At 34.1% G+C, this 72,089-nt stretch overlaps 5 protein-coding genes, 1 long non-coding RNA gene and 2 pseudogenes across 9 annotated transcripts in view; 2 read left to right on the top strand and 6 right to left on the bottom strand.

The window, feature by feature from the left end:
* The window catches only part of LOC115961365, a 441-nt gene extending 256 nt beyond the window's left edge, over positions 1-185 (top strand). Inside the window, exon 1 of the mRNA XM_031080357.1 lies at positions 1-185. This exon is cut by the window's left edge and continues 256 nt beyond it. Within this exon, the coding sequence (XP_030936217.1) occupies positions 1-185 (185 nt within the window).
* A 403-nt stretch (positions 186-588) lies between these two features.
* On the bottom strand, positions 589-2,142 carry LOC115961012 (annotated as a pseudogene).
* Positions 2,143-20,701: 18,559 nt separating this feature from the next.
* Positions 20,702-24,888, bottom strand: LOC115959602. Of its 4 annotated transcripts, XR_004084935.1 has the most exons (5): positions 24,469-24,888; positions 24,204-24,373; positions 23,388-23,429; positions 23,066-23,247; positions 22,600-22,967 (listed from the first exon to the last, which is right to left on the bottom strand). XR_004084935.1 is itself a non-coding variant. In XM_031078044.1 (4 exons), exons 1-4 carry the CDS (start codon positions 24,587-24,589, stop codon positions 22,956-22,958), a joined length of 345 nt encoding a protein of 114 aa, XP_030933904.1. In that variant the 5' UTR covers positions 24,590-24,888; the 3' UTR covers positions 22,600-22,955. The 4 variants fall into 4 exon arrangements, 1 of the variants encoding a protein (XP_030933904.1); XR_004084936.1 differs by lacking the exon at positions 23,066-23,247 and adding an exon at positions 20,702-20,886 and having other exon boundaries at positions 22,790-22,967; positions 23,388-24,373; positions 24,469-24,856; XR_004084934.1 differs by having other exon boundaries at positions 23,388-24,373; positions 24,469-24,857.
* Positions 24,889-43,832: 18,944 nt separating this feature from the next.
* Positions 43,833-46,437, bottom strand: LOC115961364. The gene is made up of 5 exons (XM_031080356.1): positions 46,041-46,437; positions 45,616-45,956; positions 44,600-45,375; positions 44,028-44,080; positions 43,833-43,984 (listed from the first exon to the last, which is right to left on the bottom strand). The coding sequence occupies exons 1-5, from the start codon at positions 46,435-46,437 to the stop codon at positions 43,833-43,835; spliced, it is 1,719 nt and encodes a 572-aa protein (XP_030936216.1).
* A 3,106-nt stretch (positions 46,438-49,543) lies between these two features.
* LOC115959019 lies at positions 49,544-50,134 on the top strand. The gene is made up of 2 exons (XR_004084738.1): positions 49,544-49,752; positions 50,087-50,134. It is a non-coding gene; the product is annotated as an uncharacterized LOC115959019 (long non-coding RNA).
* LOC115959016 lies at positions 50,091-52,041 on the bottom strand (annotated as a pseudogene).
* Positions 52,042-54,223: 2,182 nt separating this feature from the next.
* Positions 54,224-55,971, bottom strand: LOC115959017 (cytochrome P450 89A2-like). Its single transcript, XM_031077311.1, has one exon. The coding sequence runs from the start codon at positions 55,883-55,885 to the stop codon at positions 54,332-54,334; it is 1,554 nt and encodes a 517-aa protein (XP_030933171.1). The 5' UTR covers positions 55,886-55,971; the 3' UTR covers positions 54,224-54,331.
* Positions 55,972-63,746: 7,775 nt separating this feature from the next.
* LOC115959018 (cytochrome P450 89A9-like) lies at positions 63,747-64,971 on the bottom strand. Its single transcript, XM_031077312.1, is given in 2 exon segments — positions 63,747-64,424; positions 64,427-64,971. Coding segments are annotated over 2 exon segments (1,167 nt in total). The 5' UTR covers positions 64,921-64,971; the 3' UTR covers positions 63,747-63,751.
* Between the last annotated feature and the right edge of the window lie 7,118 nt (positions 64,972-72,089).

Below are 72,089 nucleotides of genomic sequence, written 5' to 3'. Positions count from 1 at the left end.
CTTTTGAGGGTGACTCACTGGAGATATGCAATGCTATCCACGGCCTTACTGTAGCTGCTCCTTCGGTTCAAAATGTAGTCACAGGAATTCTAAAGTGTGCTCAAGATTTTCGCACCTTTGGTTTTTCCCCACACCAAAAGACTAGGGAATACCCTGGCCCACGTACTGGCCCACCATGCAGTTAACGTGGATGATTTTGTAGTATGGCTTGAGGAATGCCTAGGATGTATTGAACGCGCATGCATGCATGATGTACTATCCAATTCCAATTATGATTAAAATATTGTGAGCTTTTCCATAAAAAAAATAAAAATAAAATAAAAAATAAAAAAGATGACCCAACTTAGACAACCGCTCATCAAATGAGGAGCTTCAAAAGACAGACAACTTTTTTCCCCTCAGTAATAACACTGAAATAGTAAATAAATACATTACCATTTCTGCATTTCAGCCATTTCTTTTGATGCACTAGTTACCAAACTAGTACAAATATAAAAGGGAAATACTTAGGTGCCATAGAAACATTTTTAGTGTAAATTTATTAAATACAGCTGTAGACTTTATTTACAAATAACACTATCAGTCATAGTCTCGGTCCTCGGATACCTAACCATTCAAAGCCTTGGAGATATCTGGGCCTTCAGTGGATTCTTCATCACCACAGTGAACTCCTGTTGCTCTGACAAATCAACCTCATCACCCTCCACAGCTTTCCAATCAAAATTCCAAACCAAATTGGCCACAAAATACTCCAAATGCAGTATTGCCAAACTAGAAGCAGGACAAATCCTCCTCCCCGCACCAAATGGCATCATCTTAATCTCTCTGCTTCCTGTTATATCAAACGCTTCTCCTTCACCATTCAAGAATCTCTCTGGCTTAAACGCCATGGGATCCTCCCAAACCTTTGGGTCCCGCCCCATTTCTACCACATTGAAATGCAAAGTACCATTCTTTGGTACTAAATAGCCATCCAAAACCACATCCTCAGTCACTGCATGTGGTATCACAAGATGGGCAGGTGGGTGTCTCCTTAAACCCTCCAAAACCACTGCTTTCAAATAAGGCATCTTGTTCGAATCTTCCACCTTTACCTCTTTCTCTCCATCACCAACAACCCCTTTCATCTCCACTAAAAGCCTCTCTTGGATTTGTGGGTATTTTACCATATTCGCCATAATCCACTCCAATGCTGTTGACGTAGTATCCGTACCCGCGACGAGAAATTCTGAACACAAACTAACCATTTCCTCCTCGGAGAGCTTCCTCTTCTCCTCTGGTAGCTCCAAATCCAACAATGTATCCGCATACGACACAACAAACTCATCTTCATTTTCTTTGACTTCTTTCATTTTACTATGTCTTTCTTGCCTCACTTTCCTCCTTGCTTTAATAAAAGGAATTAACACATCATCTTGGTTTCTCCGAAGTTGAAACAACTCTTCCCAACGCTTACGAAATAAAATCCTTCCAATACTGGGGAAAGAATTGAGTATAGCAAACCGACCAGAGCTCAAAATCAAGCGTTGGCAACCCTCTTCGATTTTCTTAATCTGGGTTTCACCGAGTTTGTCTCCAAAGCACATAAGAACCAACAAACAAAACATGGAGTATTGGAAATGGTCTTTAACAACAGATTTAGTGTTGGAAAGAAGGCGATTGAGGAGAATACCCAAGACCCACTTGCGTGCGTGAGAGTAAGATTTCATGTGTGAAGGGTGGAGAATCTTTGAAGTGAGATTGCGACGAAAGAGTCGCCATGGGACCATAAGAGGAAGTGTTGATGCTGTGTCTATTACTAGATAAGATCAAGTCTGTAGGTAGAGTAGCTGGTCGGTCAGCGAAAACAACGCTGTTTTGCATAAGAGCTTTGTGTGCAAGAGAATGGTTGGCAATGATGATATCAGGGACGAAGCCTATGTAAATGGTGATGATGGGTCCATACATGGCATGGAGTTTGCGGAGGGTCAGGGTGAGTTCCAATTCTAAGGGTTTGCGGCGCAATAGGAAGTATCTGAGTATTTGGATGTGTGAGGGTCCTGGAGGTAGCTTATTTTGATTTTCAGAGACTTTGTTGAAAAGGAGGGATTTGAGGAGTGCTGAGATACAGAGAGCGATGACGATGATGAACCACACTTCCATGTTCGATTGAATAGGCGCTAAAAAAGGCCAACCTTAGTCCCATATATATAGGTGGAAGAGTACAAAAATGAGCAAAAAATGGGCAATTCTTACTTGCTCGGAGAGCATCGCTTTTGCTTAAGAAAATCTCTAGTGTTGAGTGCAATGCTCCCTCCTTTCGTATACGTGAGAGGAGGGATTTTGTAGTAAAGTCAAATACATAAAAGTTTTCCAAACAAAAACATAATTGCTTTGAGGCCAATTCTCCTTCCTCTCACATGAGGTTTAAGTTTTTCTTAAGAAAACTCTATGTTTGATTTTTCTACAAAATCATAGAGCCCACCTCTGGGCACTTAAAAAACCTTTATGTTTTTGACTTTGCTACAAAATACGTGGGGAAATACTTAGGTGCTTTGAGAGCAATATTTCATCCTCTCACATGACAGGGTAGGCTCCACATATAATTGCTGGGGCATTTAAGAATTTCCCAAGAAAAAATATCAATTTTGTTATAAAAAGTTTACAATCTGCTTCAGTTGAGATTGAACAAAACTTTCACAAGATCAAATGGTGAGTTTGGTTCAGTTTTTTGTAAAAGTGCATAATAAAAACGTAGAGTTTTCAAAAAGTACATAATGAAAAAGTGCATTTTCAAAAAACTGAGTGTTTGGTAAAAGTTGTTAAAAAGTGCTTTTTGAAAAAGCTGAGTGTTTGGCTAGCACTTATAAAAGTGGCAGTTTGAGAGATAAATTACCAAAAATGACAATGTATATATAAGAGAGTTTATTTCATACTTAAATCAATTACTTCATATACTTAAATCAATTTTTCTCTTTCTAAAAATTTTTTTTTTTTCTCATCAATATTAGTTAATAATAACCTACCACTTAAAATTTATTGTAAAAATATTGTGAAATTATTGTGATAATTGATACTGATTTTAATTTGAACGGACTATTACAATTATTTTTTTCTCTTTCTTAAAAAATTACTTTTTTCTCACAAATATAAGCTAATAATAACCTATCACTAAAGATTTATTGCGAAAGTATTATGAAAATATTATGATAAAAATTGATATTGATTTTAATTTGAATGTACTATTAAAATTATTTTTTTCTCTTTCTAAAAAATTATTTTTTTCTCACTAATATTAGCTAATAATAACCTATCTGTTAAAATTTATTGTGAAAGTATTGTGAAAATATTATGATAACATTTCCTTCTTTTTTTTCCCCTCTTTTTTTATCCTCCACACATGGCATTTCTTTCTTTTTTTTCCTTTTTTTCCCCCTCTTTTTCTCTCCTCCACACACGTACCCTTACCCTTTCTTTATTTTCCTTCTTTCCTCCTTTTTTCTCCCTGCCATTCCTCCAAACTCCAGAACGTTCCAGAGCTCTCCTTCTTCTTCTTTTTTTTTTTTTTCTTTTTTTTCTTAGCACTTCGTCTATAACACCCATGATCTTTTTTTTTTTTTTTTTTTTTTTTTGCCATTCCTCCAAACTCCAGAACGTTCTAGAGCTCTCCTTCTTCCTCTTTTTTTTTTTTTCTTTTTTTGCATTTTGAGGAATCCTAATTTGCAAGGGATTGATTTTCTTTTTTCCTTAGCTAATTTGGGAATTCGTTATAGATTTTTGTATGTTTGGATTTGGAAATTTGTTATTGAGAGGGCAAAGGGCAGAGCAGAGAGATGAGAGGAATGAGGAATGGTGTGAAAGGGTAATTTGGTAATTGCCCTGTGAGTCCAACGGATAGATTCAAACGCGCATGGGGCTTTTTCCCAAATGGAGCTCTGAGCTCCTTTTAGTGATATGCGCGTTTCTTCACAAATATAAAATGCAACTTTTTCCAAAAAGTTGCATTTTGTGCTGAACCAAACGCACATAAAGGGCTGGCTTTTTTCAAAACGTGCTTTTTGGGCTCAAAATGTTGAAACAAACGGGCACTAAGAGGTAAGTCGAAGATCTAAGTTAAAAATTTTTAACTAGTTTGAATAGAAACTTTTTAAAATTTTTTTTTATTGAATGTGAAGTTTAAAAATATAACCATTGGATTGTATGTTTTTAATATATCTTTCATACTTGCAAAATTTCAAGAAGATCAAAGATCAATAGCTATGTCATCAATTTAATGTTTAAATTTGAAGTTTTTGTGGTGTAAAATTATATATAAAAAATAAGTTTATTCATCGAATATCAAATAACATTTGATTTAAGCAAAATTTAACATGCATGTTAAAAATATGAAATCTAACTATTAAATTTTCGAAAGTTACATCAAATCAAAAAATATATAAAGAGTGTGGTTTGTGAAGAAATATTTTCCTTTACAATATAACTTTCCTTTTACCATCCTGTGCTAACTTCTAGAATATAGTATATACCATAACTATAGAAGACTGATTATTTATTTATTTATTTATTTTAAATAGAACTAATATGATTACGTTACTTTAAACTTTACGTCTTCTAAATAACAACTACAGAAGAAAACAGGCACATCTTCTGACCATACTTGAAAAAGGACTAAAGAAGAGAAACGTACGTAGCATGCTTAGCCAAACATGAACCACACGCCATTTCCTTCTCGAAGAAGAACATAATAAAAGAACGTTTACGCGACAAACTCACCATACTCTGGACATTTCCGATTTCTTTAATCTGGGTTTCACCAAAACGCATAATAAGAACCAATAAGCAAAACATGGAGTTTTGGAAATGTTCCTTAACGACGATTGGCACTTCACTAGACTTGGAGTGAGAATCACGAAGATGATTGAAGAGGATATTATAGACCCACTTGCTTGAAGGGTGAAGAATCTCAGAACTGAGATTGCGGCGAAACAGGCACCACATGGGACCATACGAAGTGGAGTTTATGTTGCTCGAGTTACTTGAGAATTGCATGGTGTTAAATTTTTGTATATAGCAGATCTCGGAAAATTATTGGATACTTTGGGAGTACCATAAATGCGTACTCTTCCATTTTACATGAATTGTGAGTCTCATCATAAAATTAATTAGTGAGACTCATAGTTATGTGAGAGGTGAAAGTATACATTTATGGTACTCCGGGAGTAACCAATAATTACCCTAGCATCTTCTAATTTCAGGATCCAAACTTTCCTACTGAATCTGAACGTTTTTAGATCCCTTAAAACACAATTGGATTAACCTAGTTAATTAGCCAAGTTATTACTTAGTCCAAATTCCAGATCTAGGTTATTACAATCAAACAATCATATCATGCAAAGTAGCGGAAAGATAAATAACACAATAATATGATGACCCAGGAAACCAAACTGGTAAAAACCTGGGAAGGATTTAACCTAGATATCTTCAAGGTAAACCTGAATCCACTATGAAAGAATCGAAATTTTACAATAGGACTTAGACCACTAACATCCTATTACTACCCACCAATAGAAACTTACTGACACGACCACGTGCAAGTTTCGAGACCATGGACTCCTTCTTTCTTGGATTCTCCAGCAAGTACAAGCACACCCGCTTGTGTTTCTTTAAACTTCTATGGCAGCAACTGAATGATCATCAAGTTCTTGAACGAATCTCCTCTTGATAACCCTAAGCTTGTATAAAGGAAAGCTCCTCACAAATCTCACAAGAGATTTACACAAATAGCAACATGAGCAACCTTAGAGAGCTCAAAGAGGCACAAGATGCACTCTAATATCTCTAAACGACACTCAAAAACGTTTTAGGGTTTCCCTTATATATAGAAGAGTTTTACTTGAACCCTAATACGTTTGAGTAGAGTTTGGGCTAAACTGGAATTCTGCAGAAAAATAAATCTATACATGGTTCAATCGATCGAGTCTAGTTTTCGATCAATCGAGCCTTGCAGATTTAGTCCAATAAATTCTGCAATCACTTGATTCCAATTTTACAAATAAACATACTTTGAGCAAGCCTAAACCTAGACTCTATGTTTTGATCATGGTTTGCCAACATAATACAAATTGAAGTTCTAATACATTAGTTCCTAAAATCTTAGAACCTAACAGAATCCATACCATTAATTTTTATTTTATTATTATTTTTTTTCAATGCCCAACTCGTAGCTTTGGCTTTTCTTGAAGTATCCACTGATATACTACATGTTTTACAAAGCATAGGAAACTTGTTTCGATATACATAATGCTTTGACTTATGTATATCAGAATCTCCACGTGAAATACATAGGAAACTTCTAGTCATCAAGATCTTCTTCCCAATAGCTCCCTGTGAACATTAGTTCCCAATAGCTCCACGTGAACATGGACATTGGATCATATTCTACCTGATGTGGACTTCTTTTCATAGTCAAATTATGACTAGAGGACTTCTAATAGGAATTAAGGAGACAACCTTAAACTGTCTGACATCACCGCCAAAGTCCAATCTGACTAAGGATTTGAACTCTTATATTTCAAAGAGTCCTACTTAAATTTGAACACTAGTAGATAACAGTAAGCAAAACTTCCGGTAGAAACGGCATTTTATACCCCTTATGACTCGGATCCTCGTTCTTTAATGATACTCAAACTCTAAGGCCCAAGGCCAGTTTGGAGCCCAATTAAATATTAAATTGACTTGAGGAGTATTCAAATGGAAAATATAACATTTTAAATGAGCAAAAATCTATTTTTGGAAATAAAATAATCAAAGTGGTCCTTAGCCTACGTACGTGGGTCAAAGCATGCGTACACAGACACAATCCTATGTACGTAGCTAGGGTTTCAGAAACATAAGAAAGACAAGTTTTCTACAATAATGACTGAGGTTTGGAATTAATCTCACATCGTCTAGAGCCGTTCCAAACCCCATTTTTTCAACTATAAAAAGCCTTCTATGGTATATTTTCAAACACATAAATCCCACAGGAAAAACCTAAGATTCACTAGAAAATAGTGAATCAAAATGGAGTTTTTTCACAAAACACCCTCAAGTTATTTTTATTTGATTGTGACCTTTTTAGGTCCCAATCCTTTGAGTTTAAAGTTTTTAATCACTATTTTATTGAATTGTGATAGATTTGACTGAGGGGAACGGTCAAAAATCAAGTCTATGAGCTTTTTCTTTAAGGTATTCTTTCTTTTGTTCCTCCCTTTTTTTCTTTTTTTTTCTTTTTTTTTTTCATTTTTAGTCTTTCTTTTAGTTTTAATCCTGTTTCTTTGCGTAGTTTAGGTTTTTATATGTTTGCTTAGGTTAGTTTTATAATTCTGTTATGTTCTAAGTATGCTAGATAGTTAGAATTAGGATTTTTGTTTGTGCTATGCTTTCTGTTTCGAGTTTCTTGGTTAGGGTTAATTCTTGAACAAGTCCCACACACGCATGTCATGAGCATGCGTATGCAGGCACTTGCCTAGAAACCCTAATCCATATTCCTCATGTTATTTTCTTAGTTTGTTTCACATATTTTTACCCATTTTTAAAGTCTATTCACATGTTTATATATGCTCGTACCTCTGCCTTATATGCTTGTTTGCTATCACATGTTAGATTAGGGTGTTTTTTTTTTTTTTTTTTTTTTTTTTTTTTTTTTTTTTTTTTTCCACTTTGATACCATGCCATTCATTCTCATGCTCATTCATTAATGCCACAGGTGCTGTGTTGCTGGGAGGTAAGTACAAGGTAAGTCATGCATTTGTGTTTTGGTTTTGTTTTGATGATATGATGAAACATGCTTAGATGTATGATTATGGTTTCTAATGTGTTAATGCCTAGTTTATGATATGTGTTGTGTTTGATGATATGCTTGCTGTCATGTTTTAGATGTATGATAAGGTTTTCACATGTTAGATGAATGCAAGGCTTTCTTTTGTATGTTTGGCTCTCTTTTGTTTGGTGGATAGATAAGTATGTTTGTTTGGGATGAAAGATGTCATGTTGTATGCTAAATGCATGTTAGTGTGTGTGAGTCTAGGATATAAGTGTTGAGTTAGTTTTTAATAGGGTTAAGGTATAAGACAATGATGGGAGGCCAACTTTAGGGTTGGGTGATCTTGGGTGCCTAACACCTACCCAAGAGCGTACCTAAAATCTAAACCCATATTCTGGTAGTAAGATCAAAAGGTCATTCCTCGAACGGACGCTATATATATGGTTCCTAGACCATTACAAAAACTAGGTGGCGACTCCATCCGTTATGTCCACACTTCTTCCTTATCAAAACTCAAAGACTTCTTCTCCAATTTAGCTTCTTCCATCATACACCTATATAAAGACACACTACTAGAAACACCAATTTAAGCTGCGTTTTTGAGCTGCGTTTTTTAAAAATGCAGCTCCAGGGGGGTAATTTAAGCCGCGTTTTGTTCGGCTGAGGCTACGTTTTAACTGAAAGCTCTTAAGCTGCATTTTAAAAAATGCGGCTCTCTAGGGAATTTTTTTTTTCAATATTTCCCAGAGCTGCGTTTAATAAATGCAGCTCCATCTGATATCGAGCTGCGTTTTATTAAATGCAGCTCAAACATGTTTGGAGCTGCGTTTAATAAATGCAGCTAGATCTGATATGGAGCTGCATTTTATTAAACGCAGCTCAAACATGTTTGGAGCTGCGTTTAATAAACGCAGCTCCATATATGCTATAAATTAAAACAAACCCTATAATTTTCAACACTATTGAAAATTCTTGATCCCTAAAAGTCTTAACTCACTATCTCAGCTCAACCTCCCAATCCCTAATCTCGCCGCCGTGCTCTCAACCTCTCGCCAACGTGCTCTCAACCCACTACCCACAAACCTCACGCCTCTTAGCCTTCCTCATCAAAACCCGAAAAAGTTGCTGACCGAAGAGACCCAAGCTCTTCACTGGCGAGGCTCGCTTTGTCACCGGCAGGCTGTCACTCCACTTGATCAAGTTTCTAGATCTTCTCACAGGTGACCACTATCTCTCTCTCCCTCTCCATTTTCCATGTCCATTTTCACGTTTGTTCTTTTTCATTTTTTTTTTTTGCTATTAAAATTTTTTTCCTGTGGAGCACTGAGATTGTTGAGTCTCATTCTCTCCCTTCCACGCCTTGTGATTTCTGAAGGAGTTTGTTTCAGGTTTTTCTCCTTCACCAAGAAAGAACCAACTAAGCCCTAAATTACTAATTATTACCATCCATCCAACAATGGCTTCCAGTGAGTTCCTTTTCATATTCCATTGCTCTGTTTAGTTCACCACTTAACAATTTTTAGGTTTTTTTAAAAATTATCATAGGTTTCTGTGTGTCATGCTTTCTACTAGGACAATTTTATTTTTCAAAAAAAAAAAAAAAAAAAAAAAAAAAAAAAAAAAAAAAACTTATATTCCAATGTGTCTATGTGTTTATGGATAGTGTTTGATTTGGAAAACCTCAATTTAGTGATGAAAGAAATTGAAAATTTTAATTCTAATGAGAATTTGCACTTTTATTTATTTATTTTTTTGTTATATAATTGGAGGAGATTTTAAAATCTTGAAACTGAAAACTCATTATGATTTCTATATCACTTTTTTTTTTGGTTAAAATTTCTAGATATTTTCTTTCGTAGACTTATTTTCGAAGACATTTTTTTAGAAGCTTATGTGGAGATGTGATGCTGTGGGTTCGGATATATGGATGTGCTTGTGCTATAGTTTGTGTGCTTGTGCTACAGATTTTAAAAAATGCAAATATTTTCTCCTTCTTATATGTGGGTTTGGAGACAAGTATTTAATAAATTTTGTGCCTTGTTCTAGGGCTAAGTGGGGCTGATCTATTCAAACAGGTTATTCTAAAATTGTTTTCTTTTGTAATCAGAATAGACCAGTATTTGGTACTGAATCTATAATGTGATGCATACAAACAAGGCCATTTGAATTTCACTTTTTATTTATTGGAGTTTCTAACATTGCATCAAATGCTTTGGGTATTTGGCAAATTATAGTAAAACTATATTATAGTTTTGGATTTATAAAGCATGAATAGTTAATTCAGCTTTAGGAATTTGCATTTGATGACATTAGTGATTTTTTTTTTTTTTTTTTTTGTTTGAGACATAGAGAGATTTTCCCTCAAAGTTTATTCATCCCGATTGAAACCCATGTGAAATTTTGTCCATTGAGGATGGGTATGATGCCCGATTGTGTGTGCATGTCAAACTTTGGCGTTGGTGGTGGCTTTGGGTTTAGTAGAGTTGATAGATTTGTAATAGAGTTGATAGTTATAAGAGTCTTCAAAATACAATGTTATTGTATTTTTTTTTATGGCTTCTCGCTTGCTTTTCACTCATCTGTTTATGTACATCTTTGTCACCAACTTCTTAGCTTTGAGTTGATAGTTCTGGCTTCTCACTTGCTTTTTATGGCTTAATTTAATTATCAAACAATGAACTTTGTCACCAACCTCTTAGCTTCAACACTGAACTTTAAAACCATATCTAAGCAATTGTAATTGTGTTTGAGAAAGTTGGTAATCTACTCACTACAACAAACTTCAGTTTTTTCAACATAGTTATATCCACGGTCACTAAAAAATGTAAATAAAAGTTTAATTTTCTACGGTTGAGTACAACTGTAGAGTAAAAATAAGGAAATTCATAAACTTATTTCTGCAATTGTTATAACTGTTGAAATAAGTATTTGGTTTTAGTTTTTTTCTTCTATGCATTGATGAATCCAATTTCACATTCTCCTTGAAAACCTAACCTTCAATTTTGTATTTCTTTGTTTTTCCATAGATAGCATAAACGTTTTGTTTTTGATTTTGGATTTTTTGTATATTAATTAAATTGCAAATTACAATCTCATAAAGCTTTAATAAATCTGTTTAATATTCTCATTTTGAACCATTCATTGTTTTATGATTTTTTTTTTTTTTTTTTTTTTTGTTGGCGCAGAAAGACGGAGGTGAATTTGAAGGTCTTGAAGGTTCCAGAGATGGAACAGAAGGTAAATAAAATAAATACACTCATTCTTATTTGCTGAATTATATAATTTTAGATCGTTTTTTGTGAATTTAGAAATTTCATATTAGTCTCAATGATTATTACAACAAGCATTGCGTTAGTGCAATCTGCTTCTTATTCTTCATGCAAATTACGATGCGAATTAAACTGCAATTTTAAAATTATTGTTTATTAATATAATTACTCTTACTGTATAATTTAGGTTTGTTTTTCAATTTGTCTATTTTGGCTTCAAATATCTCCTTTAATTGCAGGCTACTCATAGGAGGACTACTGATAGGCATTAGGCAACTCTGATTTAGAGTAAAAAATAACCTGGTTTGTGCAAGTCTAGACATAGAGTATGTGTGCCAAGTGCTTGTGGAAATTACCCAAAGAGTAAAAAATAAATTAAAAGGAAAACAAAGAATAAGAGATTTGTGGACGATAATTAGCCTTATAGCCGCGTTTGAAACGCAGCCCAAGCCGAGCCTATAGCCGTGTTTTCTACAAAACGCAGTTATAGGTCCCGAACCTATGTGTGTGGAAAAACGCGGCTATAGGGCAAAATAAACGTAGCTATAGAACGATCTAGAGCCGCGTTTTTAGAAACGCAGCTCTAGGTCCCCGCAGGGGGCTATAGCCTCGCCACATAAGCCGTGTTTGGAAACGTGACTATAAAAACGCAGCTATAGCTTATAGCTGCGTTTTTATAGGCTATAGCTGCATTTTTCAAATGCGGCTATATCCCTCTTTTTTTGTAGTGACATCCCCTTCCTTCCTTTTTCTCGTTGATGATCAAGTACGTGCCTTCTTTTTCATTCATTCATTCTTTTCTTTTCTTTTTTCTTTAGCCGCTTCCTTTTAGATTTCTAGGCTCTAGTCATAATATCCTCTTTGCTTTGCTGTAGCTTAATGACATTGTTTTGCCATTAAATCTTTCATTCTTTTATCTGATTGATCTTCAATCATGACATTGACTTCTTTTATTCATTAGAAGCACAAAGAATAGGTGGCATCATGAGTTGGAGCAAGATTTCATAAATACTATGCAGGAGTTGTTCATTGATGTCAGACCGTGAGTTATGCTATTCCACCTCAAAACCAATTGGTGATGAGGAAGACACACTCAAATATTTTATGGCTTTCGACATCACACCACGTGAGCCTGTTTTTAGAGTGGTTGTAGGGAGTCAAATTGTGGTCCTCCCAACAATCTCTCCCTCACAATGACACTCCCATGACTTGAACCTATGACCTTGGCTCTGATACCATTTGTCGGACCGTGAGGTATGTCATTTCACCTCAAAACCAATTGATGATGAGGAAGACACACTCAAATTTTTTATGGCTTTCAACATCACATCATGCGGGTCTGTTTTTAGAGTGGCTATTGGGAGTCAAATTGTGGTCCCCCAACAATTGATTTTTTTTTTTTTTTCACTACTACCTTTTCTTCTTCAATTTGTACATGCTATTTGAGGATTGAAGCCCTTTTTTTTTTGTTATTTGAGATTTGCTTCTGAAAAATCTCTTTCTCTTTTCTTGCGATATTTATATGCCCATCATTCATGCATGCATGTCTTTTATTATTTTTTTTCTTTTATGAGACCACGGATCCACTCACATGAATATTTCTAAGTGAATCATGTGTTGTCTTATTCACTTTTATGTGTAGCAAGACTTGATATTCTTGATAATTATTCTTATGACTATCTTACGCAGCATTTGGTCTTTCAAAGCTCACTGTCTATGAAGACTTTTGCAATAAGTTTCACAAGTTAGGCTTCAAAAGATTTCAACTTCACAATTCCATCAAGCTTCTTGATATTTCAATTACACAAATCTGTCGAGCTTCACAAGGAGGCTATTGTGCAACTCCGTGGAGGTAAATTCTTGTTTGCTTCCTCACTTGTGTATTTGTTTTGCATGTCTATTTTTTATTTTATTTTATTTTATTTTGTATTGTTTCGCCTCCATATATGATGACTTATTGGCACTACGAAGAATTTACAAGAGTTTATTTTGTTCCCCCAAGCCAAGCAGCTATGAAGTTTGTCCCATGCAAAATCTTGAAGATGAAAACAATCTTGAAGACGAACATTGCCTTGAAGATGAAGATGAAGATGATCTATACAAGACCTTGAAGACAAAGACAATCTTGAAGATGAAAACAATCTTGAAGACGAAAATTGTCTTGAAGATGCAGATGATCTATACAAGACCTTGAAGATGGAGGCAATCTTGAAGATGAAGACATCCTTGAAGACGAATACTTCCTTGAAGATGAAGACAATCTTGAAGATGAAGATGATCTATACAAGACCTTGAAGATGAAGACAATCCTAAAGATGAAGACAATTTTGAAGATGAAGATTTCCTTGAAGATGAAGATTGCCTTGGAGATGAAGATGATATATACAAGACCTTGAAGACAAAGACTATCTTGAAGATGAAGACAATTTTGAAGACGAAGACTGCCTTGAAGATAAAGAAAATTTTGAAGACGAAGAAAATCTTGAAGACAAAGACTTCCTTGAAGATGAAGACAATCTTGAAGACGAAGATTGCCTTGAAGATGAAGATTGTCAATACAAGACCTTGGAGATGAAGATTGCCTTGAAGACACCTTGAAGACGAAGACTTCCTTGAAGACAAAGACTATCTTGAAGAAGAAGACAATCTTGAAGACAAAGACTTCTTTGAAGACGAAGACTTCCTTGAAGATGAAGACAATCTTGAAGACAAATATTATCTTGAAGACGAAGATAGCCCATGCAAGGATGTGCATTGGCATCTTTGCAATGGAGCAACTATCGATGCAACGATCTAAAGCTACAATGAAGCAACATTGGCATCAACTGAAGAAAATGAATCATCACTTTTTTTTTTCTTTTTTTTTTTTTGCTTGCTTGCTTTAATATGTAACTTACACTCTCCCTAATTTTTGTCTTTCAAATTTTTGCTTATTGCTATGATACTCTTTAGAGATATAAAATGATGACTACCAAACTTTAGAGATGCGGGGTAACACCACTCAAAGTTTAAAGATGTGAGAAGATGACACCAAAATTTTGAGGATTTGAGGTGATCCAACTCAAAAGAGAGGCAATTCAGTCCAAACTTTAGAGATGCAAGGAGATGCCACCAAGCCTTTGAAGATGCAAGGAGATACCACCAAGTCTTTGAAGATGAGAAGCAACACTATGCAGACTTTAGATATGTAAGGCAACACAACTTAGAAGGAAGGCAATGAAATTCAAAAGAGAGGTGATGCAATGCCAACTTTGATAATGCAAGGTAAATGACTTTGAAGGGGTGTAATCTAGACTTAAAAGATTCAAGGAGATACCACCAAGTCTTTGAAGATGCAAGGAGATACATACCACTAAGACTTTAAATGCGAAAGGTAGAACTACTTAGAGTTTAAAGATTAGAGAGAAAGCACATTTTAGAGATGCCAAGTGACATTCTCACAATGATGTTTACTTTCATGGTGACTTTGCTTTCCTTTTGGTTGCCATGTCTTACAGTGATGTTTGCCTTCATACAATAGCATTGTCTTCTTGTAGCGACTTTCTCATAGTGACATTCGCCCAAAATTGTGATTGTACTTAGTGTGACATACCAAGTTGCTTGTGTAGCACTTGAGAGAGATTGAGTCATCACGTGGTTCAAGAATTTTTTTGTTTTTTTGTTTTTTTGGACATGTGACTGAACTTAGTATAGAATGCCAAGCTGCCTATGTAATCTTTGAGAGGGATCAAGTCATTATGTAATTCAAGAAAGTTTTGTGTGTGTGTGTGTGTGTGTGTGTGTATGTGTGTGTGTGTGCGTGTGAACACTTTCAAGAGTGATGGGAGAACATCATGTACCCTCTAAGTGTTAAGGTAGGCAGTTTAGACTCTTATCAAGGAGTGCTTCAATCTTCAAGCATAGTAACGTTTCAAGAATTTGCCGTTGATAAGGCCAATTCTCAAAACGTCTTCAGTTGTGTCAGTGTTTATTTCCTTCAATTCATCAATTGTAGCTTGTATGCCTTCTTCAAATCTAGGTGGAGCATCCTCAACATTGTCTTCAATACGGGGCTCCTCTTTTGTGTTTATAACGATTGTTACATGATTTGTTGAAGTAACAACATCATCTTCGACTTCTTGATTTGTGATCACCATTGTACGCCTTTTTGCAGTTAGGGCTTCTCTAGTATTTACTTCCCAAATGGATTTGCATTTCATATGAGATGGGGTTGAGCTTTGAATCTCATTTGAATCTTAATAAAAAATGAGTGTGTTGTCAAGATTTCTAGAATGGAAATTTGACATTTTGCTTTGCTTTTGTCTTATCTTCACATCCTTTTAAAGTTGAGGAGTTGAATGACTGAGCCTTGTGAGAATTGAACCTCAAGTGCTAACTTGAGAAAGAGTTGAATGATTAAGTCTTGTAAGAACTGAACCTCAAGTGTCAATGACAAAGTTATTATTTTCATGTGTCCCCAACCTATCAAAGACTGAGATTTGAGAAGTAGGTTGACCAATGCGATCAAAGATAGATGGTTTCCTCAATAGCATGGAGGATTTTTCTTCTTCTTCAACATCCACAGTGACTACCGAAACACTTGCTTTTTAGATAGGCATATAGACAAGAGTTAGTGGAGTGTATCCAATTCCAACTTTAGAGCCATAACCTTTGGCTTTCAACATCTTTTGAGTTTTGTTTGTACCATACTCTCCTTTTCTAGAGGCTTCAGGAATGAGCTTGCCTAAACCATTCAACTTCTCATAGTTATAGCCAACTTTAATGATGAGTTTACATGCATTGGAATTAAAACCTTTCTTGGTATGCTTTGTAGGCAAAGTCTCATGCTCAACAATTGGTCCCTAGGATGGTCTTGTGAACCCTTTCAACAGTTGACTTGAGGGTCTTGGTTTTGTGATTTTAGCAACCAAAAGAGTTAGCCCTTGCAGATCTTTCAATACTAACTCTTCATCTCCTGAAAATAGGGATTGGCCTTCTTTTCTTTTGGTGACTAGAACATAGTGTAACACGGGAGCAAGCTTAGTTACTTTAAAGTCATGGTTCTTCTTGTTCTTCTTTATAGAAGTCTTGGTTTGTTTGATTTTCTTCTTCTTAGTTGGAAAGTCAATACTTGAAGTTTTGGAGTGGGGCTTTACTTCCTTGCTAGATGGTGAAGCGATGGCTTGTGCTTCTTTTAGAGTATCATCTTTCAAGTAAAACTTGGCATTAGCAAAGTGTGACTTAGCTACAGTAAAGGGTTTGTCATCAGCTACTATCATCTTGACTTGTCCATCTTGGAAGTACTTAAAGCATTGGTGATACGTAGATGGCACGACACCACACTCATGCAACCATGGTCTTCTAATAAGTAGTTTATAAGTAGTCTCAGCATCAATTACATGGAAAAGTGCACTTGACTCCATTTCACCTATGAGCATCTGAAGTCTAATCTTCCCAACAGCTCTTTGCCCATCTTGATTAAAGCCTTGAATCATCAATCTACTGGGAAGTAGTTCATCCAAAGATATTCCAAGTTCTTTCAATATTTTGAGTGGTAGAATGTTGACTCTAGATCCCCCATCAATAAGGATATGATTGAATTGTTTTTCTCAAATGTAGCCAGTCACAAATAAGGGATGATTGTGAATCTTGGAGCCCAACAAGCAATCGTCATTAGTGAAAATGGAGGACCAATATATTCTATATGCAATAGCTCGCTCCATCTCTTTTTCATTTTCTAAAGATTTTTTTCCATTGCTTACTTGATAACATGTGAGAGATGAAAAGATATAATCTTGGAAATTTTGGGGCATGAACTCTTGTAAGGTAATATTCTTTCGTGAATTTTGCACAAATTTCTCTTCAAGAGGTAATGGAGCTACTTTCATTCTTTTAGATTTTTCCATCCTTGTTGGCTTCCTCACTACACAAGATTTCTTTGGAATCTCATTTAACAGTACTGAAGATTTTGCCTTACGATTCCTTTGTCGAGCCACAAGTGTCCATTCTTCCCCATCAATAACTGAAGATTCATCTTCATGAAGATGCATATCTCTGTGAGTATCATCATAAGATATTTTGGGGGTCATCATTGAAGAAGAAAGTGCTTTCCTTTTAATAGTCTCAAATGAACCAAATTGAATGGTGGGGAAAGCAGAAATAGTTTTTAAGGTAACCATAGTGAGATTGGAAGTCACAATTTCATCGTCAAATGTGATCTTTCCTTGATGGGCTAGCTCCATGATTTTATCTTTCAACACAAAGCACTGCTCTATAGGGTGGCTAATGAGGCGATGACACTTGCAATATTTTGGATCATTTGTTTGGTTAGCCTCTTCAGGTTGCTTCATCTTTGGTAACTCAATCAGTTCCAATGCAATTAAATGATCAAACATTTCAGAGACATCTGAATTAGAGAATGGATATTGTGTGTTTTGCATTTCTTGCAACTTCAGCTTTCTTTTTCCCTTATCTTGAGCATGCATAGACTTCTCTTCTTTCATTTTAGGCTCGAATGGAACTTTGAAAGGAGCAGTAGTTACGATCAAAGACTGCTTGTTTTCCGCTTTAAATGGCAATTTGCCCCCTTTGTGACAATCTTGTTTTTCTTGAACAGGGGGGCCTTGGTGACCATTGGAAGCAATACTAAGCTCCATGTCATGAGTGCGTGTTTCCAATTCTTCAAAAGTTCTAGGCTTTTTTCCTTGAAGAATATAACTTAAGCCCTAGTGCATTCCTTGGATACACATCTCAATTGCAAATGCTTCTGATAATTGATCATTGTAGTTGAGACTAAGATTTCTCCACTGTTGGATGTAGCCTATCACAAGCTCCTCTTTCCATTGCTTTGAATTAGTGAGCTCAAGCATACTGACACTATGTCGAGTACTATAGAAATGACTTAGGAATTCTCACTCGAGTTGATCCCAACTATCAATGGAGCCAGGTTTTAGATCAATATACCAATCAAACGCATTCCCTTTCAAGGATCGAACAAATTGCTTGACCATGAGATCCCCATAAGTACCGGCATTGTTACAAGTTTCCATGAAATGAGCTACATGTTGCCTTGGATTCGCTTTACCCTCAAACTATTGGAACTTCGGTGGTTGATAATTTGGAGGTATCCTCAAGAGATCTATCCTTTGGGCATATGGTTTGGCATAGGCAATGGATGATTGACTTCCAACTTCGCCAACTTGGTCTTTGATAGCTTCCTTGATTAACTCCTTGCGCTGGTCAGAAGAGATTGACTCATTTGCAAAAAGCTTGAGATTTTTTGAATTTTCCTCACCCTTTGCTGAAGTCTCAGCTATATCGTGTTGGGGTTGTTTTGGCTTCAAGCTTTTGTCTTCATGATTTGATCCAGGTGAATTCCCCATTTTGTTCATCATGAAAGCTATTTGTGCATCTCTTGTAGCTTCCTTTTCTGTCATGGGCTTCATTAGTTGTTCCAAGGTTTGAGCTATCATCGAGACTCGTTTTCTAGAGATGTAGTGTTAATCATCATGACTAACATGGTAGATGAACTAACAGTGTGAGAAGGGTCTCTAAACTTGGAAGTAAGGATATTTTCTGAAAAAGAGAAATCAGAGCCATCGGTCGATTCATTTTCTTCTTCAACCATTGGAACTTCTTTGATTGGTTTCGATGTTTGAGACAAAGCTGGTTGAGGCAAAATTTCTTTAATGAGACCAGATACGTCTTTACTTGCCACCCGAGTAGATGAAATTGTTTGCAACTTTTGAGTTTTAGAAGTGTTGAAAATAGGTGAGGACTGGTGTATGGGTATTGTTTGAGTATAGACCTCTGCAAGAGCTTTTGTTCTTCCCCTTGACATGGGTCCAGCATAGGAAGTGTCAAAACTTGATGAAGAGTTTGAATCCATTGTAGGATCAACTTCACTTGTTCCAAAAAAAGGATTGTTGATTTGAGTCTTCTTTGAAGCCATGAGTTAGAAGATGTGAAAAGTTGACGAAGAAGAGATGAGAGGCAGAGATGGTCCCACTGGGCGTGCCAGAAATTTGTGAAAACAAAATTTCTTGCAGAAAACCAAACAAATTGAAAAAGGTGTCACAAATATATTTTTGTATTAATCAAGTAGTAAGTACAATCTCTGTTTTGACTCTTTTACAAAAAGTGCTCCTCTGATTCTATCCTCTTTGAACTTGACTTAAATAAGAAATCCTCTTGGCTTTGGTTAGAAGATGGACCAAACGTTCTTCACAACAAATCTCTGGCTTTGAGCTTGTTAGAGATTTGTTGTTCTTCAAGTTCTTCAAATCCTTTGAATGTTCTTCAAGTCCTTCGAATGTTCTTCAAATGTGCTTCAAGTTCTTCGAAGATTCTTGGATTTTAGGTTGAAATTCTTCGATGCTTTAGAGGTAGAATTTTTCCAGAACTTTGGCTTCTTGAAAAAAACTTTGTCCACAAAATGAAAGGGGAAGTCCTCTATTTATAGTGGTTTCAGAGGATAAACTTCACTTTGAATTAATATGCTTGAAAAGATGTAGTAGACTTTGATTGGCCCAAATTTTGCTTAGAGATAATTATCTCTATTTATTTATTTTGATAAAGATAATAATCAATAAAGATAAATAATTATCTCTATTTTATTTATTTATTTTAATAAAGATAATTATCCATCAATTTTGAATAGAAAATTTATCTTTATTGTATTTTAATAAAAATAATTATCCATCAATATTGAATAGGAAATTTATCTTTATCTTGTGGGCCCAATGACAAGTGGCGAATTTTAATATGCCAATGTGATGTTAATTTGGATGACACATGTCATTATTTGATTTAATTAATTTAATGACATTAATTTAGAATTTGCCACTAAATTTTTATGTGGCATTTTGTAGTTGTCTTGAAAATTTTTTGCCTCCTACAACATCTTAATTAAAAATAATATGATATTATTAAATAAGTATTTGCTTATTATTAAAATATTTTAATAAGTTTGTACAAGATATTGATTTATTTTATTTTATTTGAAAATCTTGTACAAGACATTGATAATATTGAGGTAAAAATTTTAGAAAAAAAAAAAAAAAAAAAAAAAAAAAAAAAAAAAAAAAAAAAAAAAAAAAGAAGAAGAAGAAGAAGAAGAAGAAGAAGACAAGTCATTAGTCATGCCCCCATTCCAAATCTGCTTCTTCCCTAGTCTCTTCTCCAAACAAACAAGATGAGCAACAAACAAATATGGTGACATAGGTTCTTCCTAGTCTCTATTTCACTCACTCTATACTCTATTTCTCTCCCCTCCCTCTCAGTCTCTCTTCCCCAATCCAGTAGATCTGGCAAATGAGATGGCTTGGATTGTGATAACAAATGAGAACAATAGATTTTAGCTTTTGTCAAATGGAATTTTTTTGGTAATAAGAAAAACACATATTCAACTGGAAAAATCGTCTTCGGTTCAGCAAACTAGGCAGTTTAACTGTGGTTCGAGAGGCTCGCTACAAAATATAATTTTCAGTTTTGCGGGCTTTAAAAATTGAACTGGTGGCCAGTTCCTAGTTCAACCAGCTGATCTGGCTCTCAGTTCAATGAGCTAGCCCATTCTAATTTTAAAAAACCATGGTAGACACAACAAACAATAATGAATTTATCACCTTTTTTTCCCATCACTCAAAGTTGACAAACTTAGGAATTGTGCAATTTGTTTTGAAAAAATTTGTGACAATAGCATTTTCAATCACATATGATGGCAAAAGCAACCTACCTTGCATGATCCACCATGCCCTGTTCTGTCCCATGCATATTTTCCTTGTCTCGAAGAGATGATGCAGCGAGAATTGGTTTTGCTCATGATTCGACCTTATCCCACTTCATTACCATCTAGAGCTTTATTCAAAAAAAAAAAAAAAAAAAAAAAAAAAATTTATTTCCTACTATATCAATGTTTTATGAAAAATGATATAAAATGTTTTTTTTTTCTTTATTAAATAAATGAGTCATGAGACAGTATTCAAAGCTTGTGCACTAAAGTGTAGGGATGCTTTTTCTATAACATCTAAAATGATTTATTATGAGTGATGAAAAAAAAAGTTGTAGTTTATGTAAAAGTGATTTTGTACCATTTACAATCGACTCTTAAGAGCGACGTTACGTATTGATCAAGATGTTCATGTGAACACACTAATTTTAAATTTACGTGGATTGTTGAATACCTAAAATAAAATTAATATAAAAAAATAAAAAATAAATAAAAATAAAAAAAAGGTTGAACCTCTACTGTGCACCCTTAGCGTAATGGTTACTCCACAAGTATAAATACTTGTTGGGGTTTGTTGGGGTGTGGGGAGCAGGGCCAAGGTTCAAGTCTTCAAAAGGGAGCTTTACACACATATATACTTAGATTAAGCTAGAATCACTACAAGAAAAAGAGCTATTGCGGCGGGCCAAAACCGCCGCTAAAGGTACATTTGACCTATAGCGGCGGGTGCTATCGCGGCGGGCCGTTCCGTCAATGTTGCAGTGCCGCTATAGGTATATTGCGGCGGTCGCAAAAAGCGCCGCTATAGATGCACCTTTTAGCGACGCATGAAGGTTTATTGCGGCGGGCATAAAACCGCCGCCATACGTGTTCAGAATTCGTGGCATTGACTTTTAGCGGCGGGCATACGCCGTCGCAATAGGAATCATTTAAAACATAAAATGTTCACCTTTAGCGGCGGTTTTTGCCCGCCGCTATAGGTCTTTTTCTTCTTTTTTTTTTCCCATTTCTAGTGGGTTTTAAAACCACATTTCTATTACAAATAAATCCTGTAATAATTTTAGCTGCACTAAGAAAAACCACAAATTTAACCAGATAACACCACAATTGTCTCAAAACTAACATTATATTAACATAGAAATATATTATTAAATACAGAACATTATCTATAACTATCATCATAAAATTAACAAAAGAAAAATATATATATATATAATAAAAAATAAATAAAATATAACTTCTTGTTCAGTCATTCAATTTACCTTGAAATTTCAAAGTGTTCTTTACTTCTAGAAAAATGGACAAGCAAAGAGACAACAATAAACCACAAAACCATTCCACCACCAATTATTACAAGAAAATAATCACCTTCTATTGTAATAATTGAATTAGCTTGCTAATAATAAAGAGATGGAGAAGGTTTTAAAAAGATTCAATATATTTTTTTCTTCAACAGATGCTGTCTCACAATTCCAGAATTTCAAGTCCATGTTATAATTGTGAATGAGAATGATAAACTTCTTAATTTCAGCATCAGTATCCATATCTAACTTCACTGCTAAAAAATGAATAGGAAACAAAAGTTTACTTTTCAATTTAAACCTGAATCCCAAGTTTAAAAATTCAAACTTCCATATCAATGCCATAGATATGCATGGGACGCATCAAGTTCAAAAATTCAAAATTTTCAAGAACCAAAACAAACAACTGCAATTTTTTGTTTTCAATGCTACCCAACATTAGAAATGAAACAAGAATGGTACAGGCAGTGCATAATATTTTGTCTTCTTTTGTTAAATTGCAAGTGCATCTTTTATCTGTTAACACCTATCTCTAACAACTTTAAAAGAGAAATGTGATTCATTCCATTAAAACCCAATACTTTCAAGGCATTTATTGATCCCTACATGTGATGAATCCCATTTAAATAAAAAACCTAATGCCTTAAATGCATAAACAATTACATATGCCTATTACATACATGTGATTATGTATACAATGAGAAAGAGAGGAAGTTAACAGTTGGCATACTTGAGGGACCAACACAACTTGGGGAACTAAGAAGATTGCAATGAAAGGCGAAGGTTTGCGGAGAAGATAGGCAAAGCTGCGCAGAAGCATAATGGTAATCAGAGTCTTGCCAGAGCCAGTCTCCAAGAACACTATAGTGTTCTTCTTGATTGCCATCTCTAGAGCTTCAAGTTAATAACTGCAACACAACACAACCAAAATAAATAAACCAAGAAAACATAAACAACTTCAAAAGACCTCTTACTAGTCCCTTAAATAAACCAAGTTAATAATCACCTTCTATTGTATTATCCCCATGCCTTATTCCAAAGTCGATGCTCACATTAGTAGATTTTTATCACCTTCTATAACTTCCATTACTCTCTATATGATCTTTCCAGGTTTGACATTAATAAAAACCGTAGAACAAGTCTACTACTAGTACCACTACACCTTCTTGTCACTTGCATCTTTCACCCCTAAATAAATAAATAAATAAATAAATATATATATATATATATATATATATATATACAATTAACACTAGATCTAATCTAAGATCTAGAAGTAATAAATTTAAAAAATTTAAAAAAAAATTCAGTGAGTTGAAAAGGGTTACCGGCGGGGACGTGGTTGAGGGAGATGCCGGTGGAGGAGAGAGCTTGTTGGACGGCAGAGTTGATGCGGTTGGTGTCGCCGTAAGTGGAGATAGAGACAAAGACAAAGAAATTAGATCTTTTTTAAGATTGAAAATCTATGGGCTTTAACATAACAGCTTCACAAAATCACAGGTCTATGCATGTAATGCAATGGTAAACTTTAATGCCCATCTCCCAGTATTCAATGTAGGAACTAGAAACCTATTTATATAATACAGAAATGAGAAAGGTTTATATTGACCAGCTTATAGTTATTTCAAGGCCTTTGTGTTTCATATATTACCAAAAATTAATACACTCCATTACACATTCATATATAATAAGTAAAAAAAAAAAAACCCATTCACTGTTTCTACAATCCATAGGTTACTGCACAAATGGGAACTAGCTACCAAAATTTCTTTTTTCACTGTCAGTAGATTCTAGCAATGTGAGTGCTAATTATCAACTCCCAACACATCTTAAGCACATAAAAAGATACGCGCAGTCACATTACTATTATCACTTTAGTGTAACCCAATCAAATCATCTTAAGCTTCTAGAAAAATCAAATATTGTTCACATTTACAGAGTAAAACGCCAACCACTAAAATACATTATTCCACCAATTCCTCAACAAAGTTTCTCATATTAAGACTACAATGCAAGTCATCGAATAAAGCAATGCGCAAATCTATATCATAACGAGTAATACAAGACCATAACAAAAAGGCAAATTTATCGATATCAAAATCCAAAAAGCAGAAAACAAAACCGAAATCATTAAAAAGTTATACCTGATGCTGGAACTGAGCAACTGAACCTTCCACTTGTGTTGGCCCTGTGATCGGTACCTGGAAAGAGGCGTAATTTCCAGCTACAACTTCCACCGGAGCCTTCATTTCCGGCGAGGTAGTGAAATAGTCCGAAGCCATAATCTTATTCAGCCTCTCTCTCAATGCCGAATCTACAACAACACCACCAAAAAAATCAAAATCACACACACAATTCTTCAAAATTGATTCAAAACAAAGAGAATTATATTCAAATCAAAGATTATACAAGTAAGGTTGGCATTGGAATCAATAGGCCGATCACACTTAGCGACCCAGAGCTTCACGTGCTCGATGCAACGCAACAACGCATTCTTATGCGACAAGCTCGAATCGACGGGACGAGACATCAACAAGCCGCCAAGCAGCGAAATCGAATCGAGGTCGATTATTCCACCATCTTTAAATCTTTCTCTCTTTTTTTTTCTTTTTCTTTTTAAAAAAAATTAGATTGCAAGACAAAGACAAAGAAAAGAAAAACAAAAGGATTAGATTGCAAAAGGGGGCCAAACTTATTGGCGTCTCTTGAAGAGAGAAAAAAAATTTGGGGAGGGCAACGGGTCTGGAGGAAGAGAAAAGAATTTGGGGAAGGGGGCGGCTGGGAGAAAAGAAAAGACATATTTATATGATGCTATTGCTAGGGTTTTAAAATCTGAAATAAGAGTTTTAAAATTAAAAAAAAAAAATTATAAGCAAAGTCAAGTCTCGAACTAGAGACCGTTTGTGCAAAACACGTTCTGCACACCACTAAGCTAGTGATGCAAATATACACAAATGTTACATAACAATATATATATATATATATATATATTATAAAAATTTTAATATATATAAAAATTTATATAAATTATATATTTTTAATTTATATAAAATTTAATAATAAATATATAAATTTATATAAATTATTATAGTAAATCAATTACCATTTTTGACTAGCAATTACTGATAAACCCTGGGATATCAGTGGACTGAAAATGTCAGGCGTTGATAAACTTGCGACTAGATCCTGAGAAAACAAGCAAAAACTCAGAGGAGACCGGTGGAAGCCTGCCAAGATCCCTCCAATGGTGAAGTTAGTCTCTGACTAAAAATGTAAACTGAGTCTCCCAAAAACAGAATGCGTTACTCTTTCATTGGCATGTGCTTATATAGTATGCGGGAAGCGGTTACTTGTTTGGTAACCGTTCCTACAGTTAAGGAATCCAACAAGCTCGGAAGTAAATTCCGTAACTGACGTAGAAATTTACGTTTCACAACGGTTGGGCTTGACTGGCGACGGTACGTTCTTCCACTCAGCGGAGACGTAGTAACCTCCCTTGTCCTTTATGGACGAGGGGATGGTAGCAAGTTCGTCCATCCTTTACGGATGGATGAACGGTAGAAAGCCCGTCTGTCCTCAAGGACAGACGGACGATAGTGAGCTCGTCTGTCCTTAAGGACAGACGGACGAGTTGGCAAAGATTTACCTCTTGTCTATCCTTTGGACAACGTATATGGACGGGAGATGACTTAGCGAATTTTCGTTGCACATCAATTACCATTTTGTCATGCATTTTGTAATTGTACAATAATCAAACACATCTATATATCTAACTGAGTTAATGAGCGAAAAATATTAAAAATATAATATTAATGAGATATGAAATAAAATTTAAAAACAAAAAACAATCACATATACTCAATAAAAATCACCACACAATGTTCTCAAAAAAAAAAAAAAATTACCACACAACAAAAATTATCAAACATTTTATCTTATTAAAAATTAAAAAAAAATGATTATAGCTATTATATATTAAATTTATATAAGAATTTTAATATGTGACTAACTACGTTTACTTTTCCAATAAAAAAAATTAAAAAAAAAACTAGGATTACTTTTAAACAAAAAATAATATGACTAATTGGATGGTCAGACTGAGTGAATATATATAGCCATATAAGTACGCAACACATGTCCATCACGTGCCATTCTTAGATTTGAAATCTAACCGATGGATTTGAAGAGTATAATGAAAGGTTCATTCTTGTAAGCATGAAAAATATATGAAGATAATGTAATTTAACGGCAGATTTGTCAAAATTCACATTGAATTAAGAAATATAGGGTTGGGTTCAAGTTACAATTGATGTAACTTTAAAAAATGTTACACCAACCAATAACTTATTGTTGAGTTCATATTTTTAAAATCCAACCGTTGGATCACATTTTCTATAAGTTCTTAACATGCATGCCAATTTTCATGCCAATCGGATGTAATTTACCATTTGATCATTAAACTCATCTTTTATGAGTTATTTTAAACTACAAAAACTTGAATTTAAACAATTGATTTATGACATGGCTATTAATCTTTGATCACCTTGAAATTTTGTAAGCACAAAAAAAATATATGAAGATAATGTAATCTAACGATAGAATTGTCAAAATTCACATTGAATTAAGAAATATAGAGTTAGGTTCAAGTTACACTTGATCTAACTCTAAAAAATGTTTCACCAACCAATAACTTATTATTTAATTCATATTTTGAAAATCCAATCATTGGATTACATGTTCTATATGTTCTTAACATGCATACCAATTTTCATGCCAATCAGATGTAATTTACCACTTGATCTTTAAACTCATCTTTTATGCGTTATTTTAAACTACAAAAACTTGAATTTAAACAATCGATTGATGACATGCCTATTAATCTTTGATCACCTTAAAATTTGTTAAGCATGAAAAATATATGAAGATAATATAATCTAACGGTAGATTTGTCAAAATTCACATCGAATTAAGAAGTTTAGGGTTGGGTTCAAGTTACACTAGATGTAACTCTAAAAAATGTTACACTAAACAATAACTTATAATTGAATTCATATTTTAAATATCCAACCATTGGATTACATGTTCTATATGTTCTTAACATGCATACCAATTTTCATGCTAATCAGATGTAATTTACCACTTGATCTTTAAACTCATCTTTTATGCGTTATTTTAAACTACAAAAACATGAATTTAAACAATTGATTGATGACATGACTATTAATCTTTTATCACCTTGAAATTTTGTATGTATGAAAAATATATGAAGATAATGTAATCTAACGGTAAAATTATCAAAATTCACATTGAATTAAGAAATATAGGGTTGGGTTCAAGTTACACGTGATATAACTCTAAAAAATGTTACACCAACCAATAACTTATTGTTAAATTCATATTTTAAAAATCCAACCGTTGGATCACATTTTCTATATATTCTTAACATGCATGTCAATTTTCATGCCAATCGTATGTAATTTACCATTTGATCTTTAAACTCATATTTTATGCGTTATTTTAAACTACAAAAACTTTAATTTAAACAATTGATTGATGACATGGCTATTAATCTTTGATCACCTTGAAATTTTTTAAGAATGAAAAAATATATGAAAATAATGTAATCTAACGGTAGATTTGTCAAAATTCACATTGAATTAAAAAATGTGTAGTTGGGTTCAAGTTACACTTGATGTAACTCTAAAAAATGTTACACTAACCAATAACTTATTTTTGAATTCATATTTTGAAAATCCAACCATTGGATTACATTTTATATATGTTTTTAACATGCATGCCAATTTTCATGCCAATCGGATGTAATTTACCATTTGATCTTTAAACTCAACTTTTATGCATTATTTTAAACTACAAAAATTTAAATTTAAACAATTGATTGATAACATGGCTATTAATCTTTGATCATCTTGAAATTTTTTTAGTATGAAAAATATATTAAGATAATGTAATCTAATGGTAGATTTGTCAAAATTCACAACGAACTAAGAAATATAGAGTTGGGTTCAAGTTACACGTGATGTAATTCTAAAAACTGTTACACCAACCAATAACTTATTGTTGAATTCATATTTTAAAAATCCAACCGTTAGATCACATTTCCTATATGTTCTTAATGCGCATGCCAATTTTCATGCCAATTGGATGTAATTTACCATTTGATCTTTAAACTCATCTTTTATGCATTATTTTAAACTACAAGAACTTGAATTTAAATAATTGATTGATGACATGACTATTAATCTTTGATCACCTTGAAATTTTATAAGCATGAAAAATATATGAAGATAATGTAATCTAACGGTAGATTTGTCAAAATTCACATCGAATTAAGAAATATAGGTTTGGGTTCAAGTTACACGTGATATAACTCTAAAAAATGTTACACCAACTAATAACTAATTGTTAAATTCATATTTTAAAAATCCAACCATTGGATCACATTTTCTATATATTCTTAACATGTATGTCAATTTTCATGCCAATCGTATGTAATTTACCATTTGATATTTAAACTCATATTTTATGCGTTATTTTAAACTACAAAAACTTTAATTTAAACAATTGATTGATAACATGGCTATTAATTTTTGATCACCTTGAAATTTTTTAAGAATGAAAAATATATGAAAATAATGTAATCTAACGGTAGATTTGTCAAAATTCACATTGAATTAAAAAATGTGTAGTTGGGTTCAAGTTACACTTGATGTAACTCTAAAAAATGTTACACTAACCAATAACTTATTTTTGAATTCATATTTTGAAAATCCAACCATTGGATTACATTTTATATATGTTTTTAACATGCATGCCAATTTTCATGCCAATCGGATGTAATTTACCATTTGATCTTTAAACTCAACTTTTATGCATTATTTTAAACTACAAAAATTTAAATTTAAACAATTGATTGATAACATGGCTATTAATCTTTGATCATCTTGAAATTTTTTTAGTATGAAAAATATATGAAGCTAATGTAATCTAATGGTAGATTTGTCAAAATTCACAACGAACTAAGAAATATAGAGTTGGGTTCAAGTTACACGTGATGTAATTCTAAAAACTGTTACACCAACCAATAACTTATTGTTGAATTCATATTTTAAAAATCCAACCGTTAGATCACATTTCCTATATGTTCTTAATGCGCATGCCAATTTTCATGCCAATTGGATGTAATTTACCATTTGATCTTTAAACTCATCTTTTATGCATTATTTTAAACTACAAGAACTTGAATTTAAATAATTGATTGATGACATGACTATTAATCTTTGATCACCTTGAAATTTTGTAAGCATGAAAAATATATGAAGATAATGTAATCTAACGGTAGATTTGTCAAAATTCACATCGAATTAAGAAATATAGGTTTGGGTTCAAGTTACACGTGATATAACTCTAAAAAATGTTACACCAACTAATAACTAATTGTTAAATTCATATTTTAAAAATCCAACCGTTGGATCACATTTTCTATATATTCTTAACATGTATGTCAATTTTCATGTCAATCGTATGTAATTTACCATTTGATCTTTAAACTCATATTTTATGCGTTATTTTAAACTACAAAAACTTTAATTTAAACAATTGATTGATAACATGGCTATTAATTTTTGATCACCTTTAAATTTTTTAAGAATGAAAAATATATGAAAATAATGTAATCTAACGGTAGATTTGTCAAAATTCACATTGAATTAAAAAATGTGTAGTTGGGTTCAAGTTACACTTGATGTAACTCTAAAAAATGTTACACTAACCAATAACTTATTTTTGAATTCATATTTTGAAAATCCAACCATTGGATTACATTTTATATATGTTTTTAACATGCATGCCAATTTTCATGCCAATCGGATGTAATTTACTATTTGATCCTTAAATTCATCTTTTATACGTTATTTTAAACTACAAGAACTTGAATTTAAACAATTGATTGATAACATGACTTTTAATCTTTGATCACCTTTAAATTTTGTAAACATGAAAAATATATGAAGATAATGTAATCTAACGGTAGATTTGTCAAAATTCACATCGAATTAAGAAATATAGTGTTGGGTTCAAGTTACATGTGATTTAACTCTAAAAAATTTACACCAACCAATAACTTATTGTTGAATTTATATTTTGAAAATCCAACCATTGGATCACATTTTCTATATGTTCTTAACATGCATGCCAATTTTCATGCCAATCAAATGTAATTTACCATTTGATCTTTAAACTCATATTTTATGCGTTATTTTAAACTACAAAAACTTGAATTTAAACAATTGATTAATGACATGACTATTTATCTTTGATCACCTTGAAATTTTTTAAGTATGAAAAATATATGAAGATAATGTAATCTGACGGTAGATTTGTCAAAATTCAAATCGAATTAAGAAATGTGGGGTTGGGTTTAAGTTACACTTAATGTAACTCTAAAAAATGTTACACTAACCAATAACTTATTGTTGAATTCATATTTTGAAAATCCAACCATTGGATCACATTTTCTATATGTTCTTAACATGCATACCAATTTTCATGCCAATCGGATGTAATTTACCATTTGATCTTTAAACTCATCTTTTATGCGTTATTTTAAACTGCAAGAACTTGAATTTAAATACTATTAATCTTTGATCACTTTGAAATTTTGTAAGCATGAAAAATATATGAAGATAATGTAATCTAATGGTAGATTTGTCAAAATTCACATTGAATTAAGAAATATAGGGTTAGGTTCAAGTTACACTTGATGTAACTTTAAAAAATGTTACACTAATCAATAACTTATTGTTGAATTCATATTTTGAAAATCCAACCGTTGGATCTCATTTTCTATATGTTCTTAACATGTATGCCAATTTTCATACCAATCGGATGTAATTTACCATTTGATCTTTAAGTAGGAAGGCAAAAAAAAAGAGACAAATTTTGGGGCTGGGAAATTTAAAGGTCTGTTGCGGCGGTCCAACCCGCCGCAAAAAGGACCCCTATTGCGGCGGGCTTTTTGGAGCGCCGCTATAGCTCTGTTACTGCCGCTAAAACAGGTCTATTGCAGCGGTTTTATGTCCCGCCACTGTTGGGCGCCGCAAAAAACCCTACCTATAGTGGCGGTCACAAAAAACGCCGCAATAGATCTCATATATAACGGCGGGCCAAAAATGCGCCGCAATAGGCGACATATAGCGACGGTTTTCGCACCCGCCGCAATAGGTGCGCCGCAACTGCTTGTTTTTCTTATAGTGAATAGAATTCTATCTCAGAACAAATACAAGTCATACCAAAAAATTTAACAAATAATTGGTGCTTTTATTTAGCCCAACACAAAAAATGTTGACAATACATTCAAATTTTGTAGAGATGGCTATCAAACCCATTTCCTTTCTTTTGATTTGATTTGATTTGATGTTATTAATGAGTACAATATTGGTACATTTCCTGCTCCAAGTGTCTATTTGGTTGAATGAATGGAAAAGTGGGGGGAGGGGGATAAAAAATAGAGAGAGGATGGAAAAGTGAAGGGATAGAAGATATTTTATTTTTCCCTTATAGTGTTGAGATGGGGGTAAAATTGTTGAGTTATGGAAAACTCTTTTATTTGGTTGAGGATAAAATTGAGAGGATGGAAGAAGTAACTTATGAAAATTTACTCTTATTGTGAGAGACCAGAACTTTTTAGGGTGCTCTCAATCAAAAGAGCAAGGCACCGACACCTCTCTTTTGGGGTTATTTGGAGTTGCAACTTATTTTTTATTACAAAAAATAAGAAAAACTAAAATACCTCAAGTTTCATTGATTAAATGTACAAATACCATTTGGTAGAATATCATTACAGGGTTTTGGTCCTAAATACAATCTATGTAAAAATACAAAGTTTTGGTCCTAGATACAATCTACCAAAATAAAATAAAGACAAGACACTATTCTATGAACCAAAATCTATGGTTCGATGGCTAGGTTACAAAATGAGAAGGTGTTAGGCACCCATTTTGCCTGGTCAAAGTTACATCTTCTAGACTTTAAACGATCATTTAAGTACCCTTAAACAATGATATACAACAGATTATGAAATGCAACATGTTATGCAAGCTTTTTAGATCTATGGCCAAATGTTATTTAAAGACTTTAGACTTGTATACTCTTCTATGTAAAGAAATCAGATTTGATATTTAATATGGAAAACAATATTTCAAAAAATAGATCTGATAACAATTTTTATAAGAAAGATTTTTTATGACAAAGTGGAGATTAGGTTTCCAATAAATTTTGGTGAGAAAAACACAGATCTAATTTTAGCTAAGAAAAACACAGATCTAATTTCAAGTGTGATTTTTTTTATTATGAAAAAGAATGATTTTTAAAGGAAGAATTTCAAATTTGATTTTCAATTATGATGAAGAATGAGTTTTAAAGAAAGAATTTCAAATCTGACTTTTTATTATGAAAAAGAATGGTTTTTAAAGAAAGAATTTCAAATATGATCTTAAAGAAAGAATTTCAAATATGATTTTTTATTATGGAACAGAATGATTTTTAAAGAAACAATTTCAGATCTGATTTTTTATTATGAAACAGAATGATTTTTAAAGAAACAATTTCAGATCTGATTTTTTATTATGAAACAGAATGATTTTTAAAGAAAGAATTTTAGATCTGATTTTTAATTATGATAAAGAATGATTTTTAAAGGAAGAATTTCAGATCTGATTTTTTATTATGAGAAAGAATGATTATTAAAGAAAGAATTTCGGATATGATTTTTTTATTATGAAACAGAGTGAGTTTTAAAGAAAGAATTTCAGATCTGATTTTTTATTATGAAACAGAATGATTTTTAAAGAAGGAATTTCAGATCTGATTTTTTATTATGAAAAATAATTATTTTTAAAGAAATAATTTTCGATTTGATTTTTTATCATGAAAAATAATGATTTTTAAAGTAAGAATTTCATATCTGATTTTTTATTATGAGAATGATTTTTAAATAAAGACCTTCAGATCTAATTTTTTTAATATGAAACTGAATAAATTTTAAAGAAAGAATTTCAGATCTGATTTTTAATTGACAGAGAACCATAGATCTAAGATTATATCATGAACATCCTAAATCTATATGATTGAACATGTGAATCAAAAAAATCATGGCATATATATATATATTTTTTTTTATGATGAAACAAAGATTCAAAATAAAAATCATATCGGTTTCAAAATAAAAAATAAAAAATCATATCAGAAATTACTATTCACATATTAACATGGAAAGTATAGCTAGATACACATGCTAATAAAAGGAAAGAACACTCAAAAATGCATATTAATAAAGGAGTAAAATTGATACCTGCATCAATTACATGAACAAATTCTACAGGAGAATTGCTTTAGAGTCAAAGGGAGTGAATCTCTCTAAGCCCTAAAGAATTATCACCTAACAGGAAAGAAAATCTTAAAGTCAAACTTCCAAAGTTTCTTTAACGTTAAGGGGTAGAGGGGTGCTGAATTTTGGGTGGTCTCCTCTATTTATAGAGGTGTATCTGCTTAAAAAATAAGCTATGGTTGCTTAGAAAATCAACAGATACGAATTAGGTAAGGTTTTATACCAAAAAAATCGAATTTGATGGGTCTAGACTTGAACTAATTGCATCTGGGCCCAATTTACAACCTATGCCAATCGGCACTACGGAAGTGCCGATCGCCACTTGTCAAGTGCCGATTGGCACTCTTGGAGTACTAATTGGCACTCCTCAGTGCTCGGCCCGGTTTCCCCTTCTTGTACGCTTTAGGCTCTTTTTTGGGCATTTCTCTAGGCCAAGAATCGTACTTGGACGTATTTTGGACTTGTATTCTCAATAAAATCCATTTTAACTTGATAATTAAATCTTTAAAAAATAATTATCTCAGAGATAATAATCTAAAAAATTTAATTATAAATCCAATTTTATCATTATCAGATTATTCATTTTATTCCCCTACAACCAAACTTATTTTTAATCAAATCAACAACCAATCACAAAAATTTATTTAATTAATTTTAATCATTCACCAATTCAAATTAATTTCAATTAATCACATGTGATCAATTCCACCCAAATGAATGTATGTAGACCATGAAAACTTGATTTTGTGATATCTTTCAATCCGACAGTCCAATTTGGAAACTGGGCATATCGTCGCGATCGTTTGAATCTCAAAATCATTTTTATGAAATGTGATGAATGATTTAATGCATGAAATGTAATTATGATTTTTGGGTACTTAGAACAATCATTTCATTCATCTTCTAAAATTAAATTATGGGTGCAAAATTGAGTGTCCACACTTATGTCACTTATGTCCTTATTATATTATATATAAGAAGTAATTTATTTGTAATAAAATATTACTTATCATCAATTAAAATTAATAAAATAAAATTTATAAAAATTAAGACATTATACATATTATTTTATTTTATTTGTCTTTGGTATTATATTTATTACAATTTTTCGTAAAACATTGAGAAAAAAATAATAGAAAAAAATGTTTATACATTCCCAGAACTTTGAGGTAGTGGCCAGGACACTCCTGAACTTTTATTTTAGCCATATTGCTCCAACTTTATACACCTCACAAATCAGTGCTTCTGTTAGTTTGGTGTTAAAAAACAAACAAGAAACTTAATTTTAGATGGATATGGGCAGTGCTCGACTGGGTTTTGGATGTTTGGTAGGATTTTAGATGGATTTGCAATTTCTTGACGATAATTTCCATAGTCTGGTTTATGTAGTATTTGCCTTTTCTAGAGAGGACCACTTTCTTCCTATATCCCATTTGGTGCTGTCATTGGCCTTTCTCCTCTCTGTAGACTGTAAGTGTTGAATGTGACTCTGATTGTGTTTTTGCGTTGGATTCTATTTCTATTGCATTTGAATTCAGTTCTTTTTCTTTGTAGTGATTTTGAGTGGCTTCAATCCTTCAAGATATTTAATGAACATGTACAATGGTTATGATTCACAAAGGCTAACAGTTCAGGTAGCAGCGCCGCATGAAACATGAGAGGACATTGATGGCACTTCTGATTGTTTCTCATGTATGTGAAAGGAAAAGCACAACACCTAATGAAACAACTTTTGGGGCTTTCTTTCTAGGCATCTTAATACTGCAAAATGGAAGTTGGATTAGCTCAAGTTAGGGGAGCAAGTGTATATTTAGTGATCAGGAATATTGATCAAATGGATCTATTGAATGTATTAATTTTTTGTTTATACTTCTTGTCTTATCTGTGTTTTCATTAAAATTTATTTGGAAAACTCAAACTGCCAGCTCCATTTAAGTTTCTTCTTCTTCTTCAATCTACATATAGATTAGGTAAATCATGTATAGACTCTGTCTCAGCATGCTTGCAACTGCAATGTGGGTAGTAATATTTCACTTTTCTTAGAGACTTGCTGAAAAAGTGTAATTATTGATTTATTGGGTATTACAATTTGTGGTAGCTGAGGAGAACAATTTACTATATGTAAACCTTTTGGTTTTGTATTTCATCTCTTAATGTATATCAAAGGGATCAAATAAATTGATATTGTCAATGTTAGTTGAGGAGAATGATGATCACCAATTTGTATAACTTGTAGTGATAGGCCAGTGTATATTTTTTTTAATACTGCTGGAAAAGTGCAATTATTGATTCATTAGGTTATTTTTTGTGAAACAATTTACCATTGGTAAACACTCAATGATAGTTTAATTTATGGTAGCTAAGGAGAGCAATTTACCATAGCTTGTAGTGACTTAATGCAAATTACAATTACTTATGCAAGCCATATATTGGCCTCTTTCTAATAGAATATATTTCTAGTATATCCTTGATAATTTTCTTTAGACTATTTCTCATGAACGTAACAAATAATATGCAACTGGTGCACAGGTTAAGTGGAGAAAAGGGGACAAAGTATTGTCACTATGGATTGTTACATTAGTATTTCAAGCTATAAGCTTTCTCATGAACTCATACAATAATGGAATGCCATTAATTCCATAACTTGAATGTCACATAGTTGTGAACATGTTATAGTGCATTACATCTAATTTTGAGTACTCCTACATAAATAGTTACAGCAAGTAAAGACGACTTCCAACATTAACACTTGGACCCCATACAAAAGTCTATCACATTCCCACTATTGATTTAAGAAACCAAACCCATTTAGGGATCCTCTTATGCCAGCTTCGTTCTCCAACCTTTAGTTAGTGTCTGTGGTGGGCCTTTGAACAACTGTAGGCTGGGTTGTCTCCTGCCACGTTACGGCCCAATGATTTTGGGTAGGAGAGTCAGGACTGGCTTGACTACAACACACCCCAAGCTAGCTTGTGCACAAGCTAGAACCCCTTTGCTAGGACCTTGGACACATGCCCACGGTAGAGGAAATTGTTACAAAGAAGTTATGGCAGACAGGTGTAATATGACAAAAATAAGAAGAACATGCTTACTATCAGCTAGTGTTGAGGCTCATTTTTGACAAGCTTAGTAAGAGAAAAAGCCCAGCAACACGGGCAAACCAAAGTTAGCACGCAAGAAAAAGCCATTGAGCCCAAGTGGCAAGAATGAACGGCTCACAGGCTCATAAAGTGGGTCCTGAAGAAACAAACAGGCTTGAATGGGCCCGGAAAGAGAGAAGAAGCAAACCCATAGGCAATATATAAAAAAGCGAGAATGGGCCATAGCAGGCCCAAAATAATGCAAGTAAAGAAAGTAAGGGGCTAATGGTAGACCCATCAGCCCCAAGGATGATGTATAAAGTAATTGGGCTAGTGAAGCCCAAGAGAGTTAGTATAGGCCCATGGGAAAGCAGGATTAGAAAAGGACCGAGGAAGCTTAAGGAAAGCAAATGGGCCAAGGATGCCTAAGAGAGAAATGGGACACAGGAGCCTGCAAACAATATAAGAAAATGCCTAGTGAACACACTGAGTCACTAGGAGGGAAATAAACAGCAGGCCCAAAGAGGCCCAGCAGGATTGAGTCAAACAACATTACAGCAGGAATAACAGAGTAGTATGACAGGAAATGCTAACAAGGCCGCGGAGTGAATATAGAGTAGGCCGGGGGAAGGAAGGCCCATGATCCGATAAGGCCCAACCCCCAAAAAAAGCAAGTCATAAAGAATGGTAGATCAAAAAACAACCCACGCCATAAGAAGCCAAAAGTGCACGACAGAACGTATAAACCAATCTCTAGATCACGGCAAATGCATGAGCAGTAGGTGAAGAAGGTGAAGCACGCGCAAGACCTAGGCACCACCAGCCTGTATCCAGCCAATATAGGAAGTGGTGGGTCATGGGTCAGAGGTAAGAGAGGGCATGGTCTGGTGGTGGGGAGAGGGAAAAAACTTATTCTGGAGTTCTTGCTTAGGCTCTTTTGGGGGAAATGTCCTGTTGGGATGACATGTCATCCAAAAAAAGCTAGGATGAGTTGGAACCACTAGGTGCATGCCATAAGGGATAAAGAGAGAGCACACACACTGTAACGGGTAGAAAAGCCACGGCAAGCAAACAAACAAAATAGCCTTCTTTGTTTGGCAGAGGGGAGCGGCACAGCCAGCATAGGTAAGTGGTGGTGGCTGAACAACTGACGACCAGTAAGTGGTCGGCAAGGACACCCACACCAGACAAAGGCAGTTGAGGGCTAAAATAGTAAATACCAGTCACGGCAAGCTCTATATAAAGGACCCCTTGCTATGCACTATGGAGGGGGGTTCGGAAAAATCACAGTAAAAGGAATTTCTAGAAAAAACCATAACCAGAAGTAAGCATTGAGAAGGAAAGGAAGTAAAACAAAAGAAAAGAAAAGTAAGAAGTAACGAGAGAAAAAAAAAAAAAAAAAACAGAGAGTTTAGAACGACAGGCATGCACTAATAGGTTGATCTCCTCTCTCCCTCAATAGCCTTACTCTCTATAAAAGGCAAAAGATCTGTATTTCAGCATAGACCATTTAGGCCTGTTGTCCCAAAGCAATTAATTTCTTCTCTGAGATTACTCGTGTTGGGAACGGTTTTCCCGTCTTGGTTTCAATCCCGTGTATTACTTGGCATGGCAGACTAACACTTTGATTTTGCTAACTCTGTTTATCCTTCACTTAGCTTATTTTGTGTATGGAGAGCCTTTTGTTGCTCACTTTTATTTATTGTGGCTAAAAGTAGTGATTGTATTTTCTTGTGTTATCCGTATTATATCTGCCGCCATAATTTCTTTATAGCGGCTCTGCTTGCCATGGGCATGTAACCAAAGCCTAGCAAACTTGGTGTAGTTTATACACAAGTCGGACCAAGGTGGGTTCCAGTTGGACTAGTCCCAACTCCCTTATCCAGAAAACTCGGGCCTAGTGCAGTAGAAAGCAGCCCAACATTACAAACAAGGCCCACCACCTTATAACTAGAAAACGGAAAAGCTAAATCATGATCTTAGTAAAGGAGGAAATAATGCAGTGATATAAATGCGGCAAAAATGAGTTAATAACAAAGATAAAAAGAAAAGGAAATGATATTAATACTTGATCAATTAATGCTTGATCAATAAAATAAAAGGAAAGATGGTTAGTCTGTCATGCTTGATTTCTCAATGGAGTCAAGTCCAGGAAGGGAACCACTCTTCAATGTGGGCAATCTCACAGGGAAATCCTGCCACAGAAATTGCCTACTTTGAGAGAATGGGCCTATGCCTTATCCTTGAATTCCTTAACCCTCACTAGAGAGCAGGCTTTTGGAGGGAGAAAAGGGAATAGTCTATTGGTACATGCCCACTATCACACTCTTGCTCACTCTCTATTTTTCCTTTCTAATTCATTTTTCCTTTCTAAGTTTCCTATTTTCCCTCCTATCTTTCTTTTTCTTTTTCTTTTTACTTCTTTTTCTCTTTTTTTAAATTTTATTTTTATTTTTATTTTTATTTTTATCTCTCCTTTCCTCTATTCTCCCCCTTCTTCTTGTTCTCCTTACCGTGCACAGATAAGGCCCTTTTTATACTGCTTGTGGTGATGGGTTTTTACTTTTTTACCCCTTTGGTATAGGTGTCCTTCCCAGACCACCCACTGGTCTGTTGGTTGCCCAGCTATCATCACTTACCTGTGCTGGCCGTGCCACATCCCATTCCCAGACAAAAGAGTTTTATTTTGTTTTCTTACTCATCGTGGCATTCCCATCCGAATAAGGGTGGGCATTCTCTCTTACTAACCCCTATAGCATGCACATAGTGATTCCAGCTCATCTTTCCATCTTTTGGGTGGTATGTCATCCCAACAAGACATTTCCCCCAAAAGAGCTTGAGCGGGAACCCCAGAATAGGCTTTCCCCTTCTCCCCACCGCCAAACCATGCCCTCTTTTACCTCTGACCCATGGCCCATCACTCCTGTATTGGCTAGGTAGAAGTGAGTGGTGCCTAAGCCTTATGCGTACTCCACTTCCATGTGTGTCCACAGCTTGTTTGTTGTTCATGCGTTTGCCATGACCTGGGGGCTTGTCTGGCCTTTGTTGCACGTTCTGCCACTCATTCTTGGCCTCTTGTGGCATGGATGAGTCACTGGGCTTTCATTCTTTATATCTTGCTTCCTCCCTAAGCTGGGTCCTGCTTAGGCATGGACCTTTCCTTCTTTAATCCAACCCTTACCCTCTTTGTAGGTCGGTTGGCACTCTTGCCATGCCGCCTCGTTATTTCTACCATGCTATTATTTGATTTGTGCTTGCTAGGCCTCTTTTGAGCCTGCTGTACATTTTCCTTCTGCTCAGTTCCAGTAGCTCAGTACTATCATTGGGCTTGTACTAACGTTGTTTTGGGTTTTCTTGGCCCATTTCATTACTTTGGGGCTTCCTTAGCCGATTCCATCGCTTTGGGGGCTTCCTTGGCCCATTTTATTCTTTTAGATATCCCCGGCCCATTCCAATCCTTCATTCTCATGGGTTTTTGCTAAGTCTTTTAGGCTTCTCCAGCCCAAATTACCATATCCTTTACTTTCGGGGTTTATAGGTTTTTCGACCAACCCCATTTGCTTAGTTCCATCCTTTGGGCTCCTTTGGCCCATTTTTGCTTGCTTTCCATTTCCCATAATGCCCAATGGGTTTACTACTTCTTTCTTTGGGTTCCTTTGGGCCTGTTTACTTTCTTCGAGGCCCTTTTGCTATTTTACAAGCCTAAGGACCATTATTCCTGCCATTCGGGCTTAAATGGTTTTCTTCTCAATTTTCTAATTCTTCTTCTTTATTCCCTCCCATACTGTTGGGCTTGTTCCTATTATTGGGCCTCCTTCCAAATGAGGAATTGTCCATTAATAACACTTTCGCTCCTTGGTGTGAATTCAATGGCATGCCACTCAGAGTAGTTACATACATTACGATCCTACACAACCAAAACACAAAAACAAAACAAAACAAAACAAAACAAAACAAAACAAAAAAAAAAACAAAAAACAAAAACAAAATTATTAGACTATGCACAACTTAGAAACTAAATACAAATAAGTGAAACCAAAATGAAACAAATGAAAACCTTAAACCTAGTATTTGCACCATATGACTCAAAAAAGGAAAACCATAATAGTTGATTGTAAAACTAAAGCTTGATTAAGTAACCACATGCTGCTAAGGGTACCACAATCCTACTAGCAGCTCTAGAGATTTCAAAATTTGGCCTAATAGAATCATCTTAAGTGGAGAAATACGTTTCAAAGAACAAATGCTATCACAAACTTCAAAAATTCAAGTTTGTGAAAGTGGATGGAAAGAAATACAATGAATTAGACATTTGCCACATGCAAAGAATAGTGGTGTTAAGAAAACAACAGAAAAAGCTTGGCTAGCTGGGTTAAATCTGGTTCCCATATGTTGGGCAATGCCTACATAAGCAAATCCAATGATAATCATAGTTCCTAGTAATGCCATGCTCAAAGGGTTTGTGAAGGACATGATCAGGAAGAACTCAAATGGCAAAGCATTTGAAGGTTTCTACATTGAAGTCTTCCATTAGGTGTTGGAACACTTTAGCAATCAAGCATATATTCATGCATGAATATACAAGATATCTCTAACAGCTATCAATTAGACAATTTAATCATTCTCTGAATAGAAAACAAAAAACGATACAAATTATTCACAGTGGAAATCATGGAAACTGAGTTCCTAGACATAAACCAAATTAGGCCACTACAAAGCAATAACAAACTTCGAAAAAAAATTAATGAAATCAATAAAAACCCCACAGACTAAAACAAATACTATCATGATCATGTCCTTCACAATAGCTCCACCAATTCAAAAACAAAAAATTTTACTTACAAATTGACAAAACCCATTAATTAAAAATTTGCCAGCATCAAGTTTGTCTCACTTTTTTCAAAATTAGATAAATATGTTATGAAACCACATAAACCTAACCCTGGAAATTGTTGTCAAGAAATTGCAAACCCATCTAAAATCCTGCCAAACAACCAAAACCCATACCAAAAAACCAAAAACACTGCCCATATCCCTCTCAGACATTTCATCAAACAATTGTATAGCTACTCAAAACCGATTTTGAAGGAATGGAAATTTTATGACAATCAACTCAACCCAATCCATCACAGGCCTTGAAACACTTGGGTAAGTGTAAGGGTAAGCTCGAAAATTAAACCAAACCAAAACATTGCAACAGAAACTTGCAAATGGAGGATTGGAAAAACACAGAGTAGAAAAATAAAAAATAAAAAAAGGGTAAAATACTATTTTGATCCCTAAACCTTATCAAAAGTTTGGTTTTCATCCTTAAACTTTAAGAAGTTCATATTTCGTTCCTATACTATTAACAAGTCCATCTTTTGTCCTTAAACTATTGAAAATGTTTTATTTATGTCCTTAAACTTTACCAAAAGTTTGTTTTTCATCCCTAAATTGTTGAAAAAAGTTCTTTTTTCATCCTTATTTTTGTCTCTAAACTAATGAAAAAAATCTTTACAAAGTTTAGGGATGAAAAAATAACTTTTTAAAGTTTAGAAACGAAAAACAAATATTTGACAAAGTTTAAGGACCAAAATCGTATTTTACCCCCCAAAAAAAAAGGCATACTAGCGGAGAGAAGACTCCGGCACCGGAGAGAAAGGTTGCTGCGACAATTCTAGACTTCTGGTTCATCTCTCTTTCATCCAAGCTTTCTCTCTCCCTCTCAACTAAACTGATTCACCCTTGGTAATGTTAGTTGCCTCTCACATGAGTTTCCCCTTCTTCTTTTTTTGATATTTCCTATTTGTTTTTTAACACCAAACTAACTGAAGTACTTATTTGGCAGGTGTATAAAGTTGAAGGAGTAAATTGGCCAAAATAAAAGTTTATGGGTTGTTTTAACCACTACTTCAAAGTTTAGGGGGGGGGGGTGTATGGGCATTTTTCCCAAAATAATACATAGATTGATACTAAACAAGCTAACAAAGAAAGAAAAAGAGAGTAAATGACATCAAGAAAAAAATAGTATGAGAGAGAGAGAGAGAGAGAGAGAGAGAGAGAGAGAGAACAAACCATCAAAGAAAGAAAGAAAAAAAGATAAAATCAAAGAGAGAGATACATGTTAGAACGTTATAGCTCTGGGACAAAAAAAAAGAGTAAATGAGATGATAGTAGCAAAATTAACCGAGTTTGTCTCCAAATCAGGAGAAAGCTCTTGGGCCTAATCAAAATCTTTTCAATTTCCATTCCAACCAAACAACCCAAGAGTCCCCTTTCTCTCATATTTTCTCTCTCCCATTTCCATCTCCCCTGTTTTCACCATAACCAAACTGATCCAAAGCTACTCAAATTTATCTTTCTTCTTTTTTCTTAATTTTTTTTTGTTTATTAGTTTTAACTATTAATCCCTCTTATATCTTATTAAGGCTATGAAGTAAAATAATCCAAAATTTGTATTGGGGAATGAAAATAGGTTAACATTGGGAAACAACCAAATGGGTCTATTGTTTTTTTCATTTATTATTATTATTTATATATTAAAAATTTTGAAATTGTTTGAAATTTTATTTTTTTTCATGTATTTTATAATTTGGTGCATAATAATTATTGTATTTTATAAGTAATTTATGTCTAAAAAATACTTTTGTTTGATTTTTTAAACATATATTATTAATTATAATTACATTTTTTTCCTAATTGGAAAGTAGAATCTTACGTTCATCAATTTAATTGCCTAACCCCTGTCACTAATCTTGATAGCCATGTTGTTACCTTTTTTTTTTTAAGAATCAAGGCAGCAATATCTTATTAGCTTAGGCCATTCAAATCAGCCATGTATATAGAGTTATGGTCTGTTGGTATTTCTTCCATCCAGATAGACATATCAGGGGTAGAGGATGCTTGTCGAGCTAAGGCATGTGCTAATCTATTACAATGCCTCCTAACATGAGATAAACTAAGCGATGAAAACCGAGACATAAGAATATGAATATTTGCAGTTAAATGACCATAATGAGCCAGAGAGTTGCAACCTGTCGCTAAAGATTTAATCAATACTTCAGAGTCCCCTTCAAGAGTGATGTTGTCGAAACCAAGTTCAAGTGTAAGCTCCAATGCTTTTCGTGCTGCCAAGACTTCTACCTCTATAAATGAAACGGGCAGAGGTATTTGCTGAGTAAGTGAGGCCATGATCAGTCCTTGGTCGTTACGGATCACTACTCCCAAGCCAGCAAGTCCATCCTCTGCAAAAGTCGCTCCGTCGAAGTTGACTTTATAGGCATGTTGATCCAGTGCCTACCAAGCTGCTACCTAATGGTGTCAGGATTGTTGAACACCAACGCTGCAAGAAATTCTCTCCAGGATTCAATCTTGAGCAAAATCAACCACTTGCTCAAGTTATTCCTCCTATTCCACAATGTCCAGAGAACAGTAGCAAAAAGGTTGAGCTCCCTATTACCTGCAAAAATAAGCTCAAAAATGTCAGTGAAAGAGGAGCATACCTGAAGCGTGCTGTGGTTCCATTAAGCCCAAGATCTCCAAACAGATTGCAAGGCTGGGTAGAGGAACAAGGCATGAACCACATCTTCCTAATGCATTTTGCAAGCATCACAACAGCCCTCAGTAATGACCCTTCTACGGATCAGATTGGTCTTGGTTGGCAATGAATCCTTACAAGCCTTCCAAGCCAGATGCTTAACTTTATTTGGGACTTGAAGCCCCCAAATTTTCTTCCATAGTGGCTTGAGCACCGAACTATCTGAAGGCCTAGGCAGGTCGTGCTGCTGTTGCTCATGTAAGTACCTATAGCTGGACTTGACAATATAGATCCCATCATGGTTAAAGGGCCAAATTAGGACGTCATCTTGTATTGATCTATAGAGAGGCATATTTTTTATAAGGGCTGCTTCAAAGTCAAAGAACAAACTATTAATGACATCCGTCTTCCACTCCTTAAGGTCCGGGTCAATCAAGTCACAAACCATACGCACTCCCCTCCCTTCAATCCGTGGTGATAAAACCTTAGGATTACATGATTTGGGCAACCAATTCTCACCTCCAAATTTGGACAGACCTGCCTGACCCAATCCTCCATTTCGCTCCCTGTTTGATCACATTCCTACCCTTCATAATACCCTTCCAAGCATATGAGGAGTTGGCTGGAATTTTGGCCTCCATAACCGAGGTATTAGGGAAGAATTTTTCTTTGAAAACATGGTAGAATAAGGATGACTTGTCATGGAGCAAGTGCCAAGTTTGTTTGGCCAAGAGTGCATCATTGAATATAGACAAATCTTTAAACCCCATACCACCCTGTGTCTTGGGTTTACAAAGTTTTGACCACTTCACCCAGTGAATCTTCCTATTATCACCCCTTTGCCCCCAAAAACATCTACAAATCATGCTCTCAAGTTCATGGCAAAGTGAGGTAGGGAGTTTAAAGCATGCCATGGTATAAGTTGGGAGAGATTGTGCCACTGCCTTAATTAGTATTTCCCGGCCCGCTTGACTCAGTAACTTACCCTCCCACCCTTGAATCCTCTTCCATACTTGCTGCTTGATGAAGGTGAAACTTTCCTTTTTATTTTGGCCAACTAATGAAGGAAGTCCAAGATATTTCTTGTATTGCCAAACAACATTAACACCCAACAAGTTTTGAATTGCTGTTTGAGTATCTGTAGAGGTGGATTTATTGAAGAAGATAGTGGTCTTATTACGGTTAATTTGCTGCCTAGAAGCTCTATCATACTTGGCCAACACCTCAAGCAAGCTTTGACATTCCTCTTCTCTAGCTCTGCAAAGAATTAGGCTATCATCGGCAAAAAAGAGTTGAGTGATTCTAGGTCCATTCTGACAAAGAGATACACCTCAAATGTCACCGTTGTGGGCTGCCTGACTAATTGAACCATGGAGACCTTCAGTACACATGAGGAAAAAATTGGGGGACAATGGATCTCCCTGGCGCAAACCACATGTTGGAGTGATATGCCCATAGGGCTCCCCATTAATTAGCACCGAGTAAGAGACTGTAGTGATACACATCATCATTAATTGTATCCATCTAGGATGGAAACCCATCTTTGTCATCACTTTCTCCATGTACTCCCACTCCACCCTATCGTATGCCTTACTCATATCAAGTTTCAAGGCCATAAATCTAGATTTCCCCTTATTGTGATTCCGCATATAATGTAAAGTCTCAAATGCCACCAAGATATTATCTGAAATCAATCTATCAGACATGAATGCACTTTGATGCTCTGAAATAATATTAGGCATAATAGCTTGCAAATGATTGGTTAGAACTTTAGCAAAAATACGGTACAAAACATTGCTCAAGCTAATAGGTCTAAACTTAGAGACATATGTGGGATCCTTTACCTTAGGAATCAATGTAATAAAAGAATGGCAAAGGGATTGAGGAAGAGAACCTGAATTGAGATAGTGTAAAATAATGGTTAACACATCAGACCCGAGTAAAGACCAGTAACTTTGGTAAAAGAGAGGAGGCATACCATTTGAACCGGGGGCTTTTAGGGGTGCTATCTGCTTCAAAGCGACCTCCACTTCCTCAATGTTGAATTCGGCCACTAGCATATCATTCATCTCATCGGTTACAACTTGTGGAATATTCTCAATGACCTCCTCAAAATTGCTAGGGCTACCCGAGGTAAAGAGATTTTGGTAGAAGTCTACAATGGTGGCATTAACTTGATCTTGGCTGAAGCACCATCCACCATTAGCATCATGCAACCTAGTAATATAGTTTCGCCTACGGAGCTGAAAAGCCTTGTAATGGAAAAATTGAGTATTATGATCCCCATCACGGAGCCATGCAACTTTGGACCACTGCCTCCACATTTTGGCTTCTTTATCAAGGAGTTGATTGACTTCATCCTCCAACAACCTCATACGGCTTAAGTCCCCAGACTGGATAGCATGTTGCTCTACTGCTTTCAGTCACTTACGGGCAGATTCCAATTGTTTCTTAACACTACCAAATAATTTTTTACTCCATTTAGACATAGCCGCCCCACATGACTCAAGCTTCCTTAGCACACAGGTATCCCATGACTCATTGGAGTTTACACTCCACACAGCCTCTATGGTGTCACTACAACCCTTTTCAGTCATCCAAATTTGTTCAAAGCATAAGGGTTTTTTTAAATTGCAATACATATGCTTCGGTGAAATCCATAATGCTTTGTGATCTGAAGATGTGACATCTAAGTGGTGCACTTTTGCACCTGCAAACATTGAGAACCACTCATTAGTAGCAATTGCTCGGTCTAATCTTTCCCATATAGTAAAATTAGGATAGTGTTTGTGCCAAGTGAATGGAAAACCAACATCCTACCTACGAAGGTAGGATGTTGGTAATCAAATGGACGATTAGTGGATAAATGATTTCTTGGCTCTGTACGTTGAAAGTGATATAGCTGATAGTATTGATAATGAAACAATCATGCAATGATTTTTAGATATAAAAACTTGTTGAAATATATTGTAAATTTCATGTATTTGCATGTGTGTTTTCTGTTTATAATCTCGATATATTAAATTTTTTATATTAAATATTGTTTAATTTAAGTTTTTAATTTTGGAAAAAAATTAATGGAGCCGATGCTGTCGACTTTAACAATTAAGTATTGATAATGAAACAATCATGCAATGATTTTTAGATATAAAAACTTGTTGAAATATATTGTAAATTTCATGTATTTGCATGTGTGTTTTCTGTTTATAATCTCGATATATTAAATTTTTTATATTAAATATTGTTTAATTTAAGTTTTTAATTTTGGAAAAAAATTAATGGAGCCGATGCTGTCGACTTTAACAAATTATGAAAAAGATTGTGACAAAATTGTGTGCTAGTTGACGCTTTTGGTTAGGATGAGTATAACATTTTCATAGTTTGTTTATGATGTACATATACACGCGTGGAGGCAGTCTTTGACTCAAATTTATAGGATAAATAATAAAGTGCACCCTTGAAGTCTGGAGTTCTTGGATTTTACATTCTAAAATTTAAGAAATTGAATTTTACACCCAAAAGTTTTGTTCTGTTAGCTAAACATAACTCTCCATTAATGACTCACTTATGTGGCTATTAAGTGATATGCTGGCGTGCTAATATGTATTTTTTTTTTTGTTCGGCCAAATCAGCCCTCAAAGCAACAACGTTTCAAAGAAAGCACAAAACACAATTGTCTTACAACCCCATTACACCAAAACTCAACTCAATTCCCAAATCAAACACAGATCTTTGTCTAATTAGTTGGACAAAGATGTCAGATCACAAGGCCAATATTATCAACGGCAAAGCCATCGCTCAAGCCATCCCCAATAAAGACTCTGAAGTCCATCGTCTCTTAAACAAACACGGCAAGGCATGCATTTAATTACGAATACAAATCCATATCCAATTATATATATACACACACACAACTGGGCTGTGCAATTTCTCATTTTTGTTTATCAAATTAGGAATGTGTGAAATGCCTTATTTCCTCATGGGGCTAGTTGAATTCGTGGGACAAGCAAATAAGCTCTAAAGATTCTGATTTGCAGAACCCAGTTTGGCATGTCTTTTTTAAATCATGTATTGAGAGAGTTGAGGGTGTTTGAGAAACTCATCATTGGCATCACCGCCGCCTTGGACCTGATCTAGAGCCGTCAACAATGCAGCTAAGGGATAAATTTGCGGCTCAGCAGGTGTGGGTTAGGCATTTTGGGAATGAGTTCAGTGTTGTAAGAGGATTTGTGTTTTGTGTTTTGAGTTTGGGCAAAACGGTTTTGGAATCTGCTAGTGCTTGAGCTGTTGTGCTTTCTTTGGAACGTTGTCCTTTTCTAGGGCTAATTTTGCACACAATAAAATAAAATAAAATAAAACATATCAGTACACCAGCTTGTCATTTAACGGTCACATAAGTGAGTCACTAACGAATGGTTGAATTTTATTAATAGAATAAAATTTTAGGGTGTAAAATTTAATTTCTCAAATTTTAAGATGTAAAATTTAAGCAATCAAGACTTCAAAATGTATACTTTGCAATTTACTTAATTTTTTATTATAAAAATAATAGTAAGTAGTACTATATACATAGGTATTTCTTTTATCAATTTTGTCCTATAAAATTATACTTTGTCCCTCTTAAAAATATTATTGATTCTTTTAAGAGTACTATTATATCGACTACTAACTCCACTTTATTACTTTTCAATAATCATTTACCACATCAATAATTTGTAAAAAAAAAAAAAAAAAAAAAAAACTTGTAACTCTAGCATTTTTCTCCTTTTAAAGACAACAAAAAAATTTATATATTTAAAATCTAAAACAAAATACATATAAACCCAAAAAAATTATCAATAGTGAAGTTAAAAAAAATTAAGCCCAATCAACCAATTATACCCAAAACAAACAATATGGTTCTTTACAAAATTTTAAGCAAAATAATTTTTTTCTTACCCAGCAGTTGATGCACACATCAAAGACATTATAAAAAAATTATTAAAAAAAAATTTCAACAAACACAAACAAAAAGATAATTGCATAGGTATCCATTTATTAGATATTGCTGTAGACTTTATTTCGAAGTCAACAACAATCTTCATGCATTATGGAATATAGACTATCAATTGAAGGTGTAGTCTTCAGCTACACCAAAAAATGGACTAAATTATTCAAATCCTTGGGGCCTTCAAAGGCAAAGGATACTTCATCGCTATGGTGAACTCATGCAGCAAGTTCTACCAAAAAAAAAGAAAAAGAACTCATGCAGCATATACAATGTCTAGCAATACTTTTATTTTATTTTATTTAGAGGTGTTTCAAAGCTTCATCTCTTAATAATTATTCACTTTACTTCGTCATCAAACAAAGGCCCCACTGGCACCGGTCCACAAATTTAAGCAACAAACTCACTTCACTTTTAGCCAATTAAAAAAGATGACTTAACTTAGACATATCCCGCTCATCAAATGAAGAGCTTCATAGGACTAACAAGTAACAACGATTTCCCCTCAATAATAACACCAAAATAATAAATAAATACATTACCACTTCTGCATTTCAACCGCTTCGTTTGATGTACTAGTTACCAAACTAGTACATATATAAAATGCAATAGAAACATTTTTGTAAATACATGTTATCAAAAAAAAAAAAAGTATTAAATACAGCTGTAGACTTTATTTCAAATAACACTATAATAGTCATAGGTTGCGTTTGGATTGGGCGTTTTTTGCCCAATCCGCGTTTGCGTTTTTCTATTTTTTTTTTTTTTTTTTTTCACGCGATTTTCCCACAAGCGGCTACTGTTCATGCACTGTTCAATGAACAGTAGCCGCAAACTTTGACTTTTCAAATTTTTTTGGACCAATCACAGCATATCGTGTACTGTTCATGGACCCACAAATTTCACTTTTCAGCAACTTTTTCATTAAAAATGGGTCCCACGATACTATTCACACATTTAAAAATTATTTCGCTACAGTGTTTTTCAGTTTTCAGTTTCAGTTTTCAGTTTTCAGCGGTATCCAAACGCACCCATAGTATTAAAAAAAAAAACTCTCATAGTCATATAGGCTAACCACTTAAAACCTTGGAGATAAGTGGGCCTCGAGAGGATTCTTCATCACCGGATTCACATCAGGTGCAATACTTAGGGTATTGCACCTGGTGCAATACCTAATCAATGGCTGAGATTGAAAGATTGAAAAAGCAACTTTCAATCTCAGCCATTAAATAAAATATATTTAAAAAGAATAAAAAGGTTAAAGTTAAAAAGTTAAAAAAGTTAAAAAAATTGTAAGGGAAGTGGAGGTATTGCACCAGGTGCAATACCCTAGGTATTGCACCTGATGTGAATCCCTTCATCACCATAGTGAACTGCTGCTTCTCTGACAAATCAACCTCATCACCATCAACAGCTTTCCACTCAAAATTCCAAACCAAATTGGCCACAAAATACTCCAAATGAAGTATTGCCAAACCAGAAGCAGGACAGATCCTCCTCCCCGCACCAAATGGCATCATCTTAATCTCTCTGCTTCCAGTTATATCAAACGCTTCTCCTCCATCATCACCACTCAAGAATCTCTCAGGCTTAAACTCCATAGGATCTTCCCAAACCCTCGAGTCCCACCCCATTTCTGCCACCATGAAATTCAAAGTAGCATTCTTTGGTACCAAATACCCATCCAAAACCACATCCTCAGTCACTGCATGTGGCACCACGAAATGGGCTGGTGGGTGTCTCCTTAAACCCTCCAAAACCACTGCTTTCAAATAAGGCATCTTGTTCAAATCCTCTTCTTTCACTTCCTTTTTTCCATCACCAACAACCCCTTTAATCTCCACAAAAAGCTTCTCTTGGATTTGCGGGTATTTCACCAAATTCGCCATAATCCACTCCAATGCTGTGGACGTAGTATCTGTACCTCCGTTGAGAAACTCCGAGCACAAACTAACCATTTCATCCTCAGAAAGCTTCCTCTTTTCCTCTGGCAACTCCAAGTCCAACAACGTATCCACATACGACACAACAAACTCATCATCACCATCATTATTTTTGTCTTCTTTCACTTTGCTGTGTCTTTCTAGACTCACTTTCCTCGCTTCTATCAAAGGCCTTAACACAGCATCCTCGTTTCTCCGAATTTGAAACAACTCTTCCCAACGCTTACGAAATACAATCCTTCCAATACTGGGCCAAAAATTGAGTATTCTAAACCGACCAAAGCTCAAAAGCAAGCGACGCTGAACCTCTTCGATTTTCTTAATCTGGGTTTCTCCGAGTTTGTCTCCGAAACACATAAGCACCAACAAACAAAACATGGAGTATTGGAAATCTTCTTTAACAACAATCTGTTTACCGGATTTAGACTGAGAATCAAGGCGGCTGAGGAGGATATCCAAAACCCACTTGCGCGCGTGGGAGTAGGATTTCACGCGTGAAGGGTGGAGAATCTCCGAACTGAGATTGCGACGAAAGAGTCGCCATTTGGGACCGTAATAAGCTGAGCTGATATTGTGTTGGTTGCTAGATATGACCGCGTTTGTTGGTAGAGGAGTTGGGCGGTCAGCAAAAACGGCACCGTTTTGGACGAGAGCTTTGTGAGCGAAAGAGCGGTCGGCAACGAAGATAGCCGGGCGAAAGCCTATGAAAAAATGGTGATGATGGGTCCGTACTTGGCATGGAGTTTGCGGATGATGTGTTCGAGTTCAGAGAAGGGTTTGCGGAGCCATAGGAAGTTGCCAATGATGGGAATGATGTAGGGTCCAGGAGGGAGCTTATTGTTTTCAGAGACTTTGTTGTTGGTGGTGAGGTTGAGGAGAGATTTGAGAAGGGCTGAGATGCAGAGAGAGACAACGATGATGAACCAGGTCTCCATGTTTGATAAGTGTGTGTGGGGGGCTTTTTAGTGTGGGTAAGTGTCTAAAGGAACTAATAAAGAGAGGGGCAAGTAAATTTGATTGTTGGATACTAGGTACTATAAGTAGCCAGCGAGGACAATTATCTTTTTTGAGAGAGAAAAAGATAAAAAGGGAGGACAATTATTGAAGGAGAAAAAGTAAAAATCCTTTTCTTTTAAAAAAAAAAAAACTTAAAACGTGTAAATTATACCCAAGCTTGGTTAAGAATGATAACGGATCAAAGTTCGGAGTAGGTTTTTTTGGCCAAAATGGGTAACTAAGTATAATTTTTCAATTATATAGTTAGTAGTTCTAATTTTCAAACTATATTATTTATTAGCATCTTGAGTCTATAAGACTCGATTTCGGCCTATAAATCGTGTTTCAAAGACTCAATTTTCATGACCTAATTATGTTTGATGTGACATTTTTTCCACGTGGATTGTATGAAAATCGAGTCTCTAAGACTCGATTTATAACCCTTATAAAAACTAAAACATTAAAGAAGAACCCAGAGGAATAAAAAAACTCAGGCCGCACGCGACCCATCAGAGAAGAACCCAGGCCACACTAAGAACTCATTAGAGAAGTACCCACATTAGAGAAGAACCCAAAGGAGAACCCAGGCCACGCGCGACCCAGGCCGCCGCCCGCAACCCAAGCCGCCGCGCTGGTGAGGTGAGCTCTCTCTCTCCCTCTGATCTGAGTCTCTAAGATTGGGATTGTTGTGTTTTCGGGATTTGTTCTGAAATTTATTTTTGGGTATTTCAGTTGGTACATGAGACTTCACATTTTTTTTAAAATTTTTTGGTTTATAAATTGAGTCTTAAAGACTCGATTTCCAAGTGGTCACCACGTGGAAAAAAATGCCACATTAGCCATGATTAGACCATAGAAATCGAGTATTTGAGACTCGATTTATAGGCCAAAATCAAGTCTCAAAGACTCGAGATGCTAATAAATAATATAGTTTGGAAACTAGAACTACTAACTATATAGTTGAAAAATTATGCTTAGTTACCCATTTTGGCCTAGGTTTTTCTATACCCAAACCCAACCTGCAAGCCCACTATTGTGATTCGAACCCAACTTGTTTAATAAATGAGTTTTTTTTCACCCCAAACCTACCCCGTCGAGCCCTTATGGGCCCATCTCGTCATGCCCAGCCCAGCCCAAAATCCGAAACACAAATTTCAATTTATGATTTTCTTGCCCAAAAATTACAAATGCAAACACAAATCCAAATCTAAACACAAACACAGACATAAACACAAAAAACAGATTTCAGATCTATGATTTTCCCTTTTAAAATCACAAACCAAACACAAATTTCAAAATCAAAAAGTATATCTATTCAAATTTGAAGGTGTAGTCATCAACTACACCAAAAAATGGACTTTAACAATTCAAAACCTTGGGGCCTTCAAAGGCAGATGATACTTCATCGCTATGGTGAACTCATGTAGTATGTACATTGTCTAGCCATACTTTTATTTTATTTTATTTAGAGATGTTTCAAAGCTTCAACTCTTAAGAGTATCTCCAACAGATTAGGAAAATTTTTGTACTATTTGGAGAATAAACAGTGACTTTTACTTTTTAATTATCTACTTTTTCAAACCCACTTTTTCAAACACACTTTCCAACAAATTATCTATCTCATTCTCTATCCTATTTAAATATTATTTCTTCATTCATTATTTATTCTTTTTTTAACAACTATACATCTTCTAACTTTTTTTATTCAATACCTTATTATTATAATAAAAAAAAATTTGAAGAATAAACAGTAGCCCATCAAACTTGATGAGCTGCTGTTCATGAGCAAAAAAAATTTCCGAACATAAAGAGTCCATTGGAGAATGAACAATAACCTATTTTATGAATTTACTCTCTAAAGTAGGGAGCATTTTGTGTTTAGCTATTCTATTATAGATGCTCTAATAATTACTCACTTAAGTCATCAAACAAAGGCACCATCGGCACTGGTCCACCAGTTCAAGCAACAAACTCACTTCACTTTTAGCCAATTAAAAAAGATGACTCAACTTAGACATATCCCCCTCATCAAATGAAGAGCTTCATATGACTAACAAAGATTTCCCCTCAATAATAACACCAAAATAATAAATAAATACATTACCATTTCTGCATTTCAACCACTTCGTTTGATGTACTAGTTACCAAACTACTACATATATAAAACGCATAGAAACATTTTTGTAAATACATGTTATCAAAAAAAAAAAAAAATATATATATATATATATATATTAAATACAGCTGTAGACTTTATTTCAAATAACACTCTCATAGTCGTAGTATTAAAAACAAAACAAAAAACAAAAAAAAAAAAACTTTCATAGTCATAGAGCTAACCATTTAAAGCCTTGGAGATAAGTGGGCCTTGAGAGGATTCTTCATCACCATAGTGAACTGCTGCTTCTCTGACAAATCAACCTCATCACCATCAACAGCTTTCCACTCAAAACTCCAAACCAAATTGGCCACGAAATACTCCAAATGCAGTATTGCCAAACCAGAAGCAGGACAAATCCTCCTCCCCGCACCAAATGGCATCATCTTAATCTCTCTGCTTCCAGTTATATCAAACACACCATCATCACCACTCAAGAATCTCTCAGGCTTAAACTCCATAGGATCTTCCCAAACCCTCGAGTCCCACCCCATTTCTGCCACCATGAAATTCAAAGTGGCATTCTTTGGTACCAAATACCCATCCAAAACCACATCCTCTGTCACTCTATGTGGCAATACAAAATGCGAAGGTGGGTGTCTCCTTAAACCCTCCAAAACCACTGCTTTCAAATAAGGCATCTTGTTCAAATCCTCTTCTTTCACTTCCTTTTCTCCATCACCAACAACCCCTTTAATCTCCACTAAAAGCCTCTCTTGGATTTGTGGGTATTTTACCATATTCGCCATAATCCATTCCAATGCTGTGGATGTAGTATCTGTACCTCCGTTGAGAAACTCCGAGCACAAACTAACCATTTCCTCCTCTGAAAGCTTCCTCTTTTCCTCTGGCAACTCTAAGTCCAACAACGTATCCACATACGACACAACAAAATCATCATCACCATCATTATTTTTGTCTTCTTTCACTTTGCTCTGTCTTTCTAGCCTCACTTTCCTCCTCGCTTCTATCAAAGGCCTTAACACAGATTCCTGGTTTCTCCGAAGTTGAAACAACTCTTCCCAACGCTTACAAAATACAATCCTTCCAATACTGGGCCAAAAATTGAGTATTCTAAACCGAACAAAGCTCAAAAGCAAGCAACGCTGAACCTCTTCGATTTTCTTAATCTGGGTTTCTCCGAGTTTGTCTCCGAAACACATAAGCACCAACAAACAAAACATGGAGTATTTGAAATCTTCTTTAACAACAATCTGTTTACCGGATTTAGACTGAGAATCAAGGCGGCTGAGGAGGATATCCAAAACCCACTTGCGCGCGTGGGAGTAGGATTTCACGCGTGTAGGGTGGAGAATTTCCGAACTGAGATTGCGACGAAAGAGTCGCCATGTGGGACCGTAATAAGCAGAGCTGATATTGTGTTGGTTGCTAGATATGACCGCGTTTGTTGGTAGAGGAGTTGGGCGGTCAGCAAAAACGGCACCGTTTTGGACTAGAGCTTTGTGAGCGAAAGAGCGGTCGGCAACGAAGATAGCCGGGCGAAAGCGTATGTAAATGGTGATGATGGGTCCGTACTTGGCATGGAGTTTGCGGATGATGTGTTCGAATTCAGAGAAGGGTTTGCGGAGCCATAGGATGTTGCCAATGATGGGAATGGTGTAGGGTCCAGGAGGGAGCTTATTGTTTTCAGAGACTTTGTTGTTGGTGGTGAGGTTGAGGAGAGATTTGAGAAATGCTGAGATGCAGAGAGAGATAACAATGATGAACCAGGTCTCCATGTTTGGTAAGTGTGTGTGTGGGGCTTTTTTGTTTGGGCAAGTGTTAAAAGGGGTTAATAAATATAAAGGGATAACCTTTTCTGAAAAGAGACGAGGACAAAAGAGGAGCAAGTAAATTTGATTGTTGAGGTACTAAAAAAGTAGCCAGTGAGGACAATTATCTTTTATGAGAGAGAAAAAGATAGAAAGGGAGGACAATTATTGAAGGAGAAAAAGAAAAACTCAAAATCTGTTTTTTATTTATTTATTTATTTAATTATTTATTTAAATAAACTGAAAACGTGAATTACGCGCAAGCTTGTTATGGAAAAATCTCTTTCTACCAGATTGTGTAAGAGCATTAGCATGCATATCTAAGAACATTTTAGCATAAATGCATCAAATAACCATTGCATCAAAAAATGTCAAAAGGGAGTATTGTAAAAATATTTAGAATTGTGCTACAGTATAATTCTAAAGGTAGAATTGTACTGTAGCATAATTCTAAAACTTATAATATTTGTTTATTTCCCATTTTCTGACTCTCTCTCACTTTGTTTCTCTTCTCATTTCTCTCTCCACAACAGCGTCTCTCTCTCGTCACATCTCTCTCTCACAGTGGGCTTTTTTGGCATGGGTCATGGGTCTGATGTGGAGGTGAGACTAGGAAGTCAGATCGGCGTGGTATGGTGGCGATTTCTGGGTACGTTTTCTGGGTTCATGGGTATGCAGCGGTGTGGTATGGTGGTTTGTAGCGGCGTGTTCATGGGTTTCCGGTGTGGTTTGCAGTGACGAGATCAGTTTGTAGGTGGGTTTATGTAAATTTTGACTTGATTTTTTTTTGTGGGTCATCTTTTGGATTCGAAATTTGCTATTGGTTTCATTTGATTTTGGGATGGATTTTTTTTTGTGGGTTCATGGTGGTGGAGTTAGGGGTTGCTATGGTGGTGGTGGAAGGGGGTGGGTTTTTATTATGGGTCATATATGGGTTCATGGTAGTGAAGGTGGGGGGTTGTCGTGGTGATGGTGGTGGACATGGGTTTCGAGGCTGAGGTTTCTGGGGTTGCCGTGGGGTGGTGGTGGTGGTGGAAGGGGGTAGGGTTTTTATTATGGGTCATGTGGGTTCATGGTGGTGAAGGTGGGGGGTTGTCGTGGTGATGGTGGTGGCCAAGGGTTTCGGGGCTAAGGTTTCTGGGGTTGCCGTGAAGTTTCTGGGGTTTATTTGGGTTTTGGATATATTATTTTATTACGTAAAAATATTATTTTAATGTGTTGTATTGTAAAATAAAATTTTGGGATGTAGGACGTATTGTAAAATAATATGGTATAAGTAATAAAATGGCCATGGTAAAATAAAATAGGATAGAATTCTCTAATGCTGATGCTCTAATAGCGTTTTTTATAAACTGAAAAGGTGGGTCATTACACAGTGTGAAACAATGAAAAAAGCACAGCCCATTGTTGAATGAAAAAAAATATATTAAAGGAATGTCAATTTTGTTATAAAAAGTTTAAATATTTGATAATAAAATATGATTGGTAGGATAAATGTCTTATGGACCGTTTGGATGGGGAAGAAAGGGGAGTGGAGGGAAGTAAAGTAGAGTTGATTAAAAATAGACTAAGGGTGAGTTTAGTTCAGTTTTTTGAAACTGGACTTTTTGAAAAAGTGGAGTTTTCAAAAAGTGCGATATAAAATTGGGCTTTTTGAAAAAAATGAGTGTTTGGTAAAAACTATTAAAAAATGATTTTTGAAAAAACTGAGTGTTTGACTAATACTTATTGTGGAGACTTTTTGACTCAGCTTGGCCAATAGCTTGCTTGTAACCGATTTTGGCTTGAATCCCACATCGAAAGAAAACCCCCCACTTGCTGCCTTATAAGCTGTGAAGCTAAGGGAGTAGTGTACCACCATAAAAGGGCCCTTTTATTGTGGAGACTTTTTGCCTCAGCTCGGCCAATAGCTTGCTTGTAACCGATTTTGGTTTGAATCCCACATCGAAAGAAAACCCCCCCACTTGCTGCCTTATAAGCTGTGAAGTTAAGGGAGTAGTGTACCACCAAGCATCTGAACGGTCTGGGTATGAAAACCTTGATTTTCTTAGTGATATTTTTGTATGTATGTCTTTTTTGTGGTAAATTCTTTATATATAATTCTAATCAATACACAATTTGTTTTTAATGGTTGGTAGGAATTAATAATTACATCGTGAAACCTGTGAAGGTTGTTTCTTTCAAATTGGGAAGATAGACTTCGGCCATAGTTATTTATGTCGGACCTTGAAATTTGATGCTCTCCTTTACTCCTCCCATTTGGGAGGATAATTAAGAAGTTAAGGGTCCGTTTGTTTGGGTGGATGGAAAAATAGGAGGATAAAAAATATTGAGATGATAGAAAAAATATTAGTCTCCCTCATTTGTGTTTAGTTAGGAGGGTGAAAAAGTGGATGAATGGAAAACTTTTTTATTTTGTTGAAAATAAAGTTTGTATAAATTAACCATTATGTCCCTATTAAATAAAATAAAAGGTAACACATTATACTTTTTTTAAAAATTATGTATAGATAGACACTAAATAAAGTATAAAAGAAAAACAAAAAAAACCAACCTAAATTAATGAGAAAATAAACATATGAAAAAAAAAAAGAAAAAAAAAAAAGCTACACTTCCATAAAAAAGTCAAAGAAAGAAAAAAAGAAGCTACGTTCAGACAAAAGAAAAGAAGAAAAAAATAATAAAAAATGAAAACCATCACGTCAGTGACAAAGAAAAAAAAAAAGAAAAAAAGAAGAAGTCAACACTAGTAACAAAGGATTAAAAAAATGATGGGAAAAAATAAAAAGCCAACACATTAGAGACTTGAAGGTGAATTTTAAGGGTACTTTTGGAAGCTCATTTTATGAGTTTCTTCCTTTTAGTTTTTTCTTTATTCTGAAGAGAAAACTTTTTGGTGGGACAAGAGAGAAAATACTTGGACCCTATCATTTATTTTTCTTTCTCTCTACCCAACCAAATACACTCTAAAAAAGTTTTCCTTCCTATTTTCTCTCCAAAGTTTTCCATCCTCTCTATTTCACTTTCAAATAACACACACCCTAAAGAGGTGTTTGGTACATACACTTAAAAACTGAAAACATATGTTTGAAAATATGTATGAAAATATATATAAATGAAAAAGTGTATAAAAATATGTGTAATATTGTTTAAAAATTAAAAATATATGTTAAGTGGTTGTAACAAACCAGACCCAACTATTTGAGGAAGAAGACCATCAACTGAAGTCTAGATAAGACATCGGTCCATATTGGCCAAAAGAAAGTCTAAATAATTAGCATAAAAATCTTTACTGTCATGCAGGCCAAAAAGGGGATTTTTTTTGTTCGCTAAATAAACAGGATGAGATTCAAATTTCAAAGCTTTTGGTATCATAAGACATTATTATAAACTTTATTTCGAAGTTGACATTGACATTTTACCTCTAGATTGTGGGGAATATTCGTGCACCATGGAATATATATATATATATATATATATGTATGTATGAGAAAAAGTTCAAATTATACCCTGTATAACTTTAATTAAAGTTACATTATTTAATATTTTTTAATTTGATGTAAATTTTAATAAATTTACCGTTAGATTACATTATTTTTGTATATTCTCCATACCTGCAAAAATTTCAAAATGATCAAAGATTAATAGTTATGTCATTAATCAATTTTTTAAATTCAAGTTTTTATAGTTTAAAATAATGTATAAAAGATGAGTTTATGGATCAAGTAGTAAATAACATCCAATTGACATGAAAATTGACATTATTGTTAAGAACATATAGAACAAGTAATTCAACATTGGGATTTTTAAAATATGAATTCTATAACAAGTTATTGAGTAGTGTAATATTGCTTAGAGTTATACCAAATGTATCTTGAATCCAATCCATATATATATACTAACCTCATCACACGCGCTTTGCCGTGCGATAAGGCTTTTTATTTGGAAACATGGATAAGTTTTTATTTTAAGCGCGTGTGATAAGGCTTTTTATTTGAAAACATGGATAAGCTTTCATTTTTTCATTGGTCTAGTGTCATAATTTTCATTTTAAAAAAAAATTTGGATAAGTTTGATTTGAAGACATAGATTAGTAGGAGAATGTCTTATTTTGTAGGCATTATAAGTGGAGTTGGAGATATATTTTTACTAGGTTGTTCTCAAATTTTTTCCTGTTAAACTCTAAAGTTTAAGAGTATTTTTAAATCACGTAAAAGTCCAATCTAAAAAAGAGAATCTTCTTTATATATATATATATATATATATATATATATATAGACTACCAATTGTAGGTGTAGTCTTCAGCTACAACATAAAATGGACCTGTTAACCATTGAAATCCTATAGGAGATAGATGGACCTTCAAAGGATACTTCATTGTGGTAAACTCCTGTGGCAGGTACATCTTCAAATCATACTTGATGTTGATGGTGACAAATTAAAAGCTTAGCATGCCTAGCCAAATATCAGCCACACCAATACTTCGAACTTCGAAGAATATGGTAAAACAAAGTTTACTCAACAAAATCATACTTTACCCTTAGCCAGATCAGAAAGTTGAACAGCCTTAGACATTTCCCGCTCATCAGAATGAAAAGCTCCAAATGACTGACAATGGTTTCCCCTTAACAATGACACCAAAATTATAAATACGGTACCATTCCAACCATTTCGTTTGAACTTTGAAGTATATTCACTATATTGTACGGACCATGGTTAGCAAAATATGGTACGTCATACGTGTATGATATTGTAAGCATACAGATGGGTATATTTAGGTACATACATAAACGCAAAAAGAACGGTATATGCATAGTACAGATATAATACATTTATGTTTTTAAATTTCACAACAAAAGTATGGATACATTTTCTATATACTTTTTTGGAGATAGATACAATAATCCAACATATTACAATCATATGGAAAATTCTCAATAATTTAATTAGAATACACTAATATAATAAACTTGTTTAGTTGTTTGCTATTTGTGTATCAGACTATTTTAGTTTAACCTGCCTTTTAACATAACAATTCTTATTTTTATATCTTACTAACAAATTACAAGTATCTATACTATTTATAAGAGGATTCTTCTCTTTAGACTGGACTTTTATATGGTTCAAAAATACCCTTAAACCTTAGGTTTAAAAGAGAAAAATTTTAAGGACAACCTGATAAAAATATATCTCCAACTCTACTTAAAATTCTTACAAAATAGAACACTCTCCTACTAATTCATATCTTCAAAAGTATATATATATATAAAAAAAAAAAAAAACTTATCTAAAAATTTTTAAATTAAGGGAAATTATGACCTTAGACCAAAAAAAAAAAAAAAAAAAACCCCATCGCGTGAGCAAAGCGCGTGTGATGAGATTTGTGTGTGTGTGTGTTTATATATTTTGGAGGGAACTATAGAGGTATAAAAATAAAACAAATATTTTTTGCAAACAAATACATATGGGTAAAAAAGAAAAATAATCCATTATTCAATTTATTGTTAAAAACAATAATGAGAATTAGTATTTTTTTTTTCTTTTTTTTTTAGAGTAAAGTTTAGCTATAAGTCTACAACCTAATTTGAAGGAATTTCCTCCAAACAAACTATGTGGTAGCATTATAGAATAACATATATCCTGGTATAAGAGTCACATACGATCAAATTTACTCATCTAATAGATCCTGACCCATTTTCTCTCTCATTAGCACCCTCTAATGTCCAAACTTGCCTCTCTCTCTCTCTCTCTCTCTCTCTCATATGCTTTTCCATAAAAATCTAGGAAAATCTTGACCTTAGCACTTCAAATTGAAGTATAAGTTCTATTCACAATCTCCGAAGAGCTATTAATTCACAATTTTTCATTACTATTTCAATTAGGCTTATAATTTATAAATACGAAGATCTTATTTGTTTTTTCAATTGCTTGGTCCGAAATGCAAATCAATGAAGATTGAATCTTTTGGAATTTAGAGAGTAACACGCTTGGAGCATTAATGTGTTCTATTTTTGTGTGCAAAAATTAGTAAATGAATCTTTGATATTTGTGAGAGATTTGGAAAAGGAGTCACTCTTGAGAGAGAAAAAAAAAATAATAATAAAATGGTGGTGCAAATTGTGGTATGTTTGGGTGAGCTTTAGGTAGGTGGTGGATCTTTGTGGATTTGGGGTCATTCTCACAGTTTCAAAAATTCAATTTGTTTGTGAATTTAGGGTTTATATATATATATATTTATATATTAAATCCACTTTTCTAGCCATCAATGCCCTTTACTTTAATTATGCATGTAAATGCTCAAAATACTAATAGTCAAACCTTGTACACCTTATTTATGGGGCCAAAGTGGCCAAATACCACTGTTTACCAATATATATCAATCTATCATTGTTTTGAAAATATGTAGAGATTTACTACTTTTTAGATCCCTACATATCTTCGAAACAGTAGTAGATTGATATATATTTTAGTAAACAATGCTATTGTGCCATTTTGACCTTATTTAAGGCATATGCTAATCTTCCAACTAGACATGCATATAAAACCTAAGATAGTGCTCTTGGAATGTATTGTTCATGTGATAGATGAATTATGCACTCTGTCTCTTACAATTTCAATGCCAAGTATTTTCTTTGCTTTCGTAAGGTCCTTCATTTAAAAATTGAAACTTGTTGCTCAATTAAGTCTTCAACTTGTCCATCTTAGCGTTGCTTTTACAGGCCACAAGCTGATCATTGACATATAAAAGTGTTGATGCCCACTTTTGACGAAGGGCCCAATAGCAGAAGAAACCTAACAGTATGGACAATGTAGGAAGGGGAAAATAGTAAGGGAATAAGGAAGCAAGCCCAGTAGATTGATGGCCAACAGGCCCACAAGAATAAAAAGAGATAAAGAAGAAGTAAATGGGCTAGAGAAGCCTGAGAAATGAATTAGTAAACTCATTGAGTTGGTTTAAAGGCCAATAAATCCAAAAAGTAATAAGAAGTAAGGATGTAGTAATTGAGCCAAGGAAGCCCAAAGGATCTAGCAAAAAGCCCATGAGAGTAAAAGAGGTAAAGAAAAAATAAATGGGTCAAGGAAGTCCGAAAATGAAATAATGAAATGGGTTGGCACAGCAGAAATTTTGCTAATAAAGCCCAAAAGAGGTAAATATATGGAAAGTTGGCTAAGGAAGCCCTGAGTAAAAGATTGATAAAGAAGTGGGCTGGCATTGTAGGAGCATAAGCCCGTAAGTCCACGGGGTAACAAGAAATTAAAAGAGAGCTAAAACTATAGCATGCGCGATAAAGTGATATGGCAAGATCAATAGCTAAGAGGCACACAGACACAAGAAAGAAAAAACATGGGCTCGGCAGGGCCTTCGCACAAGCAACACCCAGTCCAAGGAAAGGATAAAAGGTAGGGAACATAGGTCCAAAAGCCCACACATCCATCATGCCACAAGAGATAAATATCACCCAGTACATACAACAGAATCAAACAAACACGGAGACAATAGAAATGGTGTGAAGGCCCGAAAGAAACAAATTCAGACGAGTGGAGCATGTACAAAGGGCCAAGACACCACTTACTTGTACTTAACCAATACATGAGAGGTAGACCACGAGTCAAGGTATTCAGAGGATTGGGTCTGACGGTGGAGAAAAAGAGGTGGTCTATTTTGAGGTTCATACTTAAATTACTTTGGAGAAAGATATCCTGCTGAGATTTCCGACATATTATGTAAATTTTATTCATTTAACTTAATTTCAAATAACACTATCATAGTCGTAGTGTTGAAAAAAAAAAAAAAAAAAAAAAAAAAAACCATTTTCATAGTCATAGAACCATTTAACGCCTTGGAGATAAGTGGGCCTTGAGAGGATTCTTCATCACCATGGTGAACTCCAGCTTCTCTGACAAATCAACCTCAACACCATCAACAGCTTTCCACTCAAAATTCCAAACCAAATTGGCCACAAAATACTCCAAATGCAGTATTGCCAAACCAGAAGCAGGACAAATCCTCCTCCCGGCACCAAATGGCATCATCTTAATCTCTCTGCTTCCAGTTATATCCAACACACCATCTTCACCACTCAAGAATCTCTCAGGCTTAAACTCCATAGGATCTTCCCAAACCCTCGAGTCCCACCCCATTTCTGCCACCATGAAATTCAAAGTAGCATTCTTTGGTACCAAATACCCGTCCAAAACCACATCCTCAGTCACTGCATGTGGCAACACAAAATGCCCAGGTGGGTGTCTCCTTAAACCCTCCAAAACCACTGCTTTCAGATAAGTCATCTTGTTCAAATCCTCTTCTTTTACTTCCTTTTCTCCATCACCAACAACCCCTTTAATCTCCACAAAAAGCCTCTCTTGGATTTGTGGGTATTTCACCAAATTCGCCATAATCCACTCCAATGCTGTGGACGTAGTATCTGTACCTCCGTTGAGAAACTCCGAGCACAAACTAACCATTTCCCCCTCAGAAAGCTTCCTCTTTTCCCCTGAGAATCAAGGCGGTTGACGAGGATATCCAAAACCCACTTGCGCGCGTGGGAGTAGGATTTCACGCGTGAAGGGTGGAGAATCTCCGAACTGAGATTGCGACGAAAGAGTCGCCATGTGGGACCGTAATAAGCAGAGCTGATATTGTGTTGGTTACTAGATAAGACCGCATCGGTTGGTGAAGGAGTTGGACGGTCAGCGAAAACAGCACCGTTTTGGACGAGAGCTTTGTGAGCGAAAGAGCGGTCGGCAACGAAGATAGCCGGGCGAAAGCCTATGAAAATGGTGACCATGGGTCCGTACTTGGCATGGAGTTTGCGGATGATGTGTTCGAATTCAGAGAAGGGTTTGCGGAGCCATAGGATGTTGCCAATGATGGGAATGGTGTAGGGTCCAGGAGGGAGCTTATTGTTTTCAGAGACTTTGTTGTTGGTGGTGAGGTTGAGGAGAGATTTGAGAAGGGCTGAGATGCAGAGAGAGATAACGATGATGAACCAGGTCTCCATGTTTGATAAGCGTGTGTGTGGCTCTTTAGTGCGGTTAAGTGTTAACATGATCTAATAAATATAATGGGATAACCTTTTCCGAAAGAGAGATGCTACGTCTACAATATTTCTACAATATTTTTATAACAAATCACATGTGATTAGTGGTTATTGGTTTAAATTTCAAACTAACACTAAGATTACTTTTTTGCCCCAACAATAACAATTAGTAACAACTTGCCACTTACAATTTGTTGTAAAAATGTTGTAGAAATATTGTAGACATATCATTTCTCTTTCTGAAAAGAGATGAGGACAAAAGAGGAGTTAGCAAATTTGATTGTTATCATTTTTGATAGAGAAAAAGATAGAAAGGGAGGACAATTATTGAAGGAGAAAAACTCAAAATCTTTTTTTTTTAAACTGAAAACGTGAATTAGGCATAAGCTTGTTATGGGAAAATCTCCTTCACACCCTGTGTAACAGCGTTTCTTATAAACTGAAAAAGTGAGTCATCACACAGGGTCAAAATGGCCAAATACCACATTTTTTGGAAATTTTTAGCAAAAAAACATTGTTTTGGAAATAAATAGCAAACTACCACTTTTTCTAGAACTTGAGTTTCAGAAACTCGAGTTCCTCATCAGTTCTACCATCGTGGCACTGCTGAATTGGATATGTGCGATTAAAAAAAATTATGTGGTACTTGAGTTTGGTAAACTTGAGTACCATGCAACACAATACTCGAGTATACCAAGCTCGAGTACCTTTTATAAATAAAATGTAGAAAATTTTATTTCTACAGTACTTGAGTGTACCAAACTCGAGTACTGTGTAATTTTTTTTTGGGATAATCAACAAATTAACATAAAGATAAAAATAAGTAGTTTTTTTTTTTATGTTTTTATTTATTTAAATAGAAACATTGTAAAATATAGAGATTTTAATTTTGAAATATGAATTTAATTTCTACATTAATTAAAATTGTTCATTGTTTTCTCATAAAAATTATTCACTATTTTCTGTATAAACAATTTCTATAATTTTGCATAAAATTATTTTCTGTTCAGCATTATTTAAGAAATTGTTCGCTCTCTTTTTTGTATAAATTATTTTCTGTTCACTATTTAAAAAATTGTTCACTGTTTTCTCATAAAACACCTAGTGAAATCGTGTTTTCTAAATTTAAACGCCAAATCTGAATGCTTTTTCATGTTTGAATTTCACAATAATCGAATATATTTTTTTGCATTGATAAAATCTGTTTCTACATTAATAAAATTTTCTTTCTGCACATCATATTTATTGTATATTCAAATCTGCTTACTGCACTCATAAAATTTGTTTTTTGCATTAATTAAAACTGTACATTGTTTTCTCATAAAAATTGTTCACTATTTTCTGTATAAACAATTTCTACAATTTTGCATAAAATTATTTTCTGTTCAGCATTATTTAAAAAATTGTTCACTCTTTTTTATGCATATATTATTTTCTGTTCACTATTTAAAAAATTGCTCTCTATTTTCTCATAAAACACCTAGTGAAATTGTGTTTTCTAAATTTAAAAGTCAAATTTGAATGCTTTTTCATGTTTAAATTGCACAATAATCGAATTTGTTTTTTTGCATTGATAAAATCTATTTCTATGTTAATAAAATTTGCTCTCTACACATCATGTTTACTGTACATTCGAATTTGCTTACTGCATTCATAAAATTTGTTTTTTGCATTAAGTAAAACTGTTAACTGTTTTCTGCATAAACTGCTTTTAGCGTTGGCGTAATTATTGCACTTAAATGGTTTTTGTGTTTTTTAAAATATGTAACCATATGAATAATGGACAAACTCCATTAAAGAAAAATGAATAATTCATATAAATCACCTAATGGTAAATGCCTCGAAAAATTTGAATTTGTAAAAAAGTTCGAATTAGTTGAATGTAGAATTGTTCACTAAGTAAAACTATTTTCTGCATTAAGTAAAATTGTTCACTGTTTTCTCATGAAAATTGTTCACTATTTTGCATAAACTATTTCTAGCATTTTGCATAAAATTATTTTCTGTTCAGCATTATTTAAAAAATTGTTCACTCACTTTTCTGCATAAATTATTCTCTGTTCACTGTTTAAAAAATTATTTGCTGTTTTCTCATAAAACACTTAGTGAAATCATGTTTTCTAAATTTAAACCCCAAATCTAAATGCTTTTTCATGTTTGAATTTCACAATGATCAAATCTATTTTTCTGCATTGATAAAATCTGTTTCTACATTAATAAAATTTACTCTCTACCTATCATGTTTACTATATATTCGAATCTGCTTACTGCATTCAACGAAATCAAATTTCTCAACAAGGCTAGACTATCTGTACATCTTATGTACACCTTCACGATTTGGTACGTTCATTGATTTTCTATCGATTTTTCTCGAATTTCTACATTCAACTAATTCAAACTTTTTTACAAATTCGAATTTTTCAAGGCATTTACCATTAGGTGATTTATACGAGTCATTTATTTTTCTTTCATGGAGTTTGTCCATTATTCATATGGTTACATATTAAAAAAACACAAAAACCATTTAAGTGCAATAATTGCGCTAATGCTAAAAACAGTTTATGCAGAAACAATGAACAATTTTTATGAGAAAACAGTGAACAGTTTTACTTAATGCAAAAAATAGATTTTATGAATGCAGTAAACAGATTCGAATATACAGTAAACATGATGTGTAGAGAGCGAATTTTACTAATATAGAAACAGATTTTATCAATGCAGAAAAACAAATTTGAATGTTGTGAAATTTAAACATGAAAAAGCATTCAGATTTTGCTTTTAAATTTAGAAAACACGATTTCACTAGATGTTTTATGAGAAAACAACGAACAATTTTTTAAACAGTGAACAGAGAATAATTTACGCAGAAAAGAGAGTGAACAATTTTTTAAATAATGCTGAACAGAAAATAATTTTATGCAGAATGCTAGAAATAGTTTATGCAGAAAACAGTGAACAATGTTTATGAAAAAACAGTGAACAGTTTTACTTAATGCAAAAAATAGTTTTACTTAGTGAACAGTTCTACATTCAACTAATTCGAACTTTTTTACAAATTCGAATTTTTCGAGGCATTTACCATTAGGTGATTTATACGAATCATTCATTTTTCTTTCATGGAGTTTGTCCATTATTCATATGGTTACATATTAAAAAAAAAAAAAAAAAAAAAAAACCATATAAGTGCAATAACTGCGCCAATGATAAAAACAATTTGTGCAGAAAAGAGTGAATAATTTTTATGAGAAAATAGTTAACAGTTTTAATTAATGCAAAAAACAGATTTTATGAATGCGATAAGTAGCTTCGAAAATACAGTAAACATGATGTGTAGAGAGAAAATTTTATTAACGTAAAAACAGATTTTATCAATACAGAAAAACAAATTCGATTATTGTGAAATTTAAACATGAAAAAGTATTCAGATTTGGATTTTAAATTTAGAAAACACGATTTCACTAGGTGTTTTATGAGAAAACAGCGAACAATTTTTTAAATAGTAAACAGAGATTAATATACGCATAAAAGAGAGTGAACAATTTTTTAAATAATGCTAAACAGAAAATAATTTTATGCAGAATGCTAGAAATAGTTTATACAGAAAACAGTGAACAATTTTTATGAGAAAATAGTGAACAGTTTTAATTAATGTAAAAAACAGATTTTATGAATGCAATAAGCATATTTGAATATATAGTAAATATGATGTGCAGAGAGAAAATTTTATTAATGTAGAAACAGATTTTATCAATGCAGAAAAATATATTCGATTATTGTGAAATTCTAACATGAAAAGAAAACACGATTTTACTAGGTGTTTTATGAGAAAACAGTGAACAATTTTTTAAATAGTGAACAGAAAATAATTTATGCAAAAAAGAGAGTGAACAATTTCTTAAATAATGCTGAATAGAAAATAATTTTATGCGAAATTGTAGAAATAGTTTATACAGAAAACAGTGAACAATTTTTGTGAGAAAACAATGAACAATTTTAATTAATGTAGAAATTAAATTCATATTTCCAAATTAAAATCTCTATATTTTACAATGCTTCTATTTAAATAAATAAAAACATAAAAAAGCTACTTATTTTTATCTATATGTTAATTTGTTGATTATCCCCAAACAACCAAAAAAAAAAAAAAAAAAACAAAAAATTACACGGTACTCGAGTTTGGTAAACTCGAGTACTGTAGAAATAAAATTTTCTACATTTTATTTATAAAAGGCACTCGAGCTTGGTATACTCGAGTATTGTGTTGCATGGTACTCGAGTTTACCAAGCTCGAGTACCACATAACTTTTTTTAATCGCACAAATCCAACTCAGTAGTGCCACGATGGCAAAACTGATAAGGAACTTGAGTTTCTGAAACTCGAGTACTGGATAAAGTGGTAGTTTGCTATTTATTTTCGAAACAGTATTTTTTTGCTAAAAATTTTCAAAAAAGGTGGTATTTGGCCATTTTGGCCCATTACACAGTATGTGAAACAGTGAAAAAAACACAGCCCATTATTGAATGAAAAGAAATATTAAAGGAATGTCAATTTTGTTATAAAAAGTTTAAATATTTGATAATAAAATGTGATTAGTAGGATAAATGTCTTAATTATTTTGATTTTTTTTTAGAAGGAATTATTTTGGTTTTTTATTTAAAGCTAGCACATTAAATTGTTTTGATTTTCTATTTTTGCCACCTTGGTGCCACTAAAAATCCCTTATACATAATAAATTTCACAGCTGTTAGTTTTTTTTTTTTTTAGAAGATCAACCGTTTAGTTTGTCTACCTTTTTTTTTGAGAAGGATTTAGTTTGTCTACTTGAGTGGTAGACATAACTAAGAATAATGAAACCACAATTCTTTCTTCATTACTCAAGCAATAATTATAAAATTTGTAGCAAAACAATTTGATGCGGTATTATTGTACTTTTTTCTCCTCTATTATTTCTACATTTTTTAATGCTATAAAATAGGAACAGCAAAACATTCTCAAAAAAATAGGGACAGCAAGAACTTATCCTACATAGGTAGTCTATTTCTATCTTCTAAATATTTGTGTTTCACTTCTCTCTCGCAATGTACCCCATTAAAAAGATGCACCCTACCTTTTTTTTTTTTTTTTTTGGTGGTTTTAGCCAAAATGGTGTTGGAATTGCCTCAAGGACTAAAATCACAACTTATAGTACCTGCATTTTCAACTTTTGTTCCCATTCCTCCAAATATAATTTGATTTTTTTTTTTGTTATTTTCTTGGTGAATTTTTTGTATGTATGTCTTTTTTGTGATAAATTCTTTATATATAATTCTAATCAATACACAATTTGTGTTTAATGGTTGGTAGGAATTAATCATTACAACGTGAAACTTGTGTTGTTTCTTTCAAGGGAAATGCTAACGAGTGCCCTTAGGGTACTGGTTAAGAATCCAATTAAAGAAAGTTTTTATGGGAAAAGAAAAAAAACAATTAATGTTTTGACAACTTTTTTCATTTTCCATAAAAGTGATGTTAAAATTTTCCTAAAATGGATTCTTAACCAATGCCCTTAGGGCACTCGTTAACATGACCTTTCTTTCAAATTGGGAAGACAAGTTTGGGCCATTGTTATTTATGTCAGACCTTGAAATTTGATGCTCTCCTTTACTCCTCCCATTTTGGAGGATAATTAAGAAGTTAACTATTTGAGGAAGGATACCATAAACTGAAGTCTAGATAAGACATCAGTCCATATTGGCCAAAAGAAGACCATAAGGGGAAAGCATGGCCCCATGAAAGAACAGCTTCATAGGTGGTAGCAAATGAACAAAGCAACCAAACACTCCCAAACATAAAATAATAATAAAAATTTCATTTCTGAAGTTTTGAGGAAGAAGACCATAAACTGAAGTCTAGATAAGACATATATGGAAATTCTTCACTGGTATAAAATTTACTACCTCATTAATGCTATAACTCATAGTCATGTTATTATTGTTTCCTAGAAATTAGTAATTAAGTCATTAATTCTTCTTATCAAAAATAAAAAAAATAAAAAACAGCATTAACTTTTTGCTCTCCATCATCATCTTCATCTTCTCTCTCTTTCCAAAAAAAAAAAGGGAATAATAAATGAGGTAGTAATCAACATTAATGGATTCATTTTTTTTACCGTTAGATCTACTTAAATCTAATGGTGTAGAAAAAGTGTAACTCTTTATATATAGATTGAGTTGAACTCATCTTATATATATAAATATATATATATATATATATATATATATATATATAGATTGAGTTCAAATTACACTTGGTATAACTCTAAAGAGTTACACATTTTTTAAACTTTTGAATTTAAGTAGATCCAACGGTTAAAAAAAGACCATCATTATTACAAATATTTTTATTAGAATCTTATTAATTACCGTCATTTATTACATTCTAAACCTATCTCTAAACCCAACAAACCAATCTCTACTCTTTGGTTGGAGAAAGTATATAATGTTTCAGAAACTCCAACTCAGCACACATGTGGTGTTTCTAAGGCCAATAAGAAATTGACACCTAGCCTAAAAAAAAGACACATAGTGTATTGAGATATTTAAAATAGAATGACTAAATTGGCCCTGAAAAAATTTCAAACACCCGCCATTTACTCTCTCTACAAAACCAAAAACCAATTACTTTTCCTCTTTTCAAAATCAAATCTCTCTCTCTTCCTAGTCCCCATGCCACCATAGCCCCTGCTCTCTCTCAACCCCAAACCCTGATAGCCACTTCCCAATTCCAATGTCTCTAGTGGCATAACATTGCCGAACATTGCAAGTTCTAATGAGACCGACCTTTGTCTCGTCAAAAAACCTCCAAATCTTCTTTTTCTAGTAAAACCATCTTATGCTGGAAGCTTTATTGCTCCCCTCACGTATAATATTTTGTTCCTCTCCTTTTGCTTACTTTGTCCTAGATTAGTTTCTAGCCTTAGTCCCAGAGCTAGTCCCAAAAAACCCTAAGACCAAAATTACCCTAAATTGAAAACATTGAATTCGGTCTCTCCCTCAATTCCAGATCGTGTGGAGAAAGGATTTTGTGTTTTCTTAGGTAATTTTCTTCCTAAATTTTTTCTCAGGTTTCTCTCTTCACATCCCTCAGTCTT

Source organism: Quercus lobata, chromosome 9, assembly GCF_001633185.2.
Source record: "Quercus lobata isolate SW786 chromosome 9, ValleyOak3.0 Primary Assembly, whole genome shotgun sequence".
Lineage (NCBI taxonomy): Eukaryota > Viridiplantae > Streptophyta > Magnoliopsida > Fagales > Fagaceae > Quercus > Quercus lobata.
The sequence above is the reverse complement of the archived record's forward strand: the minus strand, read 5'-3'. Positions and strand labels throughout refer to the sequence as shown.

Bases quoted from the DNA above. Each gene is read 5' to 3' on its own strand.
- LOC115959017 (XM_031077311.1), bottom strand. From the start codon at position 55,885: ATGGAGACCTGGTTCATCATTGTTATCTCTCTCTGCATCTCAGCATTT.
- LOC115959602 (XM_031078044.1), bottom strand. From the start codon at position 24,589: ATGTCTCGTCCCGTCGATTCGAGCTTGTCGCATAAGAATGCGTTGTTG. The intron at 24,374-24,468 runs GTATAATCTTTG...GTGTTGTTGTAG, and splicing joins TTCCAATGCCAACCTTACTT to ATTCGGCATTGAGAGAGAGG. The intron at 23,430-24,203 runs GTATAACTTTTT...CCGTCCAACAAG, and splicing joins TTGCTCAGTTCCAGCATCAG to CTCTCTCCTCCACCGGCATC.
- LOC115961364 (XM_031080356.1), bottom strand. From the start codon at position 46,437: ATGAGGTTGTTGGAGGATGAAGTCAATCAACTCCTTGATAAAGAAGCC. The intron at 45,957-46,040 runs GTATGCCTCCTC...ATCTCAATTCAG, and splicing joins AAAAGCCCCCGGTTCAAATG to GTTCTCTTCCTCAATCCCTT. The intron at 44,081-44,599 runs GTCTGTCCAAAT...TCCTCTACCCAG, and splicing joins TGGAGGATTGGGTCAGGCAG to CCTTGCAATCTGTTTGGAGA.